This window comes from Eurosta solidaginis, unplaced genomic scaffold (genome assembly GCF_040869045.1).
Source record: "Eurosta solidaginis isolate ZX-2024a unplaced genomic scaffold, ASM4086904v1 ctg00001019.1, whole genome shotgun sequence".
NCBI lineage: Eukaryota > Metazoa > Arthropoda > Insecta > Diptera > Tephritidae > Eurosta > Eurosta solidaginis.
In genome coordinates, this window is record NW_027136912.1 from 643 (window position 1) to 72,731 (window position 72,089).

The 72,089-nt window shown below is 37.7% G+C and overlaps 1 pseudogene; it reads left to right on the plus strand.

The window, feature by feature from the left end:
- Positions 1–24,101: 24,101 nt before the first annotated feature.
- On the plus strand, positions 24,102–34,420 carry LOC137235769 (uncharacterized; annotated as a pseudogene).
- Positions 34,421–72,089: the final 37,669 nt, after the last annotated feature.

Consider the following 72,089-nt stretch of genomic DNA (forward strand, 5'->3'; position numbering starts at 1 on the left):
GAACCTAGACCAGTTGCTTAATAAGTTTTGTGCATCTGCGCTGCAAGTTGTGTTTGCCATTTTTCTTCACCTCGCAACACATTTTCTGAATTAAAAAATTAGTTTTGAAATTGAAATTAGTTTACACACGCAATTATACACAAACACAATAGAATTACTTTGCATTAATTCACGTATTTTATTCGTAACAACAGTGAACAAACTTTCCGATAAAATGTTGCACATCCTTACACTGACTCATCTGCGCCTAAAAGCAAACACTCCATTGCGAATACGCACTCTAAGTGCGGGATTTAACCTTCTTATTTCGCCTGTTTAATGAATTTGTAACGAAGTTGTGCGCGTTGATTAATTGAGACACGTAGCTGAGTATGATGTATGTTTTAGATGTGGAAAGCGCTTCAAGCCCTAAAGGCGCTAAACACATTTTGCATTGACGTACATAAGTGGATATTCGTATTACTCGTTTAGCTGGCAAGTAAATTTTATGTTGCAGCTGTTGTTGCGGTTTGCTCATATTCGGCTACATTGTATGTTGTTGTTGTTGTCGTTGGCATTTTGCAGCCTAAAAATGCCTTGAGTGGTTTGGGTTTAAGTAAAACATATGTTTGGAAATTATGCATCTAGTTGTTGGTTAGGATACGCGCATATTAGTCAAACACCTCAGTTGACGAAAATTTGTCCTACATAAGTGGCAACGAGCAAAGACACAGCACTAACAGCAGATAATGTGGTTATTTTTCTGAAAGGATGGCAGCGTGTGAACATAGATTATTTGTATTTGGAGGGGGGAGTGGAGGGGGGGATGAGCAGGTATGCATCGAATTAGAATTTGTGGAGCGAAAGTTGTTGAAGAGTTGTCGAATTGTAAAAAATTCTACTCGACGTGGTTAGGGTCTGCTTAGAGAAATACTTCAATAAATAATTACAGTTTGAAAACAAGTAAGGAAGGCTAAGATCAGGTGTAACCGAACATTACATACTTAGCTGCCAAATTACAGCTTTCAAAACTTTTAAATTACCTTCTTTTAAAAGTAGGCGGTACCACGCCCATTGTTCAAAATTTTACAGTTTTCTATTGTGAGTCATAAGGTCAACCCACATACCAAGTATCATTGCTTTATCCGTCTTTGGTAGTGAATTGTATTTTTCGGTTTTTCGAAATTTTCGATATCGAAAAAGTGGGCGTCGTTATAGTCCGATTTCATTCATTTTAAATAGCGATCTGAGATGAGTGCCCAGGAGCTTGTATACCATTAAGATACCTCAAAAATTTACTCAAGTTATCGGGTTTACGTACAGATGGACGGACGGACGGACATGGCTAAATGAATATCTTTTTTCGCCCAGATCATTTTGATATATAGAAGTCTATATCTATCTGGAGTGAAGTTAGTATACAATTTACAAAGAAGAGAGATTAGAAGAGAGAAATTAAGATTGCTTAGAAACCTTGGTTTGATCTCATCGTACCCATAAAACTAGCCAAAAACTTCCGGAAGTCTGCTTATTCTGACATAAGGAAAACGCTAGTGCTTCGCAGTTGAACGATGCCCTCGAGAATACAAACACAGTCTTGTAAGAATTGTGTCAGATTAGAAACATGCTGGGGCGCTGAATCGGGCGTTGCGACGTCCACTTCAACGCAGCGTAGAAAAAAGTGCGATCACGGTAATAGATTTGTACTGCGAAAGGAAAAATCGGCCAAGTATTGCAGACAGCGTCCCTGATACATTTCTTCGAACCAGAGAACCTTAATTTTTCTCAAAATGAAATCGAGACCTATCACTTTAGTTGTTTAGTCTGTTGCGCTTATAAAGCAACGGACTTTCGGAAAAGGAGAAAGAGGAGTGTGGAGCTCTCACGGAAGACGGTTCTTATACCGGAGCGACTCGGGACTGGGGCTGTCATTTCAGTGTAACCTCATTTAATTTGTGGTGTCCCTCCGCTGGTGCCGCTGAACATGTCGGAAAGGATCTACCTCACATGGTCATAATCTTGCCAGTGTGTTACGTGTAAATGATGGTTACACTGTTCGGGTTGTTCTCGTTTAGAACCAGACGTACGTCGCCTCCAAAATTTCTAACCCAGGAGTGTGGCGATAAGAATACTTATAAGCGTGCAGACATATCCACTTCACAGTTCCTATGGAACTCAAGCCTGCACGCAGCCTGGCTGAGCAAGTAAACGACTCCCTTTCTGTCATTTGAGCGTAGCGATCTTCGCTAGTATTATGGTAATCTGCAATGCAGGTTAAGTGACCATCATTAAGGCTTATAGGGCTGGTAATATTAATGAGCTTTGTCTGCGCTCATTCAGACACAACTAACCGTCTTGGTCGAGAAGAAAAACTATACTTTGAATGCTTAGGGACTTCTTGAATTATTGCGAAAAGAAAAATAGTGCAAGTGTGTCCATACCGGATAGCTTCAAAGTATTAATCTTAATGTACAAATAAGGACACTACAAGATCACCATCAGCGGACAATATATAGCATATAAACCGACAGTTTGGGGTTTCAGCCTTATCTTTTCTGTGGTTATATTTGCGGAAGTAATCGTGCCCGGATTAAAACGCACCGGCTGGGCTGGCTAGGTCATGTTATGCGATTTAAGGATGACGTTAAGAAAGTGTTTCTTTCGGAAAAACCTGCCTATGGAAGCAGAGGAAGAGGGCGGCACCCGCTGTAAGGATCAGGTGGAAAATGATTTAAACTCCCTTGTGTAACCAATTGGCGCCAGTTGGCAGAGAGAAGAAGCGACCGACCTTGTTGGACGGCCATAACCGTTTAAACGGTTAAGCGCCAATTAAGTAAATAAGTAATCGTGTCCGGTTAAAAATTTGGTCAGATAATAATTTACCCCTCCTCAACCATGGGATCAGTTCAGGAATAAGTGTGGCGGTCCACTTTCCTGCGGCGTTGCTGCTCTAGCGATGTTGCCGGCTACGGATCGATATTTACCGTACCTGTATAGCAACAGCATCTCCACCCGGTTCGATTTGCTGAAGTATTCTGCTTTTCTTTCCTTGCCGAGAAGATATATAGGAAACTACTTAGCATTGTACCTGGCAAAGTTCACAGCCACTTTTCTACCAACTATAATCCTGAGTGCTCATTAATCAGATTAACCCTGCTAGATCTTAGGTTCACTTGCTTTTTTTAGGAAGCTTTAATTATAATTCATCACTCATTTGTAAAGCTAAAAGCGATTACCTGCTAAGTGTAATTTATTATAATTTTTTTGCTTGAGAAACTTCGTTCACACCCAAAATCTTCGAGCTTTGCTTTTTTAACAACAAAAAAAAAATTAAGCTCGAACTACAAGACTTGTAATTTTTGTCAGCGCACTGGGGGTAAAACTTTGAGTTAAGTTGAGAAACTTTTGACACTATCTCGTGAGGGAGACTTCTCCCCACAATTCTCTTTCTAGCCCTTTCATATATCGCGTACATTATGTTAGATGGAGGGAATATAAACAGGATTTACTGCAAAATATAAAATAAACAGTCAGAGTTTATGTTAAAGCAGCAGTCATCAAGAGTAACAGCAGTGTATAGGAGCGAAAGTGGGGGAGACTCAGATAAATGAGATGAGTATGAGTAACAAATGACATATAACGAAAATTGACGAAGTCATGTTATCATGTGGAGCGAACGCTATATGGGCAATAGCGATGGCAAAGTATCGATATATCAATATTCTAGTTCCGCTACGGAAAGCTGCACTAGTATTCAAATCTTCTGCTGCTTGCGCCAATTGTCATCCATTGCCTGTACGCTTTACAACAAGAAAAACAACAACGTCGCCCATCTCGGAAACAATTTCATTTGACCACGCTGAACTGTTTTTGTAATTTGGATGTCCAGAGAACATGAAATTAGCTTATGATGGCACAATTTTGGACTCTCGGGTTCTGATAGGTCGTTTTTTAATTTAGATACCAGGCAAAGGAGGTGGTATATAAACTAGCCCGGATTGACTTCTTAATGCGACCTTTCGCACTTACCGGGCTCAAATTGTAGCATTATGCATGGTGCCCCCTTATGTCAATACGTTTGTAGCATTATGCATCATGCTCTACTACGCCAATGCACTTTCTATACACACAGTCATATTGCATTCACATTACAATATCGACCTAAATACATCACGTTTACCCCAACGCAGCGGGAGTTCAATATCACATACTCATGCCGACAGCAAGACATATATGCGGTTACATTTAACTAGCACATTGACCAATTTATGATCCAACTAATATGCTGACTCAGAATGTAAATGTTAAGAACGTATTGTATTAGTGTTAGTGTAATTACCTATGTGTAGAATTGATAATTTTGTATAAAAAGAAAGACATTTTTCTAATAAACTCAATGACTACTTTGCGCTACAAATCAGCGGTCCTGGTTTCATTCTCGTTAAACATTACAAAATGCATAATATCGAGCCTGGCCAAACGAGTCGACATAAAAGTATTTTTTTTTTAATTCGGTGACGTAATATACATTGACCATGAAATATGTAGCTCGGCGTCAATTTCTAATACTTAAACAGTTTTTGGGAACCCTTATGAATACACTGATCCGAGTGGTTGTTCAGAACCAGCGGGCATAACCCAATTGAATTTCCAATTTATTAAATGTGGTTTTTAAGTTAGTTAGAAAATCGCCACGTAGCGATTTGTACCAAACAGTAACTTTGATTGTCTTAGCCCGGTGCATTGTGCTAGCACTCACCCGTTTTTCCTCTCTTTCAGTAATATATACCACCAAATTTCCAATTTACCAAGCCCCGCTATCTCGGGAAGGATTTGTTATGACAACATGCGACATTCTTGGCCATACCGCCCGCCCACCCCCTAGATCCATGAGGAGTTCGGGGTTGCCTTGTCTGTTGGTGAAACAGGATTCGCCGCGAATAGGTGAGGTTGACAATTGGATTTAGAGAAGTCGTATATTGCGCTGGCAACCTGAAAGGGTTGCGCTACATAACCTCTTGTAACTGGTATTTTAGTCGCCTCTTACGACAGACATACCTACCGCGGGTATATTCTGACCCCCTAACCCGTTGGGTCATGGTATGTATCCAGCTCACGACATGCGAGTTGTAGCTCCATGAAGTTTGCACAAAATTATTGATTTCATGGCCCTAGTTGGCATAAAACAAAGTGTTGCTTCCATTGCGACTTGGTGTGGAAGGTTATCCCCAAGTATTTTACTAAGGTTCTTTTACCTGTTAAGCCTCTTATTTTGTTGTAAGGGATGATGCCCGTATTTTCTGGCCCAAAAATTCCTGCTAACGATAGCAAAGTAAATAAAAGTTATCTTTAGCAAACTCGTGGAAAATTTGAACGCTTGTGATCGATTTTGACTTTCTCGTTTTTAATAAATTTTGAATCATCGGTGGCTGCGTGGCTCATGGAGATTAATTTCATGGTAACTTCACGTGAAAATGCGATTGATTTCAAGGTAACTTCACGTCACGCAGGTCCTTGTATATCGAGTTCCTTAAAATATCGACAGTGCCGTCGATAATTTGGCTACAGTACTAACTGGATATATGAACATGTATGAAGGACAGAGGGAGCAGTGCCAACAAACATTCATTTTTATTTTAAAACTAAGTTACACTGTGCACCCACACTATGTATACAACAATAATAATAACACCAAGAAAAGCCAAACGGCAAGAGCAACAAAGAAGACAACTTCAACTACATAAACAACAATATGAAAGCCGTGAGTAAAATAGCAACAATGTTGTTGCCAGACTTTTTGTTTATAACGAAAGCGTTCATAACTTTTAATAAAAATTTATTAGTAACAATGTTTAGTGTTGCATATGCACAGGCGCACAAGTACATATATAAACATCCGGCGTTAACATGATAGACATATACATACACAGGCAAATATGAATTAGGCGCTAGGGAATAGTTTTGAAATTGTGTGTTGTTCTTGCATCATACAGCGGAATTGAGTGGGTGGTTTTTTTGTTCTACGCTGGGCGTGGCGCATACGCTCATATGCTGCCAGTCTCTGTGTCAGTCAGTAGATGAGTTAGCATTGAGTTTGCATTGTAAAAAGTAGCACAACAACAAACATGCATCAATTAGTGTTGGCAACATTGTAGTGTGTTTGAAATAGCATTACAATAACAAGAAAAAATTCAGTTTAATCTCCACTTCTTATCGCTTTGGAAAGACTAAAGCTATTTTTCGAATGAATTAAGCAAAAGATGTTTTGGTTGAGAAAAGGTTTTTTTAACGGATTCCTTAATTTTTTCGTGGCAGAGTAATTCCTGTCCATGGCATAGAGAAATTGCAAGCGTGGCGAAGACAGCGCTTTGTCTTTTCAATCATTTTTCCGTTGATTATCCGTCGGGCAAACGCCAGTACTAATGCGGAGTACATGACAGAGTCGACCTTGAATACGTCCCATGTTATTGTTTTGCGTGCCTCGTTCGGAATCTGCCTCTGACCGGGATCATAAAGGTGGAAAATGATGTAGTTGTGATCGCTGCCAGTCAGGTCTTCTATGGCTCTCCACCCAGCAGCGGTCTACAGCAGGCTTTCTGAGACACGCGTTGTATCGTGGATTGAGTATCCAAAGCCCGAGTGTAGGTATGTTTGAGTCGTGCCGGTGTTGAGCACATTCAAACCGAGCCTGGTTGTCATCTGAATCACTAATATTCCACGGGTGTTTGTCTGAGGTATTTCTCATCCGATGGCTTTTGCATAAAGTCTCCCGCAATAACCAGGTTACTAGTTAAGTCCCTAAGGTCATCATCAATAAGTTCAACCAATTGTTGTAGTAGCTCATCAGCAAATTGCATCGCCTAGTCTTTATTGGCATAACGGATGTGATGAGAACGTCCCTTGGTGATGCACTTAGTGCCTTAGTGGGAATACCTATCTTCCTTATCCTAATAGAAAAAGAGGCAATACTTGCTCAAATAGCTCTGCGCTAAAGAGCGGGACCATGACACGGTAATCCTCTAATGCACATGTGTTATGCAATGGCCCCTACGCTCAGAATCTCACGAAATTATGATATGTCCATTGTGGATACAAGTCATTGGAAATTGGGAAACCTTATAATGAACCTGAATCAGAGGTCTAGTTCACTGACATTTGATGAGAGAACACGGGAGCTGGCATCTATGGCCCGAGCTTCAGGAAATTGATACCAAAGGGATGCCACCCCATCATTTTCTATGCAGTAACTAATGCAATATAAGTTTGCGGTAGAGAATGTCTGCAAAGAAGCTTATTCTAGAGGAGTAAGCTCATTATGTCAGGAAACGATACCCTGTGGCGGACGTAAAAAACTGATGAACCTTACCGAAAAATTTAGCGGATGACTCAGTGGTACTAGACTAACACAACTCCTCTCAGAATACTATTTACCTTACTGGACATCACCAATACCACAATTGCACACCACAAAGGGAACTTCGAATAGAAACCAATGTGTAATGTGAAACCAATGCCTCTAATACTCATATCTCATTGGTCCAACCCTGTGGAACTGCAAATTTCCCTGGATTCAATAACTCACTTCATATCTTAAGTACCCATATATTTCTGTCCATATCTCCAATTCCTTTTGCGATTTCGATATATGTACGTGAAACTTTTGAGCTTCTTCTTAATTACCTTTATTTGCAGAAAGGGTGAAATAAATGTAATATACATAACTATTTACTTGTCAGAGTGTACGCAAATATAATATTTACCTCTATAAATAAATACAAGTAGAAATGTCATTTCACGTAACGGTCACAGCACAATTGACAGCGACAACTTCTGCGTAATTTTCTTGTTTTACGATGAAAATTCTTACTGACATTAGAAGGTCTGCAACGTGTGAGGTCACTTATGAAATTTTTCAAAACAAAGCATCCCTACTCTTAAAAAGGCTTTCAAGAGTAATTCCAAAATAAGTAGGATAGTTGATAATAGCTTTAGGGGAACGAAATTTCTAAACTGATTCTTAGATTCCACAAACTAACAAACCTCAAGTTTCTACGTCACTCATATCGTCATTAACGTTGACTCTCTTCATACAATTGATTTTAAGAAAATCATATAGGTCAGGTTAAGTTGAGATGGCTGGTCCTCATATGGACTGAATGAGTTCATAGTGGTACCAGAAGTTTGTTTAACGACCAAACTAAAACGCTAAAAACCAGATCCTATGTTATAAAATAACTCCGTCCTCTTCCAAATGCTAGAAACATTCTAAGACCTATGCCACTTGCAGCTCCTTAAGTATTACCCGAATCAAATTAATAGTATTGTGGCGAATATTAGCAGTTCTATACAAAACTATGCTGATACTAAATAAATGCACAACAACAATGAAGCAAGCGGTCACATTTGTGTACATCAACACATCAATGTAAGCCATTTACACACATACATTTATAGAAAGCGACGAAAAATATTTCACACACATAACCAGCAGCCCAAAGCAAAGAGATTAACTAACATACACATATGTAGTCATCAACTAACAGCAGAAGTTGTTACTCATCCATACACACGCATATAGCTAAATAACCAAGTATCAGATACAACTGTTCCGTGTTCGTGAAAAGTCTAGACTTTAGGATAAATATGCGAACGAAGCAAAAGAGAGTATAAAAGCAGCGTAAGCTGAGGAATAAGTAATCAGTTTGATTTAAACACGCTATTATTAAGGTATAATAGGTATAATTGTTATTGTGAAGTTCTACTCCTAAATGAGTCGAAATAAAGACCATTTTGCAATACTGAATATTGCAGTTATTTTTTTGACAGTTCAGCGATTCGAACGTTAGCAGAAGGTGGAAAATAATCGGCACCCCGAAAATTTGTTACAGTATCAATAGTTTTTGACAGACCTTGTATTTTTGTGACATTGTTCATTTATATAAGTTTCACGACGTTGCTATAGACCGCTGTTTTACGATGAAGGAGAATTACATATTTCATTATGCCTTAATATTTCGTGGAATAGAGAAACTGTTTGATTAGAAGGTAATAATTTTCTTGATAATAATTGCCCTCTGAAAGGGATTCTGTGCATTAGACTTGGTCGCAAAAAATTGGCGAAAGGTAGCTTCAAAAAATAAGCTTCAATTTAAACTCACTCTATGGGGGAATACAGAATGTAAGCGTAAGTATAGTCAACTCACTGTAGCATAATGTGGGCGCAATGTATGGGGTGAATCTCATATGAGTGAAATCAGACAGCAAGTGAATTAATGGAAATCAACGAAGACAGACATCGATCATATTGTGGCGAATGTAGGCAGTTTGATCCGTCACTATGCTGCTAGTAAATAAATGCACAAAAACGGCTGGAAGATTACATAACGCACACATATGTAGCTAAATAACCAACTAAGAGACTTAAAATGAGAAATAAATAAGGAACTGTTCGAGAAGGTGTTTGTGGAAAGTCTTGACACTATGAGGAATAGGCGAACGGGGCAACTGAGATTTTAAAAGCAGCACATATTGAGGACTTATCCTTTAGTTTGATTTTAACATGGTATAAGTGAAGTACGCGAGTATATTAATTGTGAAGTACTTCTACTATAGTAGTGTAAATAAAGAACATTTTGCTATACTAAAAATTTGAGTTATTTATTCGACAGTTCAGTGGTTGGAACTATAACAAAAGAATCAAGAATCACAAAAATTCGTTACAATATGTATAGGAAAAAATGGAACGATAAAGAAAAAGAAGAAAATGGGGAAAAATTAAACAGAAGAAAGAAAATTAACGGTATGATAACAATGTTTATAACAATGAGGATGATAATAACGTCACGTTCGGGAAATTAAGACAAGGCAAGGAATGGAAGGAAGGGGTAAAAGAGGAAACGAAAGGAAAAAAAGAAGAGAAGAGGAGAGGAAAGAGTAAAAGTCATACACGACAAAAAAATGAAGACGGTATCGAAACCGGACGGCGTATTATCTATATGTTAGTTAATATGTGAAGTGTTAACCGTTTGTTACTGATGAGTTATCGATTTGATATCGAAGTTTTGCAAATTTGATTTCGATAACAAAGGCTACCAATGAGTTACTGATTATTCGTCGACAAGTTATCGGTTTGTTATCAGTTTTTATTATCGAAAATTTTGCGATTACAAATCGAAAGCTGCCGATATCTTATCTAAAAGTAATAAATTTGTAATTGGGGTATTTTTGTTTGTTATCAGCATATTATCGAATATTTTAAGTCGTTGTAAGTGAAGTATGCGAGTTATTTGAATTGTTAAGTTCTACCACCAAAGTAGTGCTGAATACAAAGCATTATGACATACGGAATACTGGAGTTTATTTATCGACCGACCCAGTCTAATTTGCATATACAACGACGTAGACAATGTATTGATTATTACAATATCTTATTACAAGCGAAAATAATAATGCATATTTTACAAAAATAAAGCAACAATTTCATATACCACAAGTGGGATAATTGGGATCATTAAATTAAATTGTAGTATTGCTCATCCCTTAACGGAAAAAGAAAATTTGTTCAAATTAGTTGAATGAAGAGAAGACAGCATGAAGGAAATAAAATATGCAGCTACTATTGACAGTTGCTGTTAAAGGTCTTTAAGGAAATAATGAGACCTAAGGTATGGACAGAACATCTACATGAAGTTAATGTTATTTTCAGTACAATTCGAAAGCGAATGAGCTCCGCTCTCGCGGAACTTAGCCTTCATATGCTTTACCAAGCCCATTTGTATGGATAGCTTCCTGTGTTCCGGAAACCGTGAACTCCTCCATTTATATTTACGTATTGAAGTTTTTGAAAAGCGTACAACACTAGCATTATATACCTCAAGTTGTGGTCTGATATTTTAAATTATCGTTGTGCTCAATATTTTCCAAGAAGCTGCTGTCGATGAGAAAGAGAGCCGAAAGACAAATATAACGCTGTACATTCAAAACTCAACTAAAATTTATACCATTGAATCTTTCACCAAAGATAGCAAGAGCTTAATGATTCCATGTTATTTATTTTATTATAAATGAATCTAGAGGAGCTTTCGATGAAGTACAACTTTCTTCCTACTGAATTAGAAGGAATTTATACATAAGATTGTTGCACTCACATAATAATTTTTAGCAAACTTAAGGGTGCTCACAAGATAAAAGAATTTTCTTCGCAAGAAATAAGCCACACACCCCAACAGGACTCTAATATCAATGACCATTGTTTTAGTGGCGCTCATTGTGGAGCTCATTCGCCCTCAAACTTTCCCAAGCGACTTATTAAACTTTCGAATAAGTTATCAACATATTAGACATAACCAGATATGTGCATCTAAGTTAAGTATACCATTTTGCTCTCTGTCGAAAAAATATAATAAAAACACATTTATGTCACAACAATAGCCATAACAACAAAAGCACCAGCAAAAACTTAAAAAAAGACCACACAAATTGTGCGGTTTATGAATGTGTTGTATGGGCGATGTTCTTTGGGACCCCTTTGTTAAACTGCTGATGTTGAATTAGACAAATATTGCCAACACCAACATAACAAAAAGAGAGAGCTGGGCTAACAAAAATCAACAATAGCGCCAACAACATAAGAAATACAATAACAAGAAGACGAAATAATAATAACCTATATATGTATACAACGAGCTAAGAAGCATACAAACAGGCGCATAAAGTAAGTAAAATAAATCGCATCATAAATGTATTTGTGATAAAATCGAAAGAAGAAGAAAGTGAGTTTATATGAAGACAAAAGCAAACAAATACTGGTGTATGTGGGCAGTACAAAAGTATTGTTTCCTTTATTTTCATTTTTATTTTTTATTTTGCTCTGCGCCTGAAAGGAGGCAACATATTTTATAGCAAAATAATGGCACATGTAACGGAAATTGGCACACAACATATGTGTTTCTATGGTAAAGTACTGAGTGAGAGCATACAAAGCATGCCAAAGGATTAAGTGCAACAATGAGGGCAAAAGTGAAATATTTTAAACAAACGATTTTCCTCTTAAAAGAAATTTCCGGATTGTAGGGTTAAAAAAGATGCTGTGCACGATTGGCATGGTTTTCAAATATGTGAGGGCTGATAATGAAGTGCGAAAAATTTTAAAACTTTTGTATAGAAATTTATTGAGTAAATTTGTGTGAAATATGTTGGCAACATTGTTTAAGCTTAATTGAGGTTAATTCTTTTTTAACAATTATTTGAATACGGCCGTGGGCTTCATTTCCATACTGTATATCTCAGAAAGTTTTCATTTTGTAGCACTGAAGTTTGGCAATGTTTTATATGACCTTAATTTCTTACACATACATAATGTGAAAAAAGGGAGCATTTTGGGTGACACCTCCCATACCAATGCTTTTTTAAGTAATGTATATCTCTAGAATTCCTATCTGACCACTAATAAAATAAAATGAAAATGGAATTTTTTTTATAGATACTGCATATCTGTGGAAGTACCAAAGTAGCCCAGTTGTAATGTTATGCACGAAACATCGATAATTTAGGCAGGAATTAAAGCTAGTATAAATCCACCTTTATTTCTCTTTAAGGCGTGTATTTTCTCAGTGAGTGTTCATATTCTATTAATCTCTTTGTACTACTTCTGTTTGCATGTGGTTGTATTAATGCCGAATGCATACATAATCAATAGAAAAACATGTATACATCACTACATATGCTTCAAACGTACGAAAGCAATATCCCAGCCTTAATCCAAAGGAATTTATTCTACATATGTAATTACAATAACAATTACATTGATATGATGAGAGATGGCGCAACTTGAAGCCATCAACTTGGATTATATGTATCATTATTTCACGCACAATTCGAACCCCACCATCCTGAATATTTTCTTCATAACAGTTCAATGACGGTAAACTATCCTGGGGCCAAACGGTTGGCGGTCGTAATTAGTTCTCCATATACACCAAGTTTGTAAATAGACCCCTAGTGGGACTGATTGATCAACTGCTGAAGGGAAAGTGCTTTCTTCACTAACACGCTTTGTCGCAATAGGCACACCGCAGGGTGGTGTCCCTTCTCCTCTACGGGAAGATTGTGATTTATGCTGATGAACTAGCGATTGCTTACAGAGGAAGAAGTTTGAGGACTACATCAAACGATACAAAATACCATCGTTAAACCTACCAGAACTAAATGGAGCGCGCCTAAGCATGGCATATAAGGCCAATTTGGTAAGCATAGTTTTGGACAAATTCTGAACTGGAAGGACAACGTCATTTAGCGACAAAAGAAACCGTAAATTGCATTATCTACGTGTAAAAGAGCCATCGGCAAAAAATGGGACTCCCCCCAACATATGTTGATGGATTTATACCACGATTATCCGACCCATGCTGCTGTATGGGATAGTCGTATGGTGGCCAGTCTTGAGCAGGGCGTCAAACCTAAACTTGTTCTGTAAAGTCCACAGATTCAGTATGATCAGCATAAGTGGTGCTCTAAGAACAACACCTAGCGAAGCTCTTCAGGTCATTCTTGACATCCTTCTGTTGGATCTGCGCTTAAGGGAGTTGTCCTGTTCGAACGACAAGACAACAGGACACTCTAGTATACTAAACAAATACAGTTTTCTTCCTCCTAGCACGGATCGCTGTGCGACCGCAACAGTTGCAGGAAACCAACTTTAAAATAAACATTCCGAGTAGGGATGACTGGGCGGAATCGGATAGGTGCCTTGCTATTGACAGCAGCATTTCCATATACTCAAAGGACCTTAACTACCAGACTAGCCGACCACTGCAGTGTATTCCAGGCAGTAGTTTCGCGGAATAGAGAATAGTGACACACAATATCGACAAAGAAATCTTTATTTTAAGCGACAGCCCGGTTGTCATGAAATCTCTGAAGAAAGATGGTGATCCTAAAAGATCCCGTGACGTGTACAACCTAAGTAGGGATACAATTTCCACGCTTGTGGGGCAACTAACTAATAATTGCCCTATAGGTAGGCATGCAGAAGGGTCAGGAGGGCCTTATCGTCGATGCTGAAGGATCCTTAAAGCGGTTGAAGAGAAGGAAAAGGTGGTTCGCTTTATCTGCAACTACTCGGCACTAAGCGGAGCACGGCAGCGCTTTATGGATGGTCCATTTCTAGATAATCTGAGCCAGGTTGTGGAGCATGACGTCAAGGGCCTGGTAGCTTTTATCAGGTCCTCAAAATGGTTCGAAGAGGAAAGGTAATGGTGTATTTTCATTGTATCACAAGTGGCCTAATATCACTGGCCTAAGTGTGCCCTCGGGCAGTCATTCCAACCTAACCTACACCAAGTTTATTGTTCCAAATTTGCCTAACCTCTTATCATTTATTCATATCCTGGAGTTCTTTTTGATACAAGAACGGTTTCATGTACATTGAGTGGAGTGAGTACGAATGTAGAAGTTACTATGAGAATGATGACGGGAGTGGGATAGAAAGTAATGGGGTATGAGAATGGGAATGGAAGTGGAGTTGAGAATGGGATTGGATGTAGCAATGCAAGAGCGAGAAGGTATATGAGTGAGTGCGAATGCGGGAGTGTAAGTATGCAACGCGGTGGTTGGAGGAAGCATGAATAAAGCATGAAAAACGACTAAGGGAGGATAAAGGTTGAAAGGGAATGGAAGAGGGTGAATGGTGCAACAACTACTACAGGGTGAATGGAAATAGAAGGAAGTGGGTTAAAAAGGGAAAGTGGAATAAACGCTAAGTGTGAGGTTTTTTGTTCAGTTTGAAACTGGTGATAATTTAAATACTTTGCTATTTTTCAATTGTGTTTTAAAAATTTTTTTAGCAATATTATATTTGAGAGTTGTGTAAAGCACGATTGAGTCACGATTTTTGTTTTGGGTATATATTTCTTTGTGAAATCCCTATTAAGTAATAAAACTTTAAAAGCTAATATTTTCCAATAGAAATATGTAGTATATGATTGGGACTTACCATTTTTATATCAATTGTCTCCAAGTGCGTCTCATTAATATGACCACCAGATCTGAAACAAAATTTTAATTTAATTAATATTCAAAGCAAAATAAAGCGTGATTCGATTTTGCGGGTCTTAAGATGATATTTAAAAAAAAAAAAAAAAACAGGATGTGAACGGGAGTTTTATCCTCCAGCTCTGAAAAGTGAAAGCTTTTTGTAATGAATAGATTCAATTTAGGTGATATAGTAGACTGTTTTGTCCCGTATAGTACCCAGAGAGACTTTGTAGATCCTCGCTCTTTAGATCAATGAGTTTGGCTGATACGCTCGTTGCTGGAAATATAAACAATTGAACCTGTCTTTGCCCTAAGCATTCAATCCAGTGTCGTCTGAAACGCTTTGTTTCTCAGTAACTTATGTTTTCTTTAGTGTGCCCCTTTGTGGGTTCACAGGGGCCCCTAGACCAACAGGTCTGGTAAGGAGGTCTGCCTGTTAATTACCTTAAGTCCCTGGAGCCCATTCTAACCATCTAGTGAAAATGCGTAAATGTTATTTGTAATTGAGAATAGTTACTTCAAAATGAGAAAGCTTTTTTGTAGAAATTTCAGGGCGACGAACGTTGGGTTCTAACACAGAACAGCCCGAACGGTGCAACAACCTGTGACACACTGGCAAGAGTATGTCTGAGGTAAATTCTTTTCCGACATATACATAGAACATAATACATAGACCCGGCACATTATGAGAGAGCGTCAAATGTAAATGCGAAAGCGTGATAAGGGAATGAGTATAGTCAATTGTAAAAGAGAAAGCGTCAGACGTAATTGCGAAAGTATAAACTTAATATGACAAAACGTGATTTTGTAATTGCCAGAGGCCTATACATTCATTTATGCATGTCTTGAATGTCTTCAAACGGTTATCGGCCGACACAGCGGTCCGTTTTGAGGAGCACACTGGCTGCTTGAGTAAGGTCAGTTGTTCAACGTTGGAAAGAGCAGGTGCAAGATTCCGAGGTGCGATAACGAGCCATGCCATTACTGAATCGAGTCAGCGGTCGCTAAAATTAGATCACTTGACGTGGAAAATCCTATCATAATCAATAATAATGATTTGGGCAACAAACAGTTTGTTAAAATTTTGTTGCACTGTGTTATTCTTTGCCAATCAATTGAAAAGTCGCACAAAGAATTTTCGAATTAAATCAAAGTTTATAAAAGAGAGCTGTATGCACAAATTGTTTCATAAAAAAAAGAAAAAATATATAAGGGAAAAGGAAATTTAACTTTTGCCTTCTAATTTCTCGGCCGTAAAGCTCCATAAAGGCAATCATAAGGAATATATTTGGCCCAACAAGAAAACATGAAAAAATATATAATTCACAACTCGATGTGCACTCAATAAAAACTGTTATGTCCATATGTTTAAATATTGATATATGGATGTTTATTTACATGAAATTTCCTCTTTAAGCTAATATAAAATTTAATGTGTACAAAGAATTTTGAAAAAAAGTGAATCTTAAATAAACAACACATTGTGCGTTGAGTTATATTTTATGTGTCGCTTAGTCATTTCCAAAACTGTCGTATTACACCTTATTTATGTAAACACTTCGCTAAAACAATGGATTTCTAAATACAGTTACAAAAAATTGTTACTCACTATTGTTGTTTTGGCCTAAAAATTAGACCACTAAGATAAGAGGAATGTTACAGTTACAGATTTTAATTTAGAATATATGAATCCGGCAATATATTAGAAGGTCATATGTTTTACTTCCGACTCTCAAGGTCAAATCAACAGAGCAGATGGAAAGAACAATGGATTTTTAGAGATCGAAACACATTTAAAAGTATTACGATCACTTCCAAGTGTGACTGTAAAACTTTTCATCAAACCCGAAACCCATTTAAGTGCGCAAAGTTCCTACAGTTCAACTATATAATGGATAACACCTCTCCCACTTATGTCCGGTCTTTCGATAAAAGCTTCAACTGCAGTTGAAGTTGAGGTCAGTTTACTTTAGACAAATTATTGAATTTTACTACTCATCGCAGTTTAAGTTCTTATTTTTATTCGATGCCCAAAGTAATATAAGCTCGCACTGGTCCTGTGTATCCCTTTTTATATTGGCATTAGGTTGCACTGATATGCTGAAAAAAACAAGCTGTAATGGCCTTCGTAGCAATGAAACCACATCCCTACCGTTTCAGATAGCGTACATCTTCTATCTCTTTTTATTTGCTTCACCTGGTGATTCCACCATGGTCCTTTCAAAAAAGAAGAAAGCAATTATATTAAAAATTTGTTTACAAAAAGTCGACACTGCAAAAACACTAAAGCTCATTTGCTCATTAACAGGAAGACAAAAATAAATAAATTTGGTACATTTATTAATTTCCAGCATTTTATGAGGCGAAAATTTATTTTGTTTATGTGCATATAATTTTTTATAAGTAAGCAGTAAATAAAATTAAAAAAGTACAAATATAAGCTAGCATATAAAGGAAAGAAGGAACTTTTAATTAACTTTCAAATGATGGTTATATTGGCGCTATAAAAATAATGTAAAACTGGCGCCGTGGTATGGTACTCCGCCTACCACATCAAATATTCTGGGTTCAACTCTCGGGCAAAGATATATCAACAACTTAGAGACAGTTTGGCTACTATACGGGAAACTGTTGTCTACGAAACCCCCTAAGTAAGTTAAATCTATACTACACCAAAATCTGCCGTTAGGTTGAGCCGAAGGATGAAACGCTGGTTCATATTTTCTGGAAATGCATCGCTCTGCAAAGGAAGATACTGTCCGATCTATTTGCGTGACTTTAAATACCTTCGTGATATAAAGTAAAAAGTCTGAAGATGTACTTAAATACAATAGGAACAATAGATATAAATAAAGGCCGCAGTGCATCAGTACCTAATAACAATGTGGCGAATTTGGTAGTTAACCAAATATTTAAATATTTATTTTTAGAAATATTATTTTGTTTACTTTTGAGTTTAAATATTTTCCAACTAATTAGAATTTTCTTTTTTTGAAGTTATTCAAAATTTTAAGTTAACACGAAAACTCAATTAAAATTATTTTAAAAATTCAAGTAAAGAGTACAAAGTAGTTAACACTATATTTACTCCCCCTCCAAGAAAATTTGAAATAAACAAATTATTAATTAATATTAAATGTAACCTTTTTTTTGTTTTTTGTTGTTTAATGTATTTGTATTTAAATTAGTGTTAATAAGTATGTTTGCTGGTTTAAGTAAATCAATTGAAATATTTTTAATAGTATTATTGTATTGAATTGTAAATGTTTTATGTTTCTTAGATATAACTTTAAAAGGTCCTTCATAAGGTGATTCTAAATTAGATTTACGAAGAACTTTAACAAAAACATACTCACAATTTTCTAATTGTTTAGGAACGAAAAAATTTTCTTTGTTATGATGAAAAACTTTAGAACGAACAAGCGAAAAATATTCTCTTATTTTATGAAGAGCGTCATTAGAAAAATCATGTTCTTTATTACTATTTGAAATAATTAATTCACCAGGTATTCTAAGTGTTTGGCCATAAACAAGTTCAGCAGATGAACATTTTAAATCTTCTTTAATAGAAGTTCGTAAACCAAGTAGAATGAATGGTAAAATGTCAGACCAATGAACCGAGTCGTTTGATGCTATAATTGCTGCTTTTAAAGTTCGATGAAATCTCTCTATCATGCCATTTGCTTGGGGATGGTAAGGAGATGTATGAATTTTATGAGAACCTAAAAGTTTAGTTAATTCTGTAAAAAATTTTGAGGTGAATTGTGAACCTTGATCTAATGTAATATTTAATGGTATACCAAATCGTGGTATATAATTTTAAATAAAAGTTTTTACTATAGTATTTGTTGAAATATCTTTAAGCGGATAACCTTCAGGCCAACGTGAAAATCTGTCAATAATTGTTAAAATATAACAATTTCCATTTGAAACTGGAAGAGGTCCAACAATATCCATATGAATATGTTCAAAACGGCCTGATGGTATTTGAATTTTTTGGATAGGAGATTTAGTATGTCTTGAAATTTTGGATTTTTGACAATTGATGCAAGATGAAGTCCAATCGTTAATCTCTTTATGCATGTTAGGCCAATAATATTTATTTTGAATTAATTTTCTAGTTGTTCTTATACTTGGATGAGATAATGAGTGAATTTTGTCAAATATAATTCTTCTCATAGAATGTGGAACATAAGGTCGAAAAGGTTGTAGAGAAACATCACACCATATGTTTAAATTAATAATTGGAATATGAATTTCTTTTAAATTATTTTTAGAATTTGGATCAGAAATGGTTTTTTGTAAAAATGTATCAGTTTGCTGTTCTTTATATAAAGTTTCTAAATTTATATCTTGAGTTGAAATTGCATTTATTTCTGGAATACGGGAAAGTGTGTCGGCAACTATGTTGTCTTTTCCACGTATATATTGAATATCATTTGTAAATTGAGCAATATATTCAAGATGACGTAGTTGACGAGGAGATCTATCTACTTTAGAATTTAGAACATGAATTAAAGGTTTATGATCAGTATAAATAGTAAAAGTTCTACCTTCAAGAAAATGTTTAAAATGTTTAATTGAATTATAAATAGCCAAAAGTTCACGATCAAATGTTGAATATTTAGTTTCTGTTGTAGTTAATTTTCTTGAAAAATAAGCTAAGGGTTCTAGTATATTATTGCTAGTTTGTTGAAGAGCTGCTCCAATAGCAACATTTGATGCATCTACTGCTAATGATAAAATACCATTTTTGTCGAAATGTGTAAGTAAAGTATTTTTAGCAAAAAGTTTTTTAACATTTTCGAAAGCTGTTGTGGTTTCATTTGTCCAATTTAATTGTTTGAGTTTGTTTTTAATTGCATGTGTTAACATTTCATGCAGAGGACTAAGTTCTGTTGCTAACATTTTAATATATCTGTGATAGTAATTTATCATACCTAAAAATTTTTGTAATTTATTTATAGAAATTGGTTTTTCAAAATTTGTTATAATTTCAATTCTATCTAAAGATGGTTTAATACCTTCGCCTGAAATTTCGTAACTTAAAAAATTTAATTTATTTACACCGAGAGTACATTTTGAAGGTTTGATATTTAAATTATATTCTTCAAGTCTTTTGAAAATTGATTTTAAATGATTTATATGTTGATCTTCATTATCACTGGCAATAAGAATGTCATAAATGAATGTAAATACAAAATCGAAATTAGAAAATACTTCATTAATAAAGCGTTGGAAAGTTTGAGCACTGTTTCGTAAACCGAAAGGCATTCTTACGAATTCAAACATTCCAAAAGAGGTAGTTATTGCAGTTTTATGAATGTCTTCTTCTGCCATTGGAATTTGGTGGTAAGTACGCACAAGATCAATTTTGGAAAAAAATTGTTTGTTTTTTAAATCAATTGTTAAATCGTGAATATGTGGTAAAGGATACCGATCTGGTGTAGTAATAAAATTAAGTCTTCGATAGTCTCCTCAAGGTCTCCAATCATTTGGTTCTTTTTTAGGAACGAGATGAAGTGGAGATGCAATAGGAGAATTTGAGGGTCTGCATATACCAGTTTTAACTAAAAATTCAAATTCAGCTTTAGCAATTTTAAGTTTGATTGGATCAAGACGTCTGGGTTTCGAAAATGGTAAAATACCTTTTGTTTCTATCCTGTGAACTATATGGTGTTTAACTTTTTTAGTATAATCTGGTTCACAGGTAATAGATGGAAATTCATTAAGCAATTTTGAAAACTTATTTTCGACAATAGGAATTTTGAGTGAGAAAATATCAGAAAATCCAGAAGATCCAGTAACTTTAATTTTTGTAGTAGAATCCATTATTTCTTTATTTTTAATATTGACAATAATTCCGAATTTTTCTAAAAAGTTTGCTCCTAAAATTGGTGTATCAATATTCGCAATAATGAATGGAAATTCAAAATCTCTTCTTAAACCTAAATCAATTTTAAGTAGTTTTGTACCGAAAGTTTCAATTGAAGAACCGTTTGCTGCAGTCAAAGTAAGATCCGAATTTCTTTTATAAATTTTAAATTCAGAAAAAGGAATAACTGATACAACTGCACCTGTATCGATAAGAAAATTAAGTTTATTGAATTTATCAAATATGAATAGGCGACGAGTAGGTTTAATAATAGTTCCATTATCCGTCACCGTCATAATGGATCGTTTCAGTTTAAATTTTGTTCGTAATTTGAATTATGATTTTGATTAAAATTGCATGGGGGTATACATTTGAGAGCGTTGTTCTTAAATTTTTTGTGATACCAACAAATAGTTGTTTGTGAATTAAAATTACGATTGTTTAAAAAATTTCTTGATCCTGAAAAATTTCGAGATTTAGATCTATTTCTATCTTTAGATCTTGAACGGATTTGTAATTGATTAATATCATTGGAAATTTTATTTAAATTTTGAAAAATAGTCGTAGTTAATTCAGTTAAATTTTTAACGCATTGTTCTAAAATATTATTATTTATACTTGAGACTACAGGAGATTTGGAAGAATGAGGTTTATTGATTAAATCAAAAAGTTTGTCAGCTAAAATAATAATTTCATCTCTGTTTTGATTATTATTGGAAGTCAAATGAATTTGTATTTCTTGTGGTAATTTACGAATCCACAATTTAAAGAGTAATTCTTGGCTAACTATGGAGTCAGAACCTATAAGTGATTTCATAAATCTGAATAATTCAGATGGTGAACGATCATCAAGTTCAGTTTTTGAAAATAATTGTTGTAATCGTTTTTCTTCGCTAAGAGAAAATCTTTCACATAGAATTTTTTTGATTGTATCATATTTATTAAAAAGAGGAGGAGGGTTAATAATATCTAAAATTTTAGAAATAGTATCTCGTTGAAGAGTAATTAGAACATTTTGAAATTTTAAATTATCATCAGTGATATTATTAATTTCAAATTGTCCTTCAACAAGTAAAAACCAGGCATTAGGAGAATCTTGCCAAAATTGTGGTAATTTAATAGATTTAGTAGAAGGAAAATTTGTAAAGTTATCTTGTCTTGAAGTATCTTGTGTTATATTAGAGATGATGTTTTGTGTTGTATTAATGTTAGAATTTTGAGTTGTATTGTGAGTCATTGTGTTATTTGTATAATTGTTGTTTTGATTTTCCGAATTTGTAAACTTACGGGTTCGTACTTGGTGAAAGTAGAACCATATGAAAAAAAAAAAAAAAAAAAATTAAATGAAAAATTTTAAAATTAGGAAATATTTAAGATTTTTTTTTTTTTTTGGAAAGGGAGTTAACAATTTAAATAAAATATTTAGTTTTATATAAAAAATAAGTAAATGTAAATAACTTATATTAAAATTGTTAAAATATAAAAATAATCTTAAAATAAATTTGAAAGTTAAAAGGTTTAAAATTTTAATTTTAATTGTAATTGAAAAATTAATTAAATTTAATATTAAAATAAAAATTATACTTACATAAAATTAAATTTAATAAAAAAATATTAAAATTAATAAGTAGTTGATTGATGATTGTTTAAAAATTTCTTGAAATTAATATCTGTATTGTTTGATATCGTAATGCTTTTAAAATATGCAATGGGTTTGTTGTTTTCTTTGTAAATCTCTTAATTTTCATCGTGATGTCTTCATTTTTAATCTGTTCTTGTGTGTATTGCGTGCAAAATTGTTTTTGTGGCTTGCATAACCCAATCGTTGTAAATGTTTTTATTTTGTTTACACACACGTTTTTAGAGTTCTTTATTAATTAACAAATCGTAAACAAATTTTATTTTGTATTTTGTTTATGTTGCATAAAATATTATAGAATGCTTACTAGTAAATTTCTGTTATACGTACTTTTATGTTTTTAATTTGATTTTCAACACTTATTCTTTGTTTTAATGTTTCATATATATAATTTACAGCGACTTTTATATGAAATTTGCACAGAATGTTGTTGTATTGCTTCCTGTTCACAAATGTATAGGGAACACAAACATAGTTAAATTATATGCAAAAGAATTTCAATAGTGCTATTTATAAAATTTTTTTTATTCAGTTAATTTTTCAGCGCGTACTGCATTATGATCACGTTACTATATATTGCGAAATCACATAACAGCAAAATAAATTCGTCTATGATCCAAGTTGATTTTGGTTTTAAAGTTCGTTTTAAAGTTGTAGGATCATTGGTAGGATCGCCAATATATTTGGTAGTTAACCAAATATTTAAATATTTATTTTTAGAAATATTATTTTGTTTACTTTTGAGTTTAAATATTTTCCAACTAATTAGAATTTTCTTTTTTTGAAGTTATTCAAAATTTTAAGTTAACACGAAAACTTAATTAAAATTATTTTAAAAATTAAAGTAAAGAGTACAAAGTAGTTAACACTATAGCGAATATTAGCAGTTTCGATACATCACTATGCTGCTAGTAATAAATGCTGAACAACAATAAATAAGCAAGTATTCAAGAAAAGTATAGACCCTGGGAGATATAGGTGTACGAGGCGAACTGAAAGGATAAAAGCAGCACAGTCCAACTATTTTCTATAATTCTCAAAACTCGCTACAATTATAATAATCATACACTGTTTTAGGGGGCCGCCGTGGTTGGATGGTAGCTTGCTCCGCTTACCACACCGAAGATTCTGGGGTCAAGCCCCGAACAAAGCAACATCAGCATTTTAGAAAAAACTTTTTTTTCAATTAGAAGAACATGTTTTCAAGCGGGTTCGCCCCTCGGCATGAATTTCGCAAGCACTCCGCGTGTGTTTCTACTATGAAAAGCTACTCAGCAAAAACTGATCTGCCTTTTGAATGCCGCTCGGAGGCAGCGTAAAATATATAGATCCCATCCTGCCAATTTGTAGGAAAAATCAAAAAGGAGCACGACGCAAATTGGATTCCCTTTCTAGGCCTAAATTCTCTTTGAAAGTATATCGCACCTTGCATTTATTTCTTTTATTATTAATTTTTGTGTAGAATAGAGAATCAGAAATGTGTTTAAAAAATTTAAAATCGCACACATGATTAATAGCTTTATACCAAAAAAACTTGAACTAAATGCTTTCGTGGTTGTTAAAATTTTTTTGCAGAAAACGCATGCGTTGCTCAACAAATATTTACCTCACCGTCCTCGCAATCATCGATATTATTTATTTCACAATGGCTTTGCTGCTCTCGCTAAAGCACTATGATTATGTGCAGCGACATGTGGAGATCTTTTGGAAATACTATGGCTATGTGGTGTGGCTATGTGATGCATATGGTGAGTATTTGTGCAAAATTTCTACGTATACAACTTTTTGGAGTTTGGTTTGCGAGAACTTGACACAATTTTAAGCTAAAAAGTGGCTAGACTAAAAAAGAATATATATAAAAAAAAGTTAAAAAAAGCTACAGTAAAATACATGTTTTTACACAGAGGCCCCATAAAACGTACTAAGCTCATCAAAAAGCGCACAGCTACACGGCAGTAGAATGACGCCCAAATAGTTCGAGGCGACGAAAGCTAATTGGCGCTACTCATCTGTTGTAAGTTGTTTTTTTTTTTACTTTTTCTCCCATCGGCGCTTTTATCCCTTTCACTGCGTTCACGCAAGAACCCTTCTGTGCCTTAATATTTTAATATGATTTTTTCTTCTTCTTATTCTTTTTGGGCTTCAATATCATCACTTTACACATCACATCTAATTTGCTGATAGAAATACCACTACACGCATATTGACATTGTTGTTTGCAATGGTTGTTGTTGTCATTTGCGCAGCATATATTTCAATTTACATTGCAGTGTGTTTTACGATCGAACGATTTATAGCGATACGTTACCCGCTTAAACGACAAACATTCTGCACGGAATCCTTGGCAAAGAAGGTCATTACAGGTGAGTGTGTGATTGAGAATATGAGCGTCAGGAGAACGATTACACATGAGTGCGCCGCGACTTTGTGCGCAATTTTAGTGTGTGTGAGAAATGTGAGTTTGATAGTGATGGTAAACGATTCATCGAGTGATTGTCAAATCTTGTAATCGATAACTCCCACTCATTGGAAACTTTGGCGAGTTACAAAAATTGTTGCTGTTTATTTGAATTTATAAAAAATATAGATATCGATTGCAATCAAGCGAGCTTTACTTACATAGTCACCGATAACATGAATTTAACGAGTACTTTAACCTAAAAAAAATACTGTCAATTCAGTAATATTTTGGCAATATTAACCGATAAATTAAGCTGATAGAATATCTAAAGTGCATAGTCTAAAATACTAATTAAAATTATGTGTTAGAAAAATATAAAATGATTAGAAAAATAATTCATACAGTTTTTAATAAGATAAATTCTGATAGTTATCGCAAAGCACTAACGAAAACGCTCTTTCCCGGATATTTTTGTTACCAAAAAGAGCGTTTTTTTTTAGTTGGACCAAAAAGTGCTCCATCTTATGCAATTCGAACAGAGATAGTGCATCTAAATGAGGACGCTGTTCAACCAAATCGTTAGTTGGGATAATTTTAAAAAATTTTCTGAGTTGTTTTGTTTGGAGGAGACAGTAGAAATAGCCGATAACCCACTTAGAGGCCGATATTAAAAAAAAAAAACAATTTTTTAACTCTCGGTAAAGCAAGCCATTGATGTCATCAATCACTACATACAGAGCGAAAAATGACACTGAAGATGGCCAAATGTCGATACTGGTTTGTTTTCAAAACAAATTTGACCAGCCATGATGGGATTTTTTTTTTTATTAAACATCAGATATATGAACTTTTACTGAAAATCGTAAGCTTCATTTATATACAAGTCAAGCATATGTAAAAAAGAAAACATAGTTACCAAAATTATCGATAACTAAAGTTTCGATAACCTTCAGCCATCAGCACATATATAAATTTCTTGCAATTTGTTTAGAAAGTTACATCTATTAAGCAAAGCACACAGCAAAAAAACCAAGTGGTTACTTTCTTAAGATACCCATAAATCAAGTTTCGATAACTGCTATTTCTCATTGATGTATACACTTTCTTTTTCAAGAAATTGTTTAAAAATACGTTATTCATTTACAATTTAAAGACAGTTGTGCAACCAAAATATCGGAAAATGAAATTCCTATAACAGTTAAAACACCAAAAAATATATAAAAGTAGTTGCGTGCCTAAATTATCGAAAATAAACCGATAACTTTAGTTCAAACTACGAACTTTAATTTATTGTTTAAAAACTGTAAGCTGACTTAAAAGTTACTTTTACTAATTAAAACATATAATGTTGAAAACAAAACAAAACAAAAAACAAAAAAATTGATAAATCAAGTACCGATAACTATAGCACATCACTAGATTTACACGCTTATTTCGAAAAACTTAATAAAAAGTTAAATTTATACATAAACAGGAAATATTAAAAATCCTAATACAAGATTTTTAAAAATAGTTATGTGCCCGGTTTTTCGATAAATTTAGTTCCGATAGTTGTTAAAAACCACTAGAAACTTAAGTGAAATTTGAAACTAGTGTTATATTTGAAAATTGAAATATATGAATTTTCCTCATAAAGTAGTCACGTATCTAAATTGTCGTTAAATAAATAAATAAAAGTTAAATTTTCAAATCAAAATATATACTTTCGGTAAAGTAGTTATGAATCTAAATCCAATTAAGTTCCGTTAACTGTTATCCATCACTAGATATATTCACTTTTTCTTTGGAAGAATGATAAGAATGTTGCATGTACAAATCAGAGACCGCATTTGTGAAGAAGTAGTTATGTACTTAAATTATCGATTAATGAACCTCCTATAACTGTCGCCCATCACCAAATATACAAGTTTTTTTTGGAAAACTAACTGAAAGTTTAATTTCCAATCAAATTATATACTTTTGGTAAAGTAGTTATGAATCTAAATTCTCCATAAATAGAATTCCGATAACTGTTACCCATCACTAGACATATTCGCTTTTTCTCTGAAATACTAAGGAAAATGTTGCAAGTACAAATCATATCTCGCATTTGTGAAGAAATAGTTATGTACTTGAATGATGCATAAATTGAGCTCCGATAACTGTCACCCATCACTAAGTATACACTTTTGTTTTGAAACGCTAACTTAAAATTTAATTTATAAATCAAAATATGTATATACTTTTGGTGAAGTAGTTATGAATCAAAATTGTCGATAAATAAAATTCCGATAACTGTTATCCATCACTAGACATATTCGCTTTTTCTTTGAAATACTGTACTGCAAGTACAAATCAGATATCGAATTTGTGAATAAATAGTTATGTACTTGAATAATCGATAAATGAAGCACCGATAACTGTCACCCATCACTGAATTTTTAATATTTTTTTTTGAAAAACTAAGTAAAAGTAAAATTTTTTATATATTTTGCTTATATCTAGATTAAAGTTAAATAAAGTTCCGATAAATCTTATCCATCACTAGATATATTCACATTTTCAATGACAATTTGATAAAAATGTTACGCGTACAAATCAGAACACAAATAAGTGAAGAATCATATAGTTATGCACCTATATTATGAACAAATTAAGCTCCGATAATTTATGTCCATCACTAGCAACATACTTTTTTGTTGACATACCCAAGTTAATTTGCACGGAAATGCGCTCTCATGCATTTCATGTATGCACATCAGCTGTGAAATTGCGGATAGCAAGGGAACTACAACAACAACTACAATACGAAGTAGTCAAAGTGTATTAAATTTAAAGTAGCAAAGAATTTAAATTTAAACAAATTTTTGTATTTGCATCATACGATTTGCAAGCTGAATAATATATGCACTCATACGATAAGTGGAAATTTGTAACAAGAGGTACACCTTATTGATGCATTGCGCGTATCTTACCTTGACAAGAGTTGTTGTTGTTGTTCTTGTTTTTTTGTGTGCACTTTATAAATACATTTTATATTTACCCTTTGATGTATTCTTCTACTCCAACTCATGCACTTCATGTTCGCTGGTCTTCAATCAAACTGATTGTGATGCCTCACGGCTACAAAAACAACAATAAAAAAATTACAACTGCGAAAAAACGAAACAACACCTATAAATGCATCTAAAAAATAAAAAATAAAAATTTAGCAAAAAAAGGAGTTACACTCTTCTGCCTCTTCTCCACAATTTCGACCATCAATATCGCATCACTAAGAAATCAATTGATATCCATGGCAGTGCATGTAATTTAACACATCAAACGAATGCGACGGAGCGACTGTCATTGTTACAACTGAATTACAATGAAAATGTGCGTCAACGTAAAGAAGAAGAACAACAACAAAGCGAACAACAACATGAGAAGCAACAAAACAACGAACAATATTTACCGTTACAAGATTATATGCCACTTTCGATCAACAGAATACCAATGACGCCTACGCCACACAACGATTTCGAAACAGCGGTGGTCAGGTAGTTGACGCGGTTGAGCGCACTGAACGCCATTGGCAGAGACGGGAAACGGGCGCAGCGCGGGTAACGAAAAATAAAGGAAATTGGGATAGCAGTAGCAAAAGTAGTAGTAGCAGCAGTAGACGAAGTGGCTACAACGAGAAGGAGTGGGATAATAAAGAAGCAGCGAGCAATACAGAAGCCAGCAACACCGCATCACGGCAGCTACTAACAACGGACGTAATATCGATGCGTCAATTGAAACATGCAGTAGATTTACCAAACCAAACATCAGACTACACTTCCAACACCAACACCACTACGGCACAGTTGACGGCACCTACGACATATCACACAACTCTTCCATTGCCTACGCAGCTAACAAGCGTTAGTACGAAGATACGTGAATGGTCCATTTTAGGCGAAGCAGCATCATCAGACATACTAAAGGTCACGCATACTAAAGGTGAGTAATATGGCCATTTGCATGGGCACGTATGAGGTTGCATAAGGTTGTTTTTAGATAGTGTATGCGCAATGTGGTGCATGTGTGCGCTAGAGTTTTAGTGTGCGCGTGAGCACATATGTGAAATATTGCCATGAAAGTAAAGTAGCGCGCTCCGTGTTGGAAGTTGATTTGTAATGGTGTCAGCAAGAGCTTAAAGCAAATTTTTACGCTTGAATGACCGAAAGCGATTGTGTGGAAAAAGGAGTGCATACAGGTTTATTAAAGGAAATGAAATATGTTTGTTATTGATATGGGCGACGTTGAAGAGAAGGAAGTAGACAAGGAAAGTGTAGTGGAAGTAAAGGTTGTACGGGTTCTTTACTGATTGTGGACACATTTATGTTAGGCAAGGTTGAACTGGCCGGTCAAAATAGCCACACATAGACTGTATGTGTCCTACGCTTTATAAGAATTTGCTTGACAACCAAACGGAAAAAACCCTAATTAGGTAACAGGAATTGTGCTATAAAACAAGTCCGTACTCATGGAAAAAACTAGAAGTTTTCCAGAAACTATTCCATAAACTATCTTAATTGCTGCCTCGATATCTGCCGCCCCTAGTAGCTGCAGCCTTGAATTGGGTGCGCAGGACACGAAAGCTGAACGTGCTAAACCATTTCTTCCTACAGCTTATAAGCATGAGACGCTAGAAGGCAGTTAACAGTTAATATGCCCATCGTGAAACTGAAGTATTCTCTCTTTAGACATATGAACGACTTTATGTGACTAACGTTGTGGCATTTTCATATAATCTTTGACATTTTTCAGCCCTGCGTTTTTGTCCACAACTTTTCAGCTTGATGGGTCATATGCAACTACTGCCTTTTTTGATTTTTTTCCAAACGGATTTCTACGTCTACCGTCGACTCATCCAGTGCTTGCAGTCTCCTTTACCAACTCATTGGACTTTTCGTTACCTTCTATCTATTTTTGACTGGCAACCCAATAAAAATGTATGGTTCGGCCGAATGCGAAACAAATTTTGCGGTATAATTATGCACCTTTTGCTAACGTTCCAAATCTGAACTTTCGAATAAATAACTCAAATATTCAGTACGGCCAGATGATCTTTATTTACACTACTTGGGTACTTAGTAATACTCCACAATTACAATACTCGCGTTCTTCACGTATAGCGTGTTAAAATCGAACTCATTCCAGATTCCTCAGCGTGCACTGCTTTAAACTCTCTGTTACCTCGTTTGCCCATCTCTCTTAAGGTCTAGAGGTTTCACGAACATGCCTTCTTGAACATTGGTATATCATGCTTGGTTATTTAGCTATATACATGTATATCTGTATATGTAAGGCCATATGCTTTATTGACGTCTATCGTGTGAAATATTCCCTTCGCTTCAAGCTGCTGGTTGTGTATGTGACATATTGTTCGTTGCCTTTTATGCATGTGTGTATATGGTTTACTGTTGTTGTATAGCATTTATTTACTAACGGCACAGTGACGCCTCGAAATCGCTAACATTCGCCACAATATATGGGCTGCCTTCGCAGCAACCGTGTGTCCATGCACTAAAAAACAGCCCTAGTTTTAAAACCGTCGCCCACCGGTACCACCTTCGCATTACTTCAGGGTGGCGTTCCATATTTCTCATTTTTAAGAGCCTACTGTTGTCCCTGCGTCCAGGTTCCCGCTATTTGCTCTGAGTCTCAACATCCACCTGCGATTGATCCACGGTTGTTAAACTTCGATTAATTGGTCGCCAATCCATCGGTTGTTTGGTATCGGCTGCTGAGCCTTGAATGTGCCGTTTAACTAACCATCTACCATTAACCAGTCGCCGATTCATCGTTTTCTGACTATATTAGTGATTTTGGGTATTCAGAAATTGAATCATCGCTCACCTGTTTCACCGCCCGTTTTGAGGCATCCGTTAACCAATTTACCGACTCACTGATTCTTCCGTCATGGATTCTATTTGGGTTTCCGGCCACCGATTCACCTATTACACATTTCACCTGCAACTCTAACATCAGCCATCCGTTAAGCTAATCTAGCGGCAACTTTGGCACTATCCAACGAATTCACCACTAACTGCTTGTTAGCATACCTTCATCGGGGATCTATTGCAGCTCGACTTCCCATCGTCTCGAGTAGTTACAGCCATTCGTCACGGTGTTTCTGTGCTGCTGGCGCAAATGAAGCCACAAAGTGTTCCTTTATAAAGGAAATAGGGCTTATTTTACTTTGTATTGGATCTGTAATACCTCAAACTTCGACAATGCCCACCTCACCAACTTTTTTGTAAAAAATGAGATCGGCGCAATTCATGCGTTTAGTATTTAATATTTTGATAGCGACCGAAAGCAAATATCCATAACACGACTTGAAAAGTATTTTTAGGGTAGAGAGTATCTATTCTGCCATTCCTTGTTATCATTCATTCCAACATTTTTTTTTTTCACTTACTATCCTTAGGCCTCAAAAGATCCCTACTAGCACCAGCCGCTAGGCAAATACCAAGAATCATTGCAAATTATTTTGCTTTGGATGGCAATTCGGATCTTTTGCTTGATACCGAATTTTTGGTGAGCACTGCAATACCACTTCAAAGCAACGATGTACAAGAAGAACAACAATCCGATAACGAGAACAATAAGAAAGAGATAGAGCATGAACAGTTGCTAGCTGATGCAAACATAAGAGCAGAAGAGTGGAAAACACAGTCTCAAGTAAAACAAACAACGCAAGAGAATGAGTCACTATTTTTCAATATAACGGACTCTTGTGAAGAGTTAAGTAAACTTTATAGCTTTTATTTTTTCAGTGTGCTAATTACTTTCAAATAATTTCTAGTACTTACTATCAAAACAGCTTGTCAAGTTTGGGTGAGAATGCGCTCTACACGCGCCCCTGGTATTTTTTTACGCTCTTTGTTTTCGCTTGATACCGTTATGCGTGCTGGCTACGTTTAATTGTTTTTTGATTATGTTGGTGCGTCGCTCAAAGAATTTACGTGGTGAAATGACAAAAATGCGAATAGCATACGGAGGTCGCGTATGAGTGGGAAAGAGGTGAGTTTTGAAGTTTTTTTAGGGGTTTAATACACTAATAATTCGGCAGCTATTCCGGAACCTGTTATTATTTTTATACAGTTCATGAGTAAAAGTTTGAATTGGACCTTAAATGGTTTTAGGCTAGAGTAAAAAAACTTGATTGCCGAAGGAAAATAATTCATTCACTAGAGAATGTTCATTTAACACGCTATGCCCAAAGGGGCACGCCACAGGGTGGAGTTCTCTCCCCCTTCCTATGGAACCAAACGTAAAATTCGTTAGTGAGAGATACAAGATGGGCAATTGGGAAGGGTGTGGCATACGCTGATGACAAAGTTACGTTAGCTTACAGAAGCAGGTTCCCTCAAACCTTTTTAAGACCTGATTCAGGTAGCATTGCGATCAGGGTCCCTATGTGCCTCCGGATGCGTACTCACTGTCGATTCAAAAAAGCCGAACAAACGCAATGAAATACCACCGGTGAACTCACCAGAACTACATAATTTACACATAAACCTGCAGACAAGCCCAAATTTCTAGGCTTAGTTCTCGATAAAAAGCTAAACTGGAAGGACAAACGTTATTCAGCGCTAAAAACAAGCGTACTTGGCATTATATAAGTGCGTGAAATAAAGACATTGGAATATAGAGACTTATCCACAATATATGCAGATGGATTAATACCGCAACTATTCGAACCATACTGCTGTATGGGATAGTTGTACGGTGGTCAGCCTAGAGCGAGGCGTCCAAGCTTTACTTGTTGGGTAAAGTACATAGATCTAGTATTAGACTAGGGAAGCTCTTCGGCGTATTTTTGACATCCTACCATTAGATTTTGCTGGTTACCTAGCAGCGGCAACGTCGGCCCTGCGTTAAAGAGGTTTATTCAATTGTAACAGCAAAATTATAAATATTCCTAGCATAGATGATTTGGCCGAGTCGAATAGCAGTTTCGCTGGTGACAGCAGCATTTCTATATACACCGGCGACCCTAAGTTAACGGCTTCTTCCTCCCAGCAAGGATGGCTGTGTGACCATAACATTGGCGGAAAGCAATTTTGTTGTAATCACAGAAGCCTTACTGTTGACGACAGCATTTCCATATACATTGGCGGCTATAAACCAAACGGCAGAGTGAGAGGAGGAGTATTTTCAAGGGAAACGGACATTCAGCTCTCCTACGGACTGCCCGATCACTGTAGTATATTCCAGGCAGAAGTATCAGCCATTATGGAAGCCGCAGTAGGGATAGAGATACACAATATCGGTAACGAAATATTTATTTTCAGCGACAGCCAGGCGGCTATCAAATCTCTTTGGCTCTTACTCGTTCAGTTCTGAACTAAAACTTAATTGATACCGATCTCTTTAAGAAATAACCCAACAGAGCCGTGTACATCTCACATAGGTTCCCGGGCACAGGCGGGGGGAAATTGCATTGCAGACGAGCTTGCTAGGCAGTGTATGACCAGGCAGATTCTTCCCGACAAAGAACGCTTAGATAAGCTCCTTGCCACATGCAAGCTTAGAGAGCATATCTACTGTCAAGACGACGAAATATGGATACTAATATCGGGTTATCGGACATCTAAGAAAACTTGACCAGAGTGGAATCTTAAAAGATCTCTAAGTTGGGATAAAATCTGTACACTGATAGAAGTACAAACTAGTCACTGCCTTATATGTAGGTAGCTATGCAAAAATGCTAGGAGCGCCTTATCGTCGATGCTGCAGTAGTTGCAAGGAGGATGAAGAGGAAGAAGGAGTGCTTCATCCAAACTACAACTGCCTGGCACTAAGTGGCGCGATACAGCGCTTCCTGTGAGTTACTTTTCTGGATAATCTGCGCCAGTTCGTAGAGTATGACTTCATGGAGTTTGTAGCCATTATCAGTAGATATCCGAACTTAACCCGTTCTGAGAGACTCAAAAAGAACAAACAACTGGAACCTGGGCCAATATTTTTCGCAAAGTCTCTACAGTCTTTTTGAACTTTTGTTTTTTTTTCATAATATTTAATTACTATCTCTCGCTGACTTTTTATCTTATTTTAATTCTTTCTCTCCTGTTCACAGTCACGCAAATTTCACAGCTCATCCGTTTCACAGGAGAATCGCATCATCGTCACACTCATTGCAGTCGTCTTGCTCTTCATCGTTTGCCAATTACCATGGGCAATTTATTTAATCGATTCTGAAAATGTCGATATCGATAACAATGTGCAAGCGATCATCGGTAACATATTTAATTTTCTTGCTGCCATTAATGCAGCAGCGAATATTTTCCTCTATTGCGTACTCTCAGACAAGTACCGCAAGACGGTACGCGAGCTTACAACCGGATATAAATATCATGGACATGCGCGTAATACGAGCGCCAGTGCGAGTCTCTATACGAGTACGCATGCAACGCAAACATTTAATGGTAGCCGACGTTATCGTCCAACAGCGTCAACCACGATGGTGGCGAAGTGAGCATGAGCCACAGAGAGAGCGTGTGGTGAATTATGCAGCGCTTAGCGCAAAAGTCATTTAACTGTACATTTGTATTAGTTGTATAGTATGCGTTCATTCGTGTTATTGTTGTTCTGGCATTATATGTGCGCGTGTTCTCAGACACTGCACATTTTGAGTTGAATATTAAAATCTTTGATTAATTAAATTAAATTTAGTTAGAATTTATTAGTAAATACTTGTAATTTTTAATTTAAGTGAATTGTTTTTAGTTTTGCTAAGTGCCTAATTGACTAGATATATGTATGTAAGTATATAACAGTCGTCGAAATGCCTGTTTGTTTTATGCTGGCTGAGTATTAAATTAAAATTTATTTGTATAAACAATCGAATCAGCAAAATAATTTAATTATATAATTTATGTGTTAGTATATTAGTCATACATATACATTTAATCCTATTCATAGCTTAAGTAAGCTAGCGAAAAATATGAACAAAGAAAATTGTTGATTGTAAAATATAAATAAAGCTAATGGAATGAATTGACCTTTACTTCTAGTCTACTTTTATCAGAGATGGGAAAATGTAAACCAGAGCTGTTAATTATTGAGTAAACGCTTTAATTATTTTTAAATTCTTTAAGCTTTGGCAAATGATGCTGAACAGCACTACCAGCTCCCTGAGAGAAGGATTTCGCCAAGCCACTCAAGCCCCTACGAAACTACAGTTAAAGTGAGGTTGAACTGGCCGGTCCATAAAGGCCTTATATAGGCGCAATATATCCACAGTGCTACCAGAATTTGTTTGATGTCCAAACGGGCAACCCCAATTAAGCACCAGGACTTGGGTTATAAAATAAATTTGTCCTTTAAGCAAGTGCTTGTAGATTTCTAAGACCTAGCTTAACAGCAGCCGCGAGATCTGACCATTTTTCCGCTGCTAGTAGCTGGAGTATTAACCTCGCGAGCGTATGACACGTATACGACATGTCCTCAAACGTTTCTTCCCGCAGCCCTCAGTTACTACATCTGCTGTTACTGACGACATATAAAGCTATGTATGTGACGCCAGACGGCGGTGTTCAGTTAGTATGACAATCATGAGTCTTACGTCTTTTCTCTTTTTTAGAAATATGAGCAACTTTGCAAGTTTGATATCGCAGGATTTGCACACGTTTTTAGAAATTTTGCAGCCTCGCGCGTATGTCCACATATTACTGGATCATATGCAACTTGTGTTTTCCTTTCATTTCTCCTAAGACGATTGCAACGTATACCGTCGATTCACCGAAATGAGCGCCCTCCTTTGCTAACTCATCGGCCTTTTCGTTACACTCTATCTCTTTATGGCTGGGAATACAGTAGAGATGTATGGTCCCGCCTGAGCGAAGTTGTTATTGTTGTTGTAACATTAAAAACACTCTCCGAATATATAATAGATATAACTTCGTTACGTTCTGGTAACAAGCCATTCCATTTCGAGAACGATTTAATATGACCACATTGAACCTTCTAGGCAATCACGATTCCTCCTCCTATTTCAATGAGGAACTGGGGTTCCCAGATCTCCGGCTGCTAAAGAAGCAGGACTCGCCATGGGTAGGTAAGGTTGACAATTGGGTAGGAGCGGCTATAAATTACGCTGGCAACCCATTGAAGGGTTTAGGCCATCCCACCCACCACCCCCTACTTCCATGAGGAACCTGGGGTCGCCAGAGCTTCGGCTGCTATGGAAACAGGACTCACCACTGGTAGGTGGGGTTGAAAAATGAGTTGGATAAGCAATCTTTCTAGCCACAGATTTTATCTATAATACGAGTAATAACGTACAGTGGCTGGCCTATGCTACTGCAAGTAAGCATTAATAATGGAAAGAATTCCAGCTTGGAAATGGAAAAGAAAATAAAATGAGGCAAATGAAAAGTTCTATAAGTATTTCGTAATACATATCTGTCCTGATATATGGATGGGTGAGCTCTCAGAGTATTAGGGCGAAAATCACTCGGCAAGATTTATGGTATTTTATTTATTTGTATATAGCGAAGGAGTTTTTATGATGAGCTGCATGATCTGCATGAGCTTCAAACAGATATTGAAATAGGGTAGCGAATAAAAAAGGTAGACCTTTTGTTCAAAAAACCCTTTCGATCGGACTGGTACTTAAAAACAGATGTAAGGGAGACCTGCACTGAGTTCGGTAAGACTGATGGAGAAAGACATGGTTTCTCTTGATCTTATCATCTCAAAGGAAATGATTATAGACATTGGCTCTTGCTGGCTGAATGAATTTCTGAGCCTTTCCCACATATATAGCATTTTGGAAGAAGAACAACCCTAAATCCCGTCAGTTTAAAGTAATTGAATACTTAAGGTGGCAATCGTGGTGTGATGGTAGCGTGCTCCGCCTACCACACCGTATGCCCTGAATTCACACCCCGGGCAAAGCAACGTCAAAATTTTAGAATACATTTTTTCATTTAGAAGAAAATTTTTCTAAGCGGGGTCGATCCTCGGCAGTGTTTGGCAAGCGCTCCTAATGTATTTCTGAAATGAAAAGCTCTCAGTGTAAACTCGTATGCCTTGCAGATGCCGTTCGGAGTCGGCATAAAAACATGTAGATCCCGTCCGGCCAATTTGTAGGGAAAATCAAGAGGACCACGACGCAAATTGGAAGAGAAGCTCGGCCGAAAATCTCTTCGGAGGTTATCGCGCCTTATATTTATTTCTTATTTTTTTAAGGTGGCAATCAGCTTGCAAAAGCTCAAAGAAGTGTGTAGGAAGTATCCTGTGTCGGCCGTAATGTGGTTGAGTTATTTCCGAATGGAAGGATAGTCATTAACTATAAAGAACTTTGTGAATCTGAAAACTAGCAATGAGATAAAAAATAAATCTATTTTTGAAATACAGCTGAAAACATTCCAGACATGAAGTCCTACTTTGAGGCTGAGTAAGCAGTTTAAAAGGCAAGTCCTCACTCGGCGACCAAGCAACATGCTCTAAGCATTTTATCATCACTTCGATCTTAGGACTCACACTACAGCTGGTATGCAAACGGAAGCGTATTTGTTTAATAGCTCTCGAACGTAGATTGCTAATTTTGCTGAGCTAGCTAGCTTCAGCTTTTGAGATGCTAGACATATCTTCGCAACCATCATTTTTCTAAAATGTGCATTATAACACATTTTGAAATACTTTTTATAGTTTTCCCAAAATTAAAAAAAAAAAAATTAGAAAAATGATTACCATATGCATTTAATTACTTTTGTTTTCGCTCTCTAAAAGCCATAATTCTATCTTTGCAAGCTAAAAATAAAAAAATAATTGACTCGTTTTACTCCCGAAGAGATTTAGGTCGAGCCTCTCTTCCGAGTTGCGTCGTTCTCCTTTTGACTTTTCCTATAAACTGGCTGGACGGACCTACATGTTTTGTGCTGACCTAGAACGTCATCTGCAAGGAAGATGAGTTTTCCTTTTCATTGCCAAATCAATCACTGCTTAGAAATATCCACGAAAATCCTCTATACAGGTGAGTTATGCGTTTACTGATCGAAAAATCTTTTCTAAGTCATATTATTTTCCGACGAAATCGTATTGGAATCAGGTGACATTAGTGCGTCCCACGTTGAGGGCCATTTATAAGTTGTTTATAAATTTTGGTAGGTAAACATTTTTAAGTGCTTCAAAAAGAATCAGTGTACGAAAGATTCTACACACTTTGCAATAAATATGGGAAGATAGTTTTTTTTGAAGGCGTGAAATTTTGAATAAAAGATGGAAAATGCTTAAACGTTTATTTTTTCGAAAACTAAGTTTTAAAGACTGGTTTCATTTCAAACACAGCTTGGCCTTCTTACTGTGCTGCCAGATTGATTAAAAAGCGTTTTCATACTCAAAACATTACCAAAACCGTAAAAGAGTGCAAATATAAAGAGTATCGTTAATAACAAGGATGGAGTTCGAATTGATAACAATGTGTCAATATCAGCCATCGAAGGAAAGTTACTTAGATTTTTTTTAAATAAAAAGGTTATTTAGAAAGTTTCGTGCAAAACAAATCTCATCAACAGTTTTCTATTTAACAATAATTTTTACTTTCAAATTGCTTATGGGAGTCAGCTTTTGCTAGAGGAGGAACCAAGAACTGCTATGGCACTAAAATAATAATAGATAAACATGAATTCTTCGTGCAACTTATTTCGATCTCACTTCTCATTTATTCTTTTTTCATTATTTGCATCTATCTATAAGAATTTTTCGTCAATAAACTTTTTTTGATTCAATTTTTGTTGTTATATCGGCCTACTGATTTTAAGATCGCGGGTTCGAATCGAGCTCAAGGCCTAACAATAATTTTTTATCATTATTATTGTTATGATAAATTTTTCCTTAATTGAAAAAATTTTTAAATTAGAATAGAAGAAAGAAAAAATTTTAGACAACTGCCAAAGCTCGTTGTATAGATCCATTTCGGGAACTGCTAAATTCCTTCATCGGCAACGTTTAGGCGCCGCTGCTATAACCATTCAGCCATCACAGCGGTTTTTTGTTTGTCTTCATTAATCCTACTTCTATTTCGTGCCAATTGATATTCACAACACTGCGATATCTGTTGCAGAATGGCTGTGAAAATTGGACTTGTTGTTGAAATTGTTAATACATCCCAGAGCACGGGGAAAAAAGTGTCAATAAAATATGACACTATGGCAGCTTTGCCAACAACAAGTCCAATTTTCACAGCCATTCTGCAACAGATGTCGCAGTGTTGTGAATATCAATTGGCACGAAACAGAATAGAAGTAGGATTAATGAAGACAAACAAAAAACCGCTGTGATGGCTGAATGGTGATAGCAGCGGCGCCTAAACGTTGCCGATGAAGGAATTTAGCAGTTCCCGAAATGGATCTATACAACGAGCTTTGGCAGTTGTCTAAAATTTTTTCTTTCTTCTATTCTAATTTAAAAATTTTTTCAATTAAGGAAAAATTTATCATAACAATAATAATGATAAAAAATTATTGTTAGGCCTTGAGCTCGATTCGAACCCGCGATCTTTTTTTGATTCTTTTTTTACAGACTGAACATAAATGCAATTAAGCTTAAAATAACATGATACTAAGCGTTATGTAATAAAATTTTTTATAGCATTTAGGTTTTTGTTATGGCTTTAGCTTAAACTTTTTGAAGCTCGCATAGATTTTTCTATGAAAATTTTACTACACCTATTTAATACTTAAGTTTTTTTCACCTCTTTTGCTCCTTATTTCTTTTTCATTAATAATAACTGTGTGCTGGCTGGCTATGGGCTGCGGCTTCTAAAACGATAGCGTTGATTGTAAGCAATTAGAATTTAAGCAGCGTTAAAAATGTTGAACCGTCATAAAAGTTTATGCATAAAAGATGTGTTAATAGAGAAAAATGATGATTGTTGTAATTTGTTGGGTATTTAGCAATACAAAAGGAATAAATAAAATTTTTACATGTAAGAAAAAGAAGTCAAGATGAACAGTTTTTATACAGGTTTTTTTCCAGCAAACATTTGGAGCTGAAAAAGAGTCAGAAAATAGACCAAATTTGAAAATTTTGCCCTCATAATGAGTCCATAAAAATGACTGTAATTAAAGCTTTGACGGCATGAGCAAATCGACAGAATGCAGGAGTGGGAAAAATTGGTTATCGCCGAAGAAGGAAAAATATCTTTGGAGAATGCCGCATTGTAACCTAAAGAAAGGAAACTGTTTACAGGGAAGAAGAGTGTGTCTGCGCTACAGCCAGTTAGAAAGACGCCTTTTGTAGGTAGAAAGCAGAGGCAAATACTTCTCTATGCTCATAATTGGAAAGAACGATAGAACGTCGAGGGAAGATGATGAACCTGTGCCCGCAATCATTGATGAGGAAATTAATTTTCACCCACCAGACTTTAACGAATTCCGATTATCAATAAGCATATAAAATAACAAGGGCGTGGTTTCTGATGTACTGGTTTCAGATCTACACAAATACGGCAGAAAGGAGTTGGTAAGACACATGCATCAGCTTCTATGCAAAATACGTTTGAACGGGCGCGTGCCCGTATGTTTGAATCAAAGTGTTTTTTACCAAGTCCAAAAGCAGGGGAGCCTGCCAATTGCGCAAAATATCGCGAAACCAGCCACCTCAGTACTGCATTTAAGGTCAAGCTTAATGTGCGAATGAGTTGGATTAATGGACCTTATCAGTGCGGCTTCAGATTTGATGTATTTATCATCACGCAGATTTTCACCAAATATTGGAAGAAACATGCGAAAAAAGCGTGCGGCTTCGAGAGGCACTAAAATGAGCTGCTTATATGCTGCTTTGGCTGAATTTGATTTCTTTGCAAAACTGCAAACACCATCAGCTCAGTATGGAAACGAGGTTTCGTACAAGGTGATCGTTATGATGTGATTTCTATAATTTGATTTCATCGGCCTGAACACCCTCACCGTAAGTTTGGCTTACTACAGGCAGGAAAAAGATATGTGAAAGATATTGTGGCGAGTATGAGCATCACTATGCTGTTAGTAAATAATCACAAAAACAAAACCAGCAAGCAGCCGCACTTATGTACATGTACACATTAACGCAAGCAGACACACTTATGTACAAGACAACGAAGAATATTCCATACACATAACCAGGAGCTTGAAGCAGAGAGATTATATAGCCGGCATATAAGAACAGAAGGTGTCACTTACACATGCACACATATGGCTAGAAGAAAAATATAAACTACAGGCACACATGCATATAGCTAAATAACGAAGCATGAGATACAACTGTTCCAGAAGGCATGTTCGTGAAACGTCTAAACCTTAGGAGAAATGGGCGAACGAGGTAACCGAGAGTATAAAAGCTGCGCAAGCTGAGGATTCAGTAATCAGTTTGATTAAACAAGCTATTAGTTGCGAAGTGAAGTATAATTGTGAAGTACTACTCCCAAAATAGTCTAAATAAAGACCATTTTGCAACACTGAATATTGGAGTTATTTATTCATCAGTTCGGCGATCCGAACATTAGCAGAATGTGTATAATCATCAACAATTTCCCAAAATCCGTTACAACATGTTTGATGGTGAATTTGGACAAATTACCTGCTGTCTTCAGGCAAAGAATCAGCACACGCGTCCTGCCAAACACGAATTTGTTGGTGGCCATAATTTGGAGATAGTAAAGGGAGCCAGCATTCTAGAATTCAAGCAAAGAATCACTTCTAACAACAAATGCTACTTTGGACTGAGTTAACTATTAAAAAGTAAAGTCCTCTTTTGGCAAACGAAGAGATGCTCTACAAGTCACTTATCGTATCCGTCCTGCCATATATTGTAGAAGCATGGATCATGACAACATCAGGTGAACTGGTTTTGGGACTATTGGAGAGAAAAGTTAGATAAATTTATGGGCATCAAGGATACAGCGACGGTGAGCACTAAAAAAGATTTAAAGGAAACACAATATTTTTCAAGGTTTTCGTTTTTGTTCTTCTGAAAAAGGCGATTTTATTGCTTAAAACGTGATTTGTGCGCTATCTTCAATTTTAGTTGACTATTCACGCTATTTGTGCTATTTTTGTTCAAACGGAATTTCTCACACAGGTGAGTGCTCATATTTTTACAGCACGAAATCAATGTTTACCTCAAACGCTTATACAGCTGGGAAATTATGACAGAATTAAAGCTTTTATTCAAAATTTGTTTTAGCAGAGCATAGAACTGAAATCAATTAAATTAAATATTTTGATAGCTGAGCTAACCTTTGTTGCAGAGTTTCTTTCAGCTAAATTAAAGAAAAGCTACATATAAAGCAAAAAGAGGAGAGAAGAAAAAAATTTGAAGTCTATTGAAAAATTATAGTGGAAAAACCACATACATTTAATACAGTTCAAACAACTAAAGTGGCAAAAAAACTATGCAGAATGCTCGCATGGATTGGAAAATTGAAAAAAAAAAAAAAACCAGGTGGGTCTGTGCCCTGAAGGTGAAAAGTTAAGTGAACTGGAATGTTACTTAATAAGATATTTTTTATGTATTTTTTATACTCAACGTGCTTTGCATTAACTTTCATAACATAATGGTTGATCGTAACGGCATAAACGTATCGTATAGGCTTCCTTATTTCAAAGTGTTCAGGATTAAAAAGGACTTATCTTGTTTGGTTGATTTTCCGACAGGGTGGATAAATGATGTATATTGGAACGATTTTCCGTCATCCCTTGTCAAATTTGGTTTTGAGACAAACCGGTTTCGGCGTTGTGCCATCATCAGTGTCGATTTTCGTTCTGATCTGTTGTTGTCGTTTGTCCTGTATTTATAGTTCGTAGGTATATGAGCAGGTATTGTCAAATTGATGGTTGTGTATATTTAGTTATGTGTATGTGCTGTGTGTTCATTCAGAACCGAGGGTGGTTTACTAATCGATTTGTGTGGCTGACTGGGGTAGGTAGAAATCTGTGATTTTAGTCGTTCGACCTTCTTTGTCGGTTTTTTGTTTTGGTGTGTTAATTGTTTTGTGTTTATTTGTTGTTGTGTGTTTGTCTGTTGTACCTGTGTGATTAAGTGGTTTCCTGTAAACAAGTTTTAAAGGCTCGAATATTGTGTCAGAAATTGTGTTTATCTGTTCGTTTATTATTCTACCGTCGAATGGTTTCTGTTTGTAGATTTCCATGTTTTCGAGTACGTTGAGACGTCGGCATTTTTCTTGTATGTGAAGAACCCTAACTGTTTTATTAATGTTTGCTGGGGAACATTCATTCTCGACCATGTGATTCGCGAAGTTAGACTCGGGTATAATGTTTGGATTCCGTATTTTTTTATTGTAATCTCTAATATGTTCTCTGAACCTCGTTCTTATTTGCCGTCCTTTTTGTCTTATGTAACTACGCTGGCATCCGCAGGTAAGCTTGTATACGCCGTGGCTGCTAAACGCATCCTCTAAGTTAATGTTAGTTCTTAGTTTTCGCCCTAGATTGTTCGATGCTTTGAATGCTGTGTTAATGTTGTATTTTTTAAAGGAGTTTGCCAATTTATATGTTACTTTTCCCGTATATTTCATAGTCGTCCACCTATTATTTTCCTTTTCATTATTTCTTTTTGGATCTCCATTTGTCCTTCTGAGCTTATCTACTAGTGCTTTTTTATATCCGTTGTTTGCAGCGATATTATATATGACCTCAAGTTCTCTCTTATATGCCTCTTGTGTAAGAGGTGTTCTTTCAAGTCTATGTACCAAGTGCCTTAATGCTGCATTTTTATGCTGTTGAGGATGATTTGAGGTATTGTGTATTATTGTGTCGGTGGCCGCTGACTTTCTATATATGTCATAGTTAAATCTTTTGGCTTCTTTATCAATATTTATCGTGGGGTCTAGATAGTTGATTCCTCCATCTTTTTCGGTTTCCATTGTAAATTTTATATTTCCGTGCTGCTTGTTGAGGTACTCCAGTACAAGCTCTTCGTTATTAGTAGTTAAAACGCATATTATGTCATCCACGTATCTAGCATAAAATGACACGCCTAATTTGGACTTCAGCTCCTGTATGTACTTTTCTTCCAGATTTTGCATGAACACTTCCATAAGAATTGCTGATATGGGGCTTCCCATTCCAAGACCGTTTGTTTGTCTATATATTTTATTATTGAATTGAAAATAGTTTTGACGTAAAGTGGTCCTTAGTGTATTTGTTATTTGCATACATTTCACTTTGTTTTTGTGTTATGAACTATTGTTGAGCTAACTATGTCCAAAGTGTCCGATAGTGAAAAGTGCAGCATTAAGGCACATGGTACATAGACTTGGAAGAACACCTCTTACACAAGAGGCATATAAGAGAGAACTTGAGGTCATATATAATATCGCTGCAAACAACGGATATAAAAAAGCACTAGTAGATAAGCTCAGAAGGACAAATGGAGAACCAAAAAGAAATAATGAAAAGGAAAATAATAGGTGGACGACTATGACATATACGGGAAAAGCAACATATAAATTGGCAAACTCCTTTAAAAAATACAACATTAACACAGCTTTCAAAGCATCAAACAATCTAGGGCTAAAACTAAAAACTAACATTAACTCAGAGGATGCGTTTAGCAGCCACGGCGTATACAAGCTTACCTGCGGATGCCAGCGTAGTTACATAAGACAAACAGGACGGCAAATAAGAACGAGGTTCAGAGAACATATTAGAGATTACAATAAAAAAATACGGAATCCAAACATTATACCCGAGTCTAACTTCGCGAATCACATGGTCGAGAATGAATGTTCCCCAGCAAACATCAATAAAACAGTTAGGGTTCATCACATACAAGAAAAGTGCCGACGTCTCAACGTACTCGAAAACATGGAAATCTACAAACAGAAAACATTCGACGGTAGAATAATAAACGAACAGATAAACACAATTTCTGACACAATATTCGAGCCTTTAAAACTTGTTTACCGGAAACAACTTAATCACACAGGTATAACAGACAAACACACAACAAAAAATAAGCACAAAACAATTAACACACCAAAACAAAAAACCGACAAAGAAGGTCGAACGACTAAAATCACAGATTTCTACCTACCCCAGTCAGCCACACAAATCGATTAGTAAACCACCCTCGGTTCTGAATGAACACACAGCACATACACATAACTAAATATACACAACCATCAATTTGACAATACCTGCTCATATACCTACGAACTATAAATACAGGACAAACGACAACAACAGATCAGAACGAAAATCGACACTGATGATGGCACAACGCCGAAACCAGTTTGTCTCAAAACCAAATTTGACAAGGGATGACGGAAAATCGTTCCAATATACATCGATTAAAAAGGAATTGATTTAGCCTTGTCCGTCCGTTCGTCCATCTATCCTACCGTTTGTTTGTGATCACAATAACTGGAGTAAATATTGAAATTTGGTATGTGGGTTTCTTGGCACTGATCCCCCAACGCTTTTTAAAATGAACCAAATCGGATCATAACCACGCCCACTTTTTATATATATAACATTTTGGAAAATACAACAACCAGTTTATTTAGTAAATAATACACCTGGAGTGTTGAAATTTGATGTGTAGGCTAATATTGAGACTCTTGATAAAAAATTTTGAAAATTGGGCGTGGCACCGCCCGTTTGTGAAAAATCAATTTTGTAAATATTATTTATCAAAAATCGTTAAATGTATCATAACAAAATTCGACAGTGAGGTTGCCTTTAGTATAATGAATGCTTCAAAGAAAAATTAACGAAATTGGTTAAGAACCACGCCCACTTTTAGATAAAACGTTAAAAGGGCTGTGAATGAATCAAGTAAGCTATATCTTTGCAAAAATGAGCTTTATATCAATGGTGTTTCATTTTCCATGTGGAATTATAACAAGAAAAAGGAAAATATTAAAATTTTTGAAAATGGGAGTGCCACCACCCCTTTTATGACCAAAATATTTTCTATATACATAACCCAAAGAAAAATTAACGGAACGTCATAAAATTTGGTACACATATTTTACTTATAGCAGGAAATGTTTATAGTAAAAATGGACGGGATCGGTTAAAGACCATGCCCACTTGTTTATAAGAGACGTTGAAAAGAGTCGTAGGCTAGAGCAATAAGCTATCTCTTAGCGAAAAATAGTTTTGTATCATCATCATATCACTTACAAAGTTTTTTTGTAAGAGGAAATTGGGACACATTTTTTTATTAATGGGCGGTGCCATGCCCCTAATCCGATCAAGCATTACACAATAAGTATTTCTAGAGTCTCAAAAAAAAAAAATAAAAAAAAAAATGCCTTGTAACGAAATTCGCAAAAGCCATTTATCTGAATTGAACTGTACAATTTAAACTCACGCCGAGTATATAATGTTCGGCTACACTCGAACTTAGTAACCCTTACTTGTTTTTCTTTATTTTGCACACGATATTTCAATTTTTTCTTTGATTTTTTCCTAAATTGAATTTTTACTTTCTTCAAATTTTTTTACACTAATTGCATTTTTTCATTGCCCTTTTGCTTCGAAATTTATTTATGCAAATTAATATGCGCAAAAAAAAAAATATATGTTCTCATCCACGACTTAGGCATATTGGCAGCTAACTAGACGCAAGTAAATTGAATGCACATGCAATCAAAAATTGTCGGTTGGCAGCCATGTAGGCTTTAATTAAGCTTTGGAAAACGATATCGAAATCAATTAAGCTGAGATCCTTATTAAATGCGCAAATTTGGCGGCCACAAAACTTAGCAGCCTGATTGTGAATAAAAAGAAATTAAAACAAATTTTATTCGTACTAATTTACTTTCCGCATGTATCCTTTGTCTACGTACAAACTCCTCAGCTGATCTTATGGAAATTTTCATGTTTGGTTAACGCAGTAGTTGTGCAAGATAAGGATCTAATATAGCATTTGATAAATTAAGAGTGCAACGAATTAGGCAGGGAAAAGCTTCAAATTATGTTTATCCCACATCTTTTCGATTAAAACTCGCAAAAGAAGATAGTCACATTTGCATTATCTCCCCGAATCAATAGATTAGTGAAAAAAAAGAAACATCTGCGGGGCAAGGGAAGGAAAGCAAGGAAAGAGAGAAAATCAGTACGGATGAGAGAAAAATTTCTCGAATATTTCGAAAGAACAACATCCGAAGGAAGGTGCTGAAGAAAGTGCTCGGATTTGCATATATATATCAGTTGAATTCTGATGTATGGAATGGAAACTCAGTCGTTCTACTGCGTTTCGTTGCTGTTTTTAAGTAAAGTATTTTTTGCACGTTTGTTCGATTATCTACTAGAACTTTACAAGAAGTGAAATGAACTAAAATACCTTACACATCAAGCAATTTCGGTTATCCGAAGAGTGAATAAACAACATAAAAATTAAGATGGGATGCTCCCACAGTTCATTATATCAGCTTTTGTACAACGGTGTAATGGTGCAATGGTGCAATGTAAAAAAAGGTTGCTAAAACAATAAGGCAAAGAAAGAAGAGAGACGCGTATTTAGAAGGTAAAAACGAGAGGCAGAACGGCGTGTATGCGAAGAGCTTCAAACTCTATCTGATAGGTCAGGTTGAACTGGCTGGTTAATGAAGACCTCATATAGACTGAAAGTATCCATAATGCTACCAGAATTTGTTTTACGATCATACGTAAGAACCCCACTCATGTGATAGGACTTGTGTTATATAATAGCTCCGTTCTCTTGGCAAACACTAGAAGTTAGTTATGACCTAGCTTTATTGCTGCCTACGGATCTGCAAACTATGACACTCCTAGTAGCTGGAGCTTTAACCTTGCGAGCGTAGGACACCAACACAGAACATAATCAACCGTTTTTTTCTTTAGCTCACACTTGCTACATCTGCTGTTACTGATGAGGCCTAACTAATAAGGATGTGACGCCAGAGGACAGCATCTAGTTAGTATGTATATCAGCAACTCTGTGTCTACGTCGTGGATTTTGCACATGATCTTAAAAATCTGCAGTCCCAGCTACTGTCCACGCCTTTCCTGCTTGATACTTGATGGATCATATGCATTTTCTGCCTCCTTTTGATGTCTCCCAACTGTTTTGGGTGTCTACCGTCGATTTATTGTGCACTGCACCCTTCTTTGACAACTTATTGACCTTTTCGTTACCTTCTTTCCCGTTATGACTGGAAACCCAGTATTGATGTACTGAGTTAAAGGATATGTACACAAATGCTGGTGCTTCGAATGTAATGAATATCGATGCCCTTGAAAGCCTTCGCCGTTTGCCTCCTTGAAGATTCAGCGCACATTGGTCTTACCATTTGTGGTGTGCTTCCTGTTTACCTCCAAAAAGCAGCGCTTGCTTTGTTCGAAGAAGAACAGCACCGCTTTTCGTGGTATCACAACGGGCCTAATGTCACTGACCTATATATAGTACGTGACCCCGGGAAGCCACTTCAACTCAACCTAACCTATTTCAGCCAGTGAGCTTATGCGATGCCTGCAGGAGTATGCAACTCCTGTGTGGTTCTTTGAAGGATAAGGATGCTTTACACTTAAACGCTAGACATATTTTGTGATTTTCCAAATAATCGTGAAAACTATCACATACTCCACGGCGTATGAGTGACCACATAAACCCTCATATTTTTTGAAAGCTTTAACATATGTATTTCAAATTGATTGACATTTCAACAAATATTCGTATTACGTGCACGTCACATATTTTCTAGTTTAACGAAAAATTTATGCAATATCCAGTATAATGAAATGAATCAGTATGTTTATATGCTAAGAAGCGCTCTAAAGTATGCATACCAAATAAGCATTCGCTCAGCTAGTCACACGGACACGGAGGTTGTAAATCATAAAAGTTACATTGAAAATGAAAATTGTTATTTATGTTAATGTATAGCGTACATAAATACCAGTACAAAAAGAGTAAATCAATGAAAGGATAAATGTGTAAAAGGATGACTGAATACTGAGCAAATGCAACATCAGCTGGTTGGACGAGCAGCGCCAGAGACAGCAAATATAAATATACGAGTCTTTTGAGATGAATCAGCACCGGTTTACGTTTTCACTGCGCGTTTCACTGTGCTGTGTCATGCATGAGTAGTGCTGTATATACAAATGTATGTGTGTGTGCTCATTTGTTTGTTGGGGATTCATTTTCAGCCCACTGTCTATCTATCCATTTTGTCTGTCTGTCTGCTGAGTCTAGCGGACGTTGGTATATCCTTTTTGTTTTTGGTCTTAAACATAACTTACTGTCAATACAAACAATGCAGATGTGACCTTATAACACACATATGGGAAGTTATTTTTGTATTGGTATTCAACATGGAATTACTTTGAAAATTTAAACCCATCAAATAATTGATTTTATCATTTATTTTATAGACATGCCCGAATTTTGTTTGTATTGAAAAATTTATAGAAAAAGGGAAACTACCAGATATCACAAAGTGATTGAAAAAGCAAGGTTGAAAGCAAAAAGTCAAAATGTTTTTGATATTTCTGTCTATTGTGATTATCACAAGCCAATGAAATTCTTCCCAAAATTCTCGAAAACAACATGAAGTGGGTAGTCCTCGAATGGTTCTGGAATAATTGCGAAAGGTATTGACTCCGATGAAGCACTTACATTAATAAGAAAAGGTGGCTGTTCGTAACTAAATGGAACGAAAATCATTACAAAAATATCCTAAAATCATTTCATAGTTGTACAAATTTATTTCGAAAGGATTACGCATCTCTTAAAGAAGACATCGTTTTGGAAGGATCCTCAACGAGTACCGAAGAAGACTTATTAAAAATACTGTAACGAATTTCGGGAAATTCTGATAATTTTATGCACTTTCTGCTAACGCTTGAGTCGCTGAACTGTAGAATAAATAACTCCCATATTCAGTATTGCAAAATGGTATTTATTTAGACTACTTTCGGAGTAGTACTTCACAATTATACTTCACTAAAAGCGTGTCTAAATCAAAGTGAATCGTTATTCCTCAGCTTGCTCTGCTTTTATTGCCTCGTTCTTATATTTCTCCCAAGGTCTAAACTTTTCACGAACATGCCTTCTGGAACAGTTGCATCTCATACTTGGTTATTTAGCTATATGCGTGTGTATGTGCAGGTAACAACTTCTGCTCTTAGCTGATGACTACATATGTGTATGTGAAATAAAGTCTTCGCTTCGAGTTGCTGATTATGTGTATGGAATATTCTTCATTGTCTTGTACAAAAGTGTGGCTGCTTGCTTTAATGTGTACATGTACATAAGTGTGGCTGATGCTTTTTGGTTGTTGTCATTATTTACTAACATCACAGTACTGCTAATATTCCGCACAATACCATTTATCTTTTTAAACAATATTCGTTTTTCATTTGCCAGAAACTGTCTTCATGTTTTAAAATTCTAAGCACTAAAGCATTTCATGCATACTGCGAGACTATTCTATGATTCTGGCCGTGAAAACCTCACATATACTGAAACAAAAACAGACAAAAAGCCCCAACTAGGTACCAGGAATTATGTTCAAGAATAACTCCATACGCTTCGAAAATTCTAGAAGTTTTCCCGAATATTTCTTTATAGCTCATCAAAATCCTGCTACTCTACCACGCAAACAACTGGAACCTTTGGCCTTGCGAGCGCAAGACACGAACACAGAACGCGTTCACCTGTTTTGTCTTGCAGCTCGAACTTCCTACCTCTGCTGTTACTGGGGAGCCCTAACTTATGTGTATGTATGCATCATCAGCAGTCACTGTCCAGTTAGTATACCCATCGTAAGCCTTAAGTTCTCGCTTTAGAGGAACGAGCAACTTTGTAAGTTTAACGTCGTGGAATTTGCACATGATCTTAGAAGTTTTGCCGCCATGTCTATCCCGCCTTGCTTGCTTGATCGAGCAAATGCAGCTTCTGTCTACTTATGATTTCCCCAAAACAAATTGGGAAGTCATCCGCCAATTCATCGAGTGCTATCCTCTCCCTTGCCAACTCATCGTATTTTTCGTTACCTTCTCACCCAATGTAGAAATTTGGTCCGGCCTGAGCGAAGTCTCTCTAATGCTTCTTTGCTATGCAGGAAACTTATTGAAGAAGTACTGTGTGAGATTATTGCATTTATCCCGCCTCGATAGCAATATATATATTTACCCGACTGCAGCTAAACACGTTTCCTCCAGAAACTGTGCTGTTTCGTTTGCGGTTGAAATTTTTCCCTGAAAGATACTGCTCCGATCTGGCAGCCTATAGGATCTACTTATATCTGAGTTGACGTAGTAAAAAGCAGCCCCGATCTCTTCTGTTGATACACTAGCGTAGAATGCTCTGCCATTAGCCCACCCTTGTACCAACCATCTGGCTGTATTGTGGCCAGAAGATCATTTTTCAAGCTCTCATGTCGAACAAACTATAATACCGCTATAAGTTATGGCCCTATAATTAATGGCGCTATAAGTTATGGCCATACGGCTTGCACTCAAGCTGCGCCGAGACTTAAGCCTTATGGCAGTTGATTACGCAAGATTTTTGGGCTTTAGGTCTGTAGCTGGGATGTGCAGAAGAGCATGCAATGCTGATGTTATGCCATTCATTGGTTTTTTAGTAAATGTACTTTTTTGACTGGCTGTCCACCAAACTAGGACCACATAATAAAAGATGGGCTTTCTTCGCTCTCTCTTTCATATGAAGTTTCCATGACAACTTACTAACTAGTTCGATTACTAGATTTTTTGGTCTGTATAGTTAACTTTCCAACTCTAGGATTAGTCCAATTAGCGGCATTACGCTCCCTAGTATAAAATACTAGATCATTTTTTTTCGTGTTAGTGTTTAACCCACCTCCCGACGCCCAGGAATGTACATCCCAGAGCACTTGATAAATAAGAGAGCGGATTGCTGGTAGACATCTGCCGCTTATGATGGCATATGTCGTTAGTTTGCCTGGTCTGCGGCCGAACTGCCTTATCTATTGGTTGATAACCAGCGAACACAGTGTTTGTGATACACCCCACAATGCGTGGTTCCGGTGTTTACAGATTTTGTTGCCGCGTATAGTCCTCGCTGCGACGTGATCATGCTGTAGTTTAGCATGGAGTCGATTTAATTTGATATGGCTGGATTTACTTCAAACGTGTTGAGACTTCCCAGAAAACACCTAGAGCATATTTTTGTTGTTACGCTGCTTTCTCTATATTTATGAGCACCCTATACAATGAAGTTTCGACTGACACTGACTTGCATTTGGTGTAGGAATATTAGACTAAAGAGTATAAAACTTCATTTATTTTTAATTTTTTATACTATGCGACTGCGCGCATAAACTAAACCTAAGTTTTTTTCAAAATCTCTACTTTTTAATTTTGTTTTCAACATTGTGTATGACACAGTTTGCTGTTAGTGATGAGTTCATTTCCTCTATGTGACAGTTGTCATGCCAATAGCAAACTCTACCTAATGAGTAAATATATATGTTTTGTTAAACTTTTACATCACAGTACTTACGAGGTAGACTACCATAAGCATGTACCTATTATTAGCACTTAAAACTTTTCAATGCAGTCACGCAGTCTACGCAATCACAACGTTACAATTTCCAGAACAGAATAAGGCATTACTGCAAAAACACGTACGAATAATTAACATTGTTTGCTATTGGTGTTACAACTGCATGCATGCAGCGCTATATATAAAGCAAAAAAAACAAAAATCTGAAAAAATGTTGCAGTTGTAGGTAACTGAAAAGACTAAAATTGAAAAATATAAACTCAAATGTTGTGGCGTTACAGCGACTTCTGTTTGGCATTTAAACGCGTGCCAATGCTTATAAGTGCAAAGAAATGTGTAAGTATGGATGTTTACAAATATGTGTGCACAAAATTTTCAACTTCCTACTTCGTGCAGTGTATGTCTCAGTGTACTTTGTGTGGGCGCGTCTATTTGCATGAATTATTATTTGCTGAAAGTGCTATGACATGTACATATGCATATGGGAGTAAACATGAATAAATATGCACATGTAGTTGTGTTTAAGCATATGTGGTAGGTGTGACTGCCTGCTGTTTGCTGCAGGAAATGCAGCATTACAATTCGACTCTTTTCGCAGTTGCAGCTGCACCACAAAATTCTGGCAACAAATGCTTTGTATGCTGTTTTGTAGTTGAATTTTACGCGGACACATGTATTTGTTGGTATTGCATTTGCTTTTGTTTTTGTTACTATTATTATTTTTGGCATTGTTGTGATTTTTAGGGGGTCATATATACACACATAAATAATTTAAAGCTCATGTTGGCTTAATAACATATTACGTATGCATTGCTATGCATGCCATTGCATTTGGTGGACACCATGGCGTATGAGTGATATTTATGCATTTTGTTATGGCTGGCGCGCAAATTCTATGCATATTATATGTGAGCTTTTGTGCTACATATTTATATACATATATACAAAAACTGAAAGTGAAAGCATATGCAATGCAATTCCATGCATAAAAGTACATTTTCGCTTTGCTGCGTGTTTGGCAATGTTTTTATATTTTTATACCTTTCATGAAAATGAAGTGGTTTATTAAGTTTGTCACAAAACTCAAAATTGCAAGTCCCTAAAGGAGAAGAGATAGATCCACCAATAAGTATACCGAAATTATCAGGATGAAGAGCTGAGTTGATTTAGCCATGTTTCTGTCTGTTTGAATGCAAACTAGTTTTGAGATATCTTGATAAAATTTGGTGAGCGGGTATATTTTGGTATACGATTATATATTTGTCGAAACTGGCCAGATCAGATCACTATAGCATACATCCCCATACAACCGAGAAAAGAGAATATTTGTCATATCTTACTCAATTTTTTAGATTGGAGGTCGAAACCTCACCATATGCTTTCGTATATTGCACAAAAACATGTCTGAAAAATTGGATGAGATCGGTCGTATATATGGTATGTATCCCATACAACTGATTGTTGTCTAAAAAAATCGAGGAGATCGGTCGTATATATAGCATATGTCCCGTACAACCGATTGTTCAAATAAGAAACTTTTCGTAATTTCTGCCCCATTTTAACAGCCAGAAGCTTCAAATTTCACCAAATGCATACGTATATAGAATATATTGTTGTCTGAAAAAATCGTTGAGATCGGTCGTCTATATAATATAAAAACCATATATGTCGTAAGTACTGCCCCAATTTAACGGCTGGAAGCTCCGAATTTCGTCAAATACTTACGTATACGTCATATATTGTTCAGATATCTCATTCGTGGTCATAGCTATCTCATGCAGACCACAAGGATCGTGAAAATTTGTATCCTCGCACTAAGTACCTACCTATTTTACTTATTTAATATTTATCGAAAAGGTCGTATGTTCATCTGTTTACTATATTGTAACGAATTTTGGCAGATTCCTGATAATTATACACCGTCTGCTAACGTTCGAATCGCTGAACTCTCGAATAACTAAGTCCATTTTCGGTATTGCGAAATTGTCTCTATTTAGACTACTTTAATAGTAGTACTTTACAATCACAATTATAATTCACTAATAGCGTGTTCTGATCATTGATTCCTCAATTCGCTCTGCTTTTATATTCGTGATTACCTCGTTCCCCCATTTCTCCTAAGGTCACGAATATGCCTTCTAGAAAAGTTGTATCTCATGCTTGATTATTTAGCTACATACATGTATATCTGTAATTTATGTTTTTCTACTAGCTATATGCATGTGTATGTGTTAGTACCAGCTTCTGATTTTATCTGCTGAATACATATGTGTACGTGAAATAATCTCTTCGCTTCGAGCTGCTGGTTATGTGTGTGGAATATTCTTCGTTGCCTTGTACAAAAGTGTGGCTGCTTGTTTTATTGTGTACATGTACATAAGTGTGGCTGCTTGCTTTCTTTTGTTATTTACAAACATCATAGTGAAGCCAATATTCAGCACAATATATTACATATCTTATATAGCCATTTATTTGAATATTACGAATGGGATACAATTATTGTTCAGCTCTGTTCATGAAAGGTATGAAGTCTTCGGCACAGTCCCATCCCTACTTATTTTTTACTGTTTTTTGTGCGGAAATTTGAGTCACGAGGCGTATGAGTGATAAATGGAGTGGGATGTGCAACGCTATTTTGTGGTCATAAAGCAAAATTTTAAACAAATTTGAAAAGTAAATGTATGTTTAAAATAAATGTAATTTGCATTTTTGTGGTTTATTATTTCAGTTTTTGTTTGTTTATGTAGACATTTATGTGTATAATTTTGGCATTTTGCATGTAATGTAAATTTAAAAAACGATTTAGTATTAATGCAAATCAATGAGAGAGTCATTTAAATGTGATGACCATAAACTGCATGACATTCATTTGTGTCATAAATTTAAAAAGTATTTAAGAGTTGTTCGTTCGCGGCAACAATTTTGAAAATAAAAAGTAGATACAAAGATCAAATGGACGTAATGCATGTATTTCCCTCCCTGCAATGGTCATCCCATACGAGCCTATTAACATATATAATTTGAGCGTAAATGAGAGTTCGATATGATTCTTAAAAGTTTTTTAAACAGCTTATCTTTAGCCTCTACTCAAATTCTTTCCGACGCCATTTATAGCTCTTGATTTCAGAAAGAAGCCTGCAGCAATGAAACACCCAGGGAAGGCGATAATACCGAGCCTATAATCGATAACGATGGCATTAATGTTCCCCACCCGACTCTGTTGAAGTCAGAATAACAGCAGCCAGATTAAAAATAAAAAGATGATAAGATCATGGGCGCTGGTGAATTGGCTGCGGAATTATTCACCGCGGCGCTATCTGGTAAGCTTCATGCATCAGGTTAGGTTAGGTTAGGTTGGGGTGGCTGCCCGAGGGCACACTTAGGCCAGTAGTACTAGGCCCGTTGTGATACCACGAAAAACACCGTTACCTCTCCTCTTCGAACCATTTTGAGGACCTGATGAAATCTACCAGGTCCTTGACGTCATGCTCCACAACCTGACTCATAGTATCAAGAAATGGAGCTCCCAGAAAGCGCTGCCGTGCTCCGCTTAGCGCTGGGCAGTTGCAAATGAGGTGAACCACCGTTTCCTCCTCCTCATCTTCTTTACAACTCCTACAGCACCGACGATAAGGCGCTCCTAGCCTTTCTGCATGCCTACCTATGAGGCAATGACCCGTTAGTGCCCCTACAAGTGTGGAAATTGTATCCCTTCTTAGGTTGTAAACGTGACGGGACCTTTTAGGATCCCATTTAGGCCAGGTTTCTTTCGACGTTCGACATCCCGGTGTTTGTAGCCATCTTTCGTCGGCTTGACGGTAGATGTGCTCTTTTAGCATTAGCTTGCATGTGGACAGGGGCATACCTAAGCGTTCTTGTCCAGGAAGAACCTGCTTGGTTGTACCCTGCCTAGCGAGTTCATCTGCAATACAGTTTCCCTCGATATCCCTATGTCCAGGGACCCATGTGAGGTGTACACGGTTCTGTTGAGCCATCTCTTGAAGAGATCGGCGACAGTTTAGTGCTAGTTCAGAATTGAACGAGTGGGAGCCCAGGGATTTTATGGCAGCTTGGCTGTCGCTGAAGATAAAAATTTCTTTGCCGACAATGTATGTCCCTATCCTAACTGCGGCTTCCATTATGGCTGCAACTTCTGCCTGGAATACACTGCAGTGGTCGGGTAGTCTGAATGAGAGCTGGAGGTCAAGGTCCCTTGAGTATACTCCACCCCCAACTCTCCCGTTTAGCTTGGAGCCGTCCGTGTATATGGAAATGCTGTTGCCCATAGCAAGGCACTTGTCCGACTCCGTCCAGTCATCCCTGCTGGGTATGTTTATCTTAAAGTTGGTTTCCGCAACTGTTGTGGTCGCACAGCGATCCGTGCTAGGAGGGAGAAAACTGTATTTGTTTAGTATACTTGAGTGTCCTGTGGTACTGTTGTTCCAGCACGACAACTCCCTTAGACGCAGGGCTGACGTTGCCGCTGCTCGATGACCAGCCAGATCCAGTGGAAAGATGTCAAGAATGACCTGAAGAGCTTCGCTAGGCGTTGTTCTTAGAGCCCCGCTTATGCTTATCATGCTGGATCTGTGGACTTTACCCAACAAGTTTAGGTTTGACGCCTTGCTCAAGGCTGGCCACCATACGACTACTCCATACAGCAGTATGGGTCTGATAATCGCGGTATAAATCCATCTGCATATGTTGGGGGTGAGTCCCCATTTTTTGCCAATGGCTCTTTTACACGTATATAATGCAATGTACGCTTTCTTTTGTCGCTGGATAACGTTGTCCTTCCAGTTCAGCTTTTTGTCTAAAACTACGCCTAAAAATTTGGCTTTATCTGCCAGGCTTAGGCGCACCCCGTTTAGTTCAGGTAGGTTCAACGATGGTATTTTGTATCGTTTGGTATATAAGACAAGCTCTACTTTATCGGAGTTGACGCTGAGTCCACATCGGGAAGCCCACAAGGAAACCTCTCGCAATGCTACCTGCATCAAGTCGCACAAAGTTTGAGGAAACTTGCCTCTGTAGATAATCGCTAGGTCATCAGCATATGCCACGACCTTCCCGCTCCCCCAACTAGTATCTCTTAATAGCGAGTTTACCGTTAGGTTCCATAGTAAGGGGGAAAGGACACCACCCTGGGGCGTGCCCCTTACGACAAATCGTGTTACCTCAACCTTCCCCAGTGAGGAGAGCACTTTCCTTCCCCTGAGCAGTTGATCAATTAGTCCCACTAGGGGTCTATTTACGTCCAGATCAGTTAAAGCAATGTTAACGGCGTCTGGACTTATGTTGTTGAATGCTCCTTCAATGTCTAGGAAGGCCACAAGACAATAATCCTTTTCGAACAAGGATGTTTCTATAGTAGAGACTAGGCTGTGTAGCGCAGTCTCCGTAGATTTACCTTTGGTGTACGCGTGTTGATAGTCCGAAATGAGATTCCTATCAATGCTTGTAGTGAGAAAATCGCTAACTATTCTCTCTAGGGTCTTGAGTACGAAGGATGAAAGACTGATAGGTCTATAATCCTTCGGCTCGTAATGAGAGGCTTTGCCTGCCTTAGGAATGAATATGACCGTGGCGCTCCTCCATGCACACGGAATATAGTTCATAGCCAAACAAGCGGTATATATGTGCCGCAGCCAGTTGGCTGATACCTCCAAGGAGTAGATAAGTTGAGCGGGTACAATCCCGTCTGGTCCAGCAGCCTTAAAAGGTTTAAAACTTTTGACTGCCCTCCTCAATCTCTGCTCAGTGATGGGTATATTCACAGCTTGGTTTGCTGCAGGTACATCCGGTGCGTTTGTCATATTTCCCGGGAAATGTGTGTCCAGGAGCAGCTCTAGAGTTTCCCCTTCTGTGCTGGTCCAGGTACCATTCGGTCTCCGCAGAAAGCTAATAGCTGTTTGCGTCTTAGAAAGCACGCACCGTAGCCTGGATGTGTCCACGACACTCTCGACTCCAGTGCAGAAGTTTCTCCATGAAGTTCTCTTCGCTTGTCTCAGGACTTTTTTGTAGGTTCTTAGTTTGTCCTTGTATTCTAGCCAGTGTGACCCGTTATCAAGGAATTTGGCTTTGTTAAACTGTTCTCTACAGGATTTACGAAGTAGGTCCAGATCATGGGACCACCAGTGAGGTTTACGCTTACCGCGCGGTTTTGGCAATGGACAGGCCTGTTCTAAGGCTTTTGAGAAAGCCGATGTGAAGGTTTCTACCAGACCCTCTAGCTCCATCGTTGATGAGAGGCTTTGTGGGGGCAGTTCTGGTAGTTCTCTTGCTAACAGCTCATTATGTAGTTCCCAGTTTGTATTACGTGGGTTACGTCTCGCAATGGGCTGATCGACGAAGAACTCTAACCTTACTTCAATATAGCGGTGGTCTGAAAAGGAATGTTCATCAAGAACACGCCATTTTTTAACCCACCCATAAACGCTTTCGCTACAAATAGTGAGGTCAATAACCTCTCTACGGTTTTTAGTAATAAAAGTTGGTTCATTACCTACATTGCAAACTACAAGGTTAGTTGTTAAAAGGTACTCAAAAAGTGACTCACCCCGAGTGTTTATGTCGGAACTACCCCACTGCACGTGGTGGGCGTTTGCGTCTGTCCCAATTAACAGATGGCTTGAGTCGGCCACCAGATCCTTTACCGTCTTTTGTGGAGGAGGTTCCTCTGCGTCGTACGGCATATAAACGGAGGCTAGCGTTAATTGGGTGCCTCCGCTTGACAAACTGGCCGCTGTGACGTCACCATTGCTATAATTAGGCAAGAGAAAGATATTTAGCTCTGACTTTACTAAAATGCATGTTCTCACTTTACCTTCATCTGCAGCTCGGATGAGCTTAAACCCAGTGGCCCCCAATCCGCAAATCCTTGAGTTGTTCACCCAGGGTTCTTGGATAAGGACCACTTCGACGTCGCCTTTAGAAAGGCGACTGATGAGAGCAGCCGAGGCTGCCTTACTTTTGTGCAGGTTTATCTGGAGCAACCTCAGCATGAGCTTGCTCAGACTCCCCTGCCTCCATCACCGTGATGTTGGGATCCTCTCCGTCGCTATCCAGCAGAGCATCCTCCATCGACAAATTGCCCAGAGCCCCTGCGCAATTTGACGTGGCGGAAACCAGGCTTTCGGCGTCGGAGATTTCCGCTTCCACTTCGGGTGCCTCAATGTCCGTGTCCAAAGAGGCACTCGAAAGGGATGCGCGCTGTGCGTCCCCACGGTATACGTGAATTACGACCTCCCCGAGGCCGTAAAACACTCTTCCTTTGCTCCGTCTAAGGGGCTCGAGAGCTTCCTTATTCAGGGCTAACACGACCTGTCTCCTAGGTCCTTCAGCGTCCTCGACTTGGATGACACTCCAGTCCTGCGTTGGGAGAGCCGGGTTCATCAGTTGCAGCATCCTGAGAATTCTCTCAGGTTCTGCTGGAACCGCTGGAACCCATGCCCTGGCCCTTGGCCGAGCCGGAATGTCCTTCCAGTCAACGACCTCGATAATCGCCCCGGGATAGACTTGTCCCAGCTTTGCGGCTGCTGCCTTGTACAGCGCAACAGACCTTGCGTCCTCGCAAGCGAGTACCTTGATTTGGCCCTGGTACCATCCTGCATCAGAACCTCGCGGCGGACTACCCGGAGACTCCATCAGCACGTCGAGAACGGCGTTGCCGATTTCATTCCGGACGTACGGCCACTGGTCTTTAGGGATTGCACCACGGTCATTCCCTCGGTCCAGGATTCCTATAAGGATCCGGCCCTTGGCTACCTCGGCAAAGCTGGGTTTGGCTACCGCGGGGTGATTCTGGTGCCTTTTCGGCGGTGGTTTGATATCCTCATCGGACCTTTGACGTTTATATGGGGTTGCGCTTGTTGGCAGAGAACCCCGAAAATTCGGCAGTAGAGCTCGCGCCCTTTCCACCGAATTCCTGGCGTTCTCTGACAGCGTTTCCAGCGGAACACCCTCATACCTTGACAGGACTTTTGCAGCCCTTCTTTTGTTCCTGTGGAACGATCCCTTGTGGGAATCTTCTTGAGAAGGGGTCCGACCCGTAGTTGCCCTCGCGGTCGTACCCCCGGATGATGTCTTCATTATGGCTCCTTTCTCCTTTGGCTCAGTGTGACCAGATCGTGGGACCCCTGTCACAGCCGTGGGGAGAACAGTCGCCATACCGGCGTCAGACGGGCGCCCAGCATCAGCAGGCGCGTCAGTGTTCGCCGTTGCCAGCGCAACTACCTTCGCCGCCATACTGGTGCTTGCCCCCGTCCGATCACCTAAGACGGTGTTGACTGAGGTTGCCCTCTTGTCGTCCCTGGGGAGCCGACCCGTCGTTTCCAACGCAGTCGCTCCCCCGGTTAAAGTAGCTGTTGCGGCCCCGTTTTCCCTTGGCTCGGAGTGGCCAGGTCCAGAGACCCCTGCCACAGCCGTGGGAAAAAAGGTTGCCGTTCCGGCGCTTGGTCGGTGTCCGACAACAGCAGGCGCGTCAGGGTTCGCCGTTACCAGCGCAACTCCCTTCGCCGCCATACTATTGCCGCCCCCCACCAAGTCGCTCTTCACTTTAGCCTTGGTAGCATTGGTAGCCCTCCCTCGTTCACTAGGGCGTATGGATGCCAATGCTGTTGTCCTTCTCCCTGTGGAGGAGAAAGGATTATCATTTTCTTGTTTTTTTTTATTTTTGTTGTTCATCTTGTTCGTACGACCCCTTGCTAGACGAGGCCAGCTTAGGGTCACCTTATTGAAAGGGGGAAAAGTGTCGTCCGCCGCGGCAGAGCCCCTTACCGCGGTAAGACCATTTTTACTCTCTGAGGCGGCCCGGTGTCAGAGAGGCTCCGTACAAATACAGCCAGATTAACCTCCCGGCTGCAAACCATCCAATGGGCACGGTGCCGCATAACACCCTGGATTGGGAGGGGACAGATCTTGGTCATCGCTCACCCCAGGACTAGGCCACCGCAGCCATGGAGATCCATGTGAACCTGCATCCTACTGGGTGGCATAGTCCCGTGGTCAGCGACTAAGCCCTCGCATCGCGGCAAGATGTCTGCCCTTCGCGAGGGTTCATGCATCAACTCCTATGCAAAATATGCTCGGACGAATGCATGTTTAACACTTGAAATCTAAATCTGTTCTTTTCCTCATGCATCAACTCCTATGCAAAATATGCTCGGACGAATGCATGTTTAACACTTGAAATCTAAATCTGTTCTTTTCCTCGTCCATAAGAAGGGGATCCTGCAAACTGCGCCAACTATCGCAGAATAAGCGCTCTTATAATCGTATTGTTACGAATATTAGCAAAACTGAGGAGTGCTGCCATCTCCAGGCCGATGCTAAGCAGTGAAGTGAATTCACATCAATAATTCAATCATTATGTATCTACATAAACGAATCAATAATTGCGTCTACACATATGTACACGTTCCGACGAGCACCATTTAAATACAAGGCAGCGAGAGATGAGATGTCACACACAGATGAATTTACTTATACGCTTATGTGTGTGCGGGAGACTGTAAACTACAAACTCACATATGTACATCTGAGAAGCGCTAAAAAGTAGACAATTGTAAACAAGTAGAAACTATATGAGAACTATACATACACGAAGTATGCAGCGTAAACTATAAAAGCGGGGCAGGCGAGTAAGAAGTAATTCAGTTTGAGTTGAGTTATCAATCAGTTTGATAAAGCACGCGATCTGGCGGCCAATAGTAGAGTTTCATTTGAGTTATTTATCAGTTTGGTTATTAAGCCAGCGAGTAGCAAAGTATAAGTGTTATTGTGAAGTACTTAATAAAGGCCATTTTTCCATCATTCAATATTGGATTTATTTATTCAACAGTTTAGTGATTCGAACTTAGCAGAAGATTGCAAATAAGAGGATTTGCAGCAAATTCGTTACAGTATATGCAATGTTCACGTTGGTTTCGTTGTAGACAAAATGGGCTGATTTTTATTATTCTTCTTCACATATACATATTACACACATATTAGCAAATGTCAATCAATAGGAAGTGTTCGGATAGTATATTACACGGTGTTCATATTGTATGCAATTTGGTATTAATATCCAACAACCCCTTTCTTAAGCTTTGTATACCTACTTATTATACATTACATTTTGGAATTCATGAAATTTTTAAACTTGTATATATATATATTTATGTATATCCTTATATACTTAGTATTTTAAGAGAATGAAAATTAAAAGTATTAGATATCCATTTCAACTATATCAGATTGAATGTTACGTTAAAGAATACAATAAAGAATATAATTTTGTTATTTTTTTCGCATTGCCTCGATGGCTTTCTGCTTGCTACTTCTTATAGGCATTTGCCTAGCTTCATTTTCCACCTCCTCTTCAGGTTCACTTGATACGGGTTCGCCATGATCCTCCGCTGCCCGACTTAACTTGAGCAGGGCTAGCCGGTAATTCAACACCCGGTTCGTTGCGAGAAGCCTCTTCCCCACACACGAGGTCGGCATTGCGGATCTGGTCGAGGTGTCGTTTTATTGAGCGGTTTTCGTTCGCTAGCATTACTATGTAATTACGCGGACCTAACTTTTTCTGTACGGTGCCTGGTGACCAAACAGCCTTGTTAGGATTCGAGTAATTTCTCACTATTACGTTCTGGCCTACGGTGAACGTGGTATCGCGCTTACCTCTACAGTTGTTAACAGCGGTTTGTTGGTTCGTTTTTATGACGTCTCTTACCAATGGTGGTTTGAGAGCGCTAAATCTCGATTTTAGCTCCCTTCCTAACATCAATTTTGCGGGGGACTCATTTGTTGTACAATGTTTAGAAATCCTATAGTCGAACAGAAACCTGTTCAATACATCATCAAGGCTAAAGTTAGCTTTGCCTGCAAAACTTGCTACTAAAGATTTTTTTAACGTTTTTACGAAGTTCTCCGCTTGCCCATTAGTGGCTGGGTGGCCAGGTGCCGTTAGCACATGTTTAATGTAGTTTTTACTCATGAAGATTTTAAACTCCAATGACGTAAACTGCGTTCCGTTATCGCTAACTAGCGTGTCCACCAAACCAAACCTACAAAACACTTCGCGCAATTTACAGATTGTGAAAGCACTAGTCATTTCTTTTGTTTTAAAAACCTCCACCCATTTCGAAAAGGAATCTACTATTATTAACAGCTGAAAGCCTAGCACTGGTCCCGCAAAATCCACGTGTATACGCTGCCATGCCGACTCCGCTGCCGCCCAGGGCATCAAACTACTTTTTTCAGGACTGGACAGTACTGATTGACACGATTGGCAAGACTTTATAAGAGCCTCCACGTCATTATCAATACGCGGCCACCATATATACGAGCGAACCAACGCTTTCGTCTTTACGATGCCAAGGTGTGATTGATGAAAGGATTCCAGAATTTGCTTCTGCAACTTTTTTGGTATTACCGTCCTGTAACCCCATAAAACGCACCCTGCCTCAACACTTAGCTCTATCCCTTTTGTCCGAAATGCCTCAAACTCTTTGCCTTTTAAACCTGAAACCGTACCCTCTTGAACACTTTGCATCACTTTTGACAGCACCGGGTCTCTCCGTGTCTCAATTGCCACCTGTTTGTAATTTAACTCCGCTGAACTACAATAATTAATAAAAGTTGACTCTGATGACACCGCTGAAACACTCGTTTGCGAAATTCGCGATAAATTATCTGCGTAATTAATATACCCCTTGACGTATTTAATTTTATAGTCAAATCCTGATAATATCAACGCCCAGCGCTGTATTCTGGCCGCAGCTATGGACGGAATACCCTTATTCTCGCCAAACAATGTAAGCAACGGTCTATGGTCTGTTTCCAACGTAAATGATACTCCCAGCAAGTATTGTCTTAACTTGGTCACACCAAAAACAATAGCTAGGGCTTCCTTTTCCATAGCACTGTAGTTTAGTTCAGCCCTGTTTAAAGCCCGTGAAATAAAAGCTATGGGTCTCCTCACTCCGCTGTCATATACGTGCGATAACACGCCTGCTACCGCGGTGTTACAGGCATCTGTGGTCAAAATAATTGGCAACTTAGGATTAAAATGCACCAGCACTTTATCTGACCCGATCTCTGTCTTTAGCGTATCGTACGCTTCTTGACACTTCTTGTTCCAAATAAAGGGAACGTTTTTGTGTAAAAGCTTATATAGCGGAACCATCTTCTGTGCGAAATTGGGTATAAACCTTGAATGGTAGTTCACTAAACCAATAAAAGCGCGTAATTGAGGCACCGAATTAGGTTTCGGGGCGTCGAGAACGCATTGCACGCGTTCTTTATTTTCTTTTAAACCGTCCGCGTCAATATCGAAACCTAAATATGAAATTTTACTTTTAAAAAACTCGCATTTGTCAACATTTAGTCGCAATCCTGCCGCCTGAAGTTTCCCCAATACGCGTTTAAGAGTCAGAACATGTTCTGCGAAGTCTTTGCCGGTAACGGTAATATCGTCGAGGTAACAAAGTACATTCGGAATACCTCTTAACAGACCCTCTATAGTTTTCTGAAAAATGGCCGCCGCGGTTTTTATGCCAAACGGCAACCGCGTCATCTTAAAAATACCTTTATGCGTGCTCCAAGTACAAATCTTTTGTGACTCTTCATCCAGGACTAGCTGATTGTACGCATTAGACATATCTAGCTTAGTAAAAAGTTTCCCACCCTGCATTGACGCAAAAATTTGGTCTATCCGGGGTAATGGGTACTTAAAATCTTTAAGGAAACGGTTTACGGTAGTTTTGTAATCCCCACAAATTCTTATTTGACCGTTCTGCTTTAATATGGGGACCAACGGCGTACCCCAATCGGCACTATCAACTGGTATCAAAACACCCTTTCCGACTAAATCTGCTAATTGCTTTTCAATGGACTCACGCCAAGCCAGTGGAACTGTTCTAGGCTTGCAAAATACCGGGTTGCACCCTCTTTCCACCTGTAACTTGACTACGGTTAAATTACACTTGCCCAACTCGCGACTGAAAACTTCAGCATATTCGCTTTTCAACTGGTCCAAAACTCTATTATACGGCTCTACATAATTAACGTTATTAGGCTCGGTAACCGAACTACGCACTTGCAACTCAAAACCAAAACTACGCAAAAAATCTCGTCCTAACAAGGTTGGTCGATTTGTGTTGGTCACTATAAATTTTCCGTTTACACTCCGCTCTCTATAACGAACTGTAGTAAGAAACTCACCGATAACACCGACCAATTCACCACCGTATCCCGTGTATGAGGTTGAACATTTCCGCAGCCATTTGCGATCGAAAAATTTATCAAAAATTTTGATTGAAATCAAGGAACACGGCGCACCCGTATCGCACAGGACGACAAGCCGATAACACCTACTTCGATTGCAACTTCGTACTGGTTACCACCTTCTCTCCGATCTATATGTGAAATATTAAAAACAGAGTCGAAAGTATCATAATCTTCTTTTACATTTACAAATTGTACGTTATTTTTATTAACCTGGCATACATTCGCCAAATGGCCCACCTTGTTGCAGGAGTGGCACACGCTATTACGATATCTGCATTTGCTTGATTGGTGATTTTTCCAACCACAATACGCACATGGTGTCTTCTTCATACTTCCAACGTTGTTGTTTTTGCTGCTGGAATTCGCACCGGTTCTTTTTCCGCTACGCCTGCCTGGACTGTTGCTGCTGTTGTCGTTGTTGTTGTTGTAGTTACGGGAATTTTGCACTTGTGACTTCACAAAATTAACCTCATTTTTTACAGCTAATTGCTGAGTAATCTTCGACTCCATAACCAACGCCTTCCTTAGCGCTTTTTCTATCGTTATCTCTTCGTCCTCTTCGCAAAATTTCTCGAAAATTTTTTCTGGCAGCTCAACGACAAATTTATCTAGAATGATTTTTTCTAGGGCCGCCCCGAATTTGCATTGCAACGCCAATTTTTTAACTTGTGCGTACCATGCTGCTACCGTTTCGGTGTCGGCTCTTCTTGCGGCGTAAAATTTACGTCTTTCATGAAATAAAATAACGGGAGGAGTAAAATGGCCCTCCAAAATTGTGTACAACTCCTCGTACGTTTTTTCGCTGGGAAGCTTCGGGCTGCAAACGCTATGCAAAATTCCGTATACTTCCCCGCTAATATTTCTCAGTAGGGCCGAAATCTTCCCCGTTTCTTTCGTGCACTCAATTTCTAACAAGTGCAACTCCAACCTTTCCCGCCATATTCGCCAATTGTCTGCTACCGAAAACTCCACGATATTCGGAGTATAAATCATTTTGGTGGTGGTTGCCGTCATTGCTGCCCCTCCAGTCATATTTCAAACACTTGAATTGGTTTTTCTCCCGTTTTCTTAGTTTAAATAAAATTTTTAGTCCAATTTTAGCTTTTTTTCTTTTTTCGTTTTTTTCCTCGTCGCCACTGCAATGTTCACGTTGGTTTGGTTGTAGACAAAATGGGCTGATTTTTATTATTCTTCTTCACATATACATATTACACACATATTAGCAAATGTCAATCAACAGGAAGTGTTCGGATAGTATATTACACGGTGTTCATATTGTATGCAATTTGGTATTAATATCCAACAGTATATAAGTTCATGTCAAACGTATTGTGGAAAGGTTGAAGCCCTCTCTGAATCGGCTGATTAGAGCAGAGCAGCTTCAGACCTAGCAAATCTACCATCGAACAGAGTTTCACTATGAGCCGCTTTTAAACCTGCCTTCAATAGTACGAAAATCAGCACAACAACAAAAAAAAAAGAAGCAAGCGGCCACACTTATGTACATGTGCACACTAAAGCAAGTATCCACACTTTTGTACAGGGTAACGAAGATTATTCCATACATATAACCAGCAGCTGGAAGCGGAGAGATTATTTCACATACATACATAGCTAAGAGCAGAAGTTGTTACTCACACATGCACACGCATATGGCTAGAAGAAAAGTATAAACTATAGATATACACGTACATAGCTAAATAACAAAGCATGAGATACAACTGTTCTAGAAGGGATTTTGAGCGAACGAGGTAACCGATAGTACAAAAGTAGCGCAAGTTGAGGAATCAGTAACCAGTTTGATTTAAAGACGCTATTAGTGAAGTATTATTGTGATTGTGAAGCTCTACTCCCGAAGTAGTCTAAATAAAGACCATTGTGCAATATTGAATAAGATAAGATAATTACTCGACAGTTCAGTGATTCGAACGTTAGCAGTAGATGCAAAATAAGAAGAATTTCCAAATATTCGTTACAATATGTAATAAAAGCATGCAAAAACTTGCGCAAGTCGACGACATTCATCATCAGCTGAATACCCTTCCCGTTTTGCTTACTCCAAACTGGAAATAGAAGTGGAAAAGGCGGCAGGAGCCTAGAAATCCAGCGAAGAGTTTTGCCAATAAATGCTACATTGGACAAGGTAGGCAATTTGAAAAGTAAATTCCACTCTCGGCAAGCGAAAATCATGCTCTACAACTCACTTATCGTACGATTATGGAGCAGAAGCATCAACATTGTGATGATGCTCTGGCCAAGGAGGTATTTTTATTGGAACCCGCAGAGAAGGAAGGTGGCCCGCTTCGCTGAAAGGACTTTGTGAAAAACAACTTATATTCCCTTATGGTATACCAATTTGTGCCAATAAGCCCAGTGAACAAGAGACTGGTGTGAGTTGTTTTCCGCCCAAAACCGTTTAGGTGGTAACTCACTTAATTTTCAACAGTCAGCTAATCAAACCAAAATATATTGAAAGAAGTTAGAAAATAAATTGCACAAAAAAAAAAAAAATATTTGAGAAATAAGAAATATTAACTGTATTTTTTACAAGTTATATATATGCACTTAAACTTTATATGGACTGCTAAGTGTGTAACTTTATCTACACATGAAATTGTTGCGCAGAAAAATAAGTAAGGGTAAGTTTCAGTAGTCTATATCCATTTTTATACTCAGTTGAGCAGAGCTCACAGAGTATATTAGCTTTGATTGGATAACGGTTGGTTGTACAGGTATAAAGGAATCGAGATAGATATAGAGTTCCATATATCAAAATCATCAGTATCGAAAAAAAAAATTCGATTGAGCCATGTCCGTCTGCCCGTCCGTCCGTTAACACGATAACTTGAGTAAATTTTGAGGTATCTTGATGAAATTTGGCATGTGGGTTCCTGGGCACTCATCTCAGATCGCTATTTAAAATGAACGATATCGGACTATAACCACGCCCACTTTTTTGATATCGAAAATTTCGAAAAATCGAAAAAGCGCGATAATTCATTACCAAATACGGGTTAAGCGATGAAACTTGGTAGGTGAGTTGAACTTATGACGCAGAATAGAAAACTAATAAAATTTTGGACAACGGGCGTGGCACCGTCCACTTTTAAAAGAAGGTAATTTAGAAGTTTTACAAGCTGTAATTTGGCAGTCGTTGAAGGTATCATGATGAAATTTGGCAGGAACGTTACCCTTATTACTCTATGTACGCACAATAAAAATCAGCAAAATCGGAGAACGACCAAGCCCACTTTAAAAAAAATTTTTTTTTTAAGTCAAATTTTAAAAGAAAAGTTAATATCTTTACAGCATATAAGTAAATTATATCAAAATTCAACTCCAGTAATGATATGGTGCAACAAAATACAAAAATAAAAGAAAATTTCAAAATGGGCGTGGCTCCGCCCTTTTTCATTTAATTTATCTAGGATACTTTTAATGCCATAAGTCGAACAAATATTTACCAACCCTTGTGAAATTTGGTAGAGGCTTAGATTCTAGGACGATAACTGTTTTCTGTGAAAAAGGGCGAAATCAGCTGAAAACACGCCCAGTTTTTATACACAGTCGACCGTCTGTCCTTCCGCTCGGCCGTTAACTCGATAACTTGAGAAAAAATCGATATATCTTTACTAAACTCAGTTCACGTACTTAGCTGAACTCACTTTCTATTGGTGTAAAAAATGGCCGAAATCCGACTATGACCACGCCCACTTTTTTGATATAGAAAATTACGAAAAATGAAAAAAATGCCATAATTATATACTAAACACGAAAAAAGGGATGAAACATGGTAATTGTATTAGTCTATTTACGCAAAATATAACTTTAGAAAAAACTATGTGAAATGTGTGTGACACCTACCATATTAAGTAGAAGAAAATTAAAAAGTTCTGCAGGGCGAAATCAAAAGCCCTTGGAATCTTGGAAGAAATACTCTTCATGGTATTATATATATAAATAAATTAGCGGTACCCGACAGATGATGTTCTGGACCATCCTGGTTCATATTTTGGTCGATATCTCGAAAACGCCTTCACATATACAACTAAGGGCCACTCCCTTTTAAAACCCTCATTAATACCTTTAATTTGATACCCATATCGTACAAACACATTCTAGAGTCACCCCTAGTCCACGTTTATGGCGATATCTCAAAAAGGCGTCCACCTATAGAACTAAGACGCACGCCCTTTTAAAATTCTCATTAACACCGTTCATTTGATACCCATATAGTACAAACAAATTCTAGAGTCACCCCTGGTTCACCTTTATGGCGATATCTCGAAAAGGCGTCCACCTATAGAACTTAGGCCCACTCCCTTTTAAAATACTCATTAACACCTTTCATTTGATACCCATATCGTAGAAAAAAATTATAGAGTCACCCCTGGTCCACCTTTATGGCGATATCTCGAAAAGGCGTCCACCTATAGAACATAGGCCCACGCCCTTTTAAAATACTCATTAACACCTTTCATTTGATACCCATATCGTACAAAAAAATTCTAGAGTCACCCCTGGTCCACCTTTATGGCAATATTTCGAAAAGGCGTCCACCTATAGATCTAAGGCCCACGCCCTTTTAAAATACTCATTAACACCTTTGATTTGATACCCATGTCGTACAAACAAATTCTAGAGTCAACCCTGATCCACCTTTATGGCGATATCCCTAAATGGCGTCCACCTATAGAACTAAGGCCCACGCCCTTTTAAAATACTCATTAACACCTTTCATTTGATACCCATATCGTACAAACAAATTCTAGAGTCACCCCTGGTCCACCTTTATGGCGATATCTCAAAAAGGCGTCCACCTATAGAACTAAGACGCACGCCCTTTTAAATACTCATTAACACCTTTCATTTGATACCCACATCGTACAAAAAATTCTAGAGTCACCCCTGGTCCATCTTTATGGCGATATCTCGAAAAGGCGTCCACCTATAGAACTTAGGCCTACACCCTTTTAAAATACTCATGAATACCTTTCATTTGATACCCATATCGTACAAACAAATTCTAGAGTCACCCCTGGTCCACATTTATGGCGATATCTCGAAAAGGCGTCCACCTATAGAACTTAGGCCCACTCCCTTTTAAAATTATCATTAACACATTTCATTTGATACCCATATCGTACAAACAAATTCTAGAGTCAGGCCTGGTCCACCTTTATGGCGATATCCCTAAATGGCGTCCATCTATAGAACTATGGCCCACTCCCTCTTAAAATACTCTCTAATACCTTCCGTTTGATACGCATGTCATACAAACACATTCCAAGGTTACCCTAGGTTCTTTTTACTACATGGTGATTTTCCCTTATTTTGTCTCCACAGCTCTCAACTGAGTATGTAATGTTCGGTTACACCCGAACTTAGCCTTCCTTACTTATTTCTCTACACTTCTTTCAACTTCTATGACCGAAAAGTGGCGGCCACCGTGGCGTGATGGTAGCGTGCTCCGCCTATCACACCGAATGCCCTGGGTTCACACCTGAGGGCAAAGCAAAATCAAAATTTTAGAAATAAGGTTTTTCAATTAGAAGAAAATTTTTCTAAGCGGGGTCGCCCCTCGGCAGTGTTTGGCAAGAACTCCGGGTATATTTCTACCATGAAAAGCTCTCAGTGAAAACTCACCTGCCTCGCAGATGCCGTTCGGAGATGGCATAAAACAAGTAAGTCCCGTCCCGCCAATCTGTAGGAAAAATTAAAAAGAAGCACGACGAAAATTGGAAGAGAAGCTCGGCCTAAAATCTCTTCGGAGGTTATCGCGCCTTACATTTATTTTTTTATTTTTTTATGGCCGAAAAGGGTGTGAGTTCACTTCAACGGATTCGGCTAGGTTAGGTTAGGTTGAACTGGCCGGTCCACGAGGACCTCACATGACTGAATAACTCCGTAGTGTTACCAGAAGTTTGTTTTAACGACCAAACTGAAAACCCCTATCAAAACCAGGACCAATGTTATAAAATAGTTCCGCCCTCTTGGCAAATACTAGAAGCTTCCTAGGATTTAAGCCATTTGCTACTTCTAGATCTAATAGCTGTATCACTCCTAATTGCTGGAGTCTTAGCCTGGCAAGCGCAGGGCAAGAGAACAGAACGTCCTCGATCTTTTCCTCCTCCAACCCGCACTTCCTAAATCTGCTAACACTGACCAAGCCTAATTTAAAGCATGTGACGCCAGAAGGCAGTGTCCAGTCAGAATACCCGTCACGAGTCTACAGTCCTCTCTTTGTAATGACAGAAGCAACTTTGTTAGCCTAAGGTTGTAAGACCTGCACATAATCTTGGACACTTTACAGCCCCGCGCTTGAACCCACGCCTTTCCTGCTTGGTATATCATGTGCATCTCTCGCCTTCGCTTAATTTCGCCCAGTCTAATTGGGGCGT